General features: G+C 45.1%; 2 protein-coding genes across 2 annotated transcripts; both read right to left on the bottom strand.

Annotated features, from left to right (window-relative positions):
- Positions 1–15242: 15242 nt before the first annotated feature.
- Positions 15243–26391, bottom strand: LOC119276720 (zinc finger protein BRUTUS-like). The gene is made up of 14 exons (XM_037557857.1): positions 25952–26391; positions 24756–24965; positions 22626–22820; positions 22188–22543; positions 21351–21576; positions 21098–21266; positions 19748–20989; positions 19209–19380; positions 18908–19129; positions 18243–18380; positions 16817–17051; positions 16666–16725; positions 15819–15890; positions 15243–15744 (listed from the first exon to the last, which is right to left on the bottom strand). The coding sequence occupies exons 1-14, from the start codon at positions 26231–26233 to the stop codon at positions 15610–15612; spliced, it is 3714 nt and encodes a 1237-aa protein (XP_037413754.1). The 5' UTR covers positions 26234–26391; the 3' UTR covers positions 15243–15609.
- A 19111-nt stretch (positions 26392–45502) lies between these two features.
- On the bottom strand, positions 45503–68376 carry LOC119279604. Its single transcript, XM_037560793.1, has 6 exons — positions 68242–68376; positions 50028–50249; positions 48829–48889; positions 48606–48724; positions 46151–46200; positions 45503–45599 (listed from the first exon to the last, which is right to left on the bottom strand). Exons 1-6 carry the CDS (start codon positions 68374–68376, stop codon positions 45557–45559), a joined length of 630 nt encoding a protein of 209 aa, XP_037416690.1. The 3' UTR covers positions 45503–45556.
- Positions 68377–72089: the final 3713 nt, after the last annotated feature.

Genomic DNA, 72089 nt, shown 5'->3' with positions numbered 1-72089 from the left:
GATGGCTTGCCGATCATTTGGCAAGTCCACCAAAGTCCACACTTTGTTCTCATATATGGATCCCATCTCAGATTTCATGGCCTCAAGCCATCTGTCAGAATCTGGGCTCATCATAGCATCTTCATAGTTCGTATGTTCGCCTTAGTCTAATAACATGACTTCCAGGACAAGATTACCGTACCACTCTAGTGTGGATCGTGCTCTGGTCGACCTATGAAGTTCAGTAGCAACTTGGTCTGAAGTTTCAAGATCATCATCATTAGCTTCCTCTCTAGTTGGTGTAGGCATCACGAGAAATTTTTTCTCTTATATACTACTTTCCAATTTGAGAGAAGGTACAATTACCTCATCAAGTTCTACTTTCCTCCCACTCACTTATTTCGAGAGTAACTCCTTCTCTAGAAAGGTTCCATTCTTGGCAACAAAGATCTTGCCTTCGGATCAGTGGTAGAATGTGTACCCAATTGTTTCCTTAGGGTATCCTATGAAGACGCACTTCTCCAATTTGGGTTCGAGCTTATCAGGCTGAAGCCTTTTGACATAAGTGTCGTAACCCCAAACTTTAAGAAATGACAGCTTAGGTTTCTTGCCAAACCACAGTTCATATGGTGTCATCTCAACGGATTTAGATGGTGCCCTATTTAACGTGAATGCGGTTGTCTCTTATGCATAACCCCAAAACAATAGTGGAAAATCGGTAAGACATCATAGAATGCACCATATCTAATAAAGTACGTCTATGATGTTCGGACACACCATTACGCTGTGGTGTTCCAGGTGGCTTGAGTTGTGAAACTATTCCACATTGTTTTATATGAAGGCAAAACTCGTAACTCAAATATTCGCCTCCGCGATCAAATCGTAGAAACTTTATTTTCTTGTTACGATGATTCTCTACTTCACTCTGAAATTCTTTAAACTTTTCAACCATTTTCAGACTTGTGTTTCATCAAGTAGATATACCCATACCTACTCAAATCATCTGTGAAGGTGAGAAAATAACGATACCCGTCGTGTGCTTCAACACTCGTTGGACCGCATACATCGATATGTATTATTTCCAATAAGCCATTAGTGTGCTCCATTGTTCCGGAGAATGGAGTTTTAGTCATCTTGCCCGTGAGGCATGGTTCGCAAATATCAAATGATACATAATCAAGTGATTCCAAAAGTCCATCTGCATGGAGTTTCTTCATGCGCTTTACACCAATATGACCTAAACGGCAGTGCTACAAATATGTTGCACTAACATTATCAACTTTGCATCTTTTGGCATCAATATTATGAATATCTATATCACTACGATCGAGATTCAATAAACCATTCACTTTGGGTGTATGACCATAGAAGGTTTTATTCATGTAAACGGAACAACAATTATTCTTTGACTTAAGTGAATAACCTTATTGCAATAAACATGATCCAATCATATTCATGCTCAATGCAAACACCAAATAACATTTATTTAGGTTCAACACTAATCCCGAAGGTAGAGGGAGTGTGCGATGGTGATCGTATCAACCTTGGAATCACTTCCAATACACATCGTCACTTCGTCCTTAACTAGTCTCTATTCATTCTACAACTCTTGTTTCGAATTACTAATCTTAGCAACTGAACCGGTATCAAATACCCAGGGGCTACTACAAACACTAGTAAAGTACACATCAATAACATGTATATCAAATATACATTTGTTCACTTTCCCATCCTCCTTATCTGCCAAGTATTTGGGGCAGTTTCGCTTCCAGTGACCATTTCCTTTGTAGTAGAGGCACTCAGTTTCAGGCTTGGGTCTAGCTTTGGGCTTCTTCATGGGAGCGGCAACTTGCTTGCCATTCTTCTTGAAGTTCCCTTTCTTTCTCTTTCCCTTTTTCTTGAAACTAGTGGTCTTGTTCATCACCAACACTTGATGCTCTTTCTTTATTTCTATCTTCGCCGATTTCAGCATCGCGAAGAGCTCGGGAATCATTTTCATCATCCCTTGCATATTATAGTTCATCACAAAGTTCTAGTAGCTTGGTGATAGTGACTAGAGAATTTTGTCAATCACTATATTATCTGGAAGATTAACTCCCACTTGATTCAAGTGATTGTAGTACGCAGACATTCTGAGCACATGCTCATTGGTTGAGCTATTCTCCTCCATCTTGTAGGAAAATTACTTGTCAGAGGTCTCATACCTCCCGACACGGGCATGAGTCTGGAATACCAATTTCAGCTATTGGAACATCTCATATGCTTTGTGGCGTTCAAAACGTTTTTGAAGTCCCGGTTCTAAGCCGTAAAGCATGGAGCACTAAACTATTAAGTAGTCATCATATCGAGCTTGCCAAATGTTCATAACGTCTGCATCTGCTCCTGTAATAGGTCTGTCACCTAGCGATGCATCAAGGACATAATTCTTCTGTCAACAATGAGGATAATCCTATGATTACGGACCCAGACCGCATTATTGCTACTATCATCTTTCAACTTAGTTTTCTCTAGGAACATATCAAAAATAGGGAAGCTACAACGTGAGCTATTGATCTACAACAAAATTTGCAAGTACTATCAGGACTGAGTTCATGATAAATTTAAGTTCAATTAATCAAATTACTTAAGAACTCCCACTTAAATAGACATCCCTCAAGTCATCTAAGTAATACGTGATCCAAATGAACTATCCCATGTCCGGTCATCACATGAGATGGGGTAGTCATCAATGGTGAACATCTCTATGTTGATCATATCTACTATATGATTCACGTTCGGCATTTCGGTATCTAGTGTTCCGAGGCCATGTCTGTACATGCTAGTCTCGTGAAGTCTAACCCAAGTATTCTGCGTGTGTACAACTGTCTTACACCCGTTGTATGTGAATGTCGAGTCTATCACACCTGATCATCACGTGGTGTCTCGAAGCGATGAACTATAGCAACATTGCATACTCAGGGAGAACAATTTTACCTTGAAATTTAGTGTGAGGGGACCATCTTATAATGCTACCGTCGTTCTAAGCAAAATAAGATGCATAAAAGATAAACATCATATGCAATCAAAATATGTGACATGATATGGCCATCATCATCTCGTGCTTTTTGATCTCCATCTCCAAAGCATCGTCATGATCTCCATCATTACCAGCTCGACACCTTGATCTCCAATGTTGCGTCGTGGTCGTCTCGCAAACTATTGCTTCTACAACTATTGCTAACGCATAGCGATAAAGTAAAGCAATTACATGGTGTTTGCATTTCATACAGTAAAGAGACAACCATAAGGCTCCTACCAGTTGCCTGATATCTTACAAAACATGATCATCTCATACAATAATGTATATCACATCATGTCTTGACCATATCAAATCACAGCATACCCTGCCAAACAAGTTAGGCGTCCTCTACTTTGTTGTTGCAAGTTTTACGTGGCTGCTACGGTTTCTAGCAAGAACCGTTCTTACCTACGGCAAAAACGACAACGGTTATTTATCAAGTTTGTTGTTTTAACCTTCTTAAAGGACAGATCGTAGTCAAATTAGATTCAAGTAAAGTAAGAGAATCAGACACCCGCCAGACACCTTTATGCAAAACTAGTTGCATGTCAGTCGGTGGAACCGGTCTCATGTGCGTGGACATGTAAGGTTGGCCCGGGCCGCTTCATCCCACAATACCACCAAATCAAAATAAGACGTTGATAGTAAGCAGTATGACTACCACCGCCCACAACTCTTTGTGTTCTACTCGTGCATATCATCTACGCATAGACCTGACTCTGATACCACTGTTGGCAAACGTTGCATGAAAACAAAAAAAATTCCTACGCCCATGCAAGATCTATCAAGGAGATGCATAGCAACAAGAGGGGAGAGTGTATCTACGTACCCTCATAGACCATAAGCGGAAGTGTTTCACAACGCGGTTGATGTAGTCGAACTTTCTTCGTGATCCAACCGATCGAGTACCGAACATATGGCACCTCCACGTTCAGCACACGTTCAGCTCGATGACGTCCGCGCCTTCTTGATCCAGCAAGACGGCGAGTTAATGGATGAGTTCCGATAGCACGATGGGGTGGTGACGGTGATGGTGAAGTGATCTCGGCAGGGCTTCACCTAAGCACTACAAAAATATGGTCAGGGTGTAAACGATGGAGGGGGCGCCGCACACGGCTATGCAATTTTATGTTGTGTGCTAGGCGCCCCCTCCCACATATATATAGGTGGGAGGGAGGGAGGAGAAGCCAAAGGAGGCGCCCAAGTAGAAGGAATCCTACTTGGAGTCCCTCCCAAGCCCCCATGCCTTATATAGGTGCGGGGGAAAGGCAGGGGAGGGTGCCACCCCCCTTTCCTTTCTCCCATGAGAGGGAAAGGCAGGAGGGGCTAGCCCTCCCCCTTTCCTTCCCTTAGGGCATGCTGTCCAAAGAAGGGGCGCACCAGGGGCTGGCATGTTCCCCCTTTGGCCCATTAGGCCCATATCTTTGCCGGGGGTGCCCGAAACTCCTTTCCGGTGACCCGATAAGTACCTGATACCCTCTGAAACACTTCCGGTGTCCGAATATCATCGTCCTATATATCAATCTTTACCTATTGACCATTTCGAGACTCCTCGTCATGTCCGTGATCTCATCCAGTAATCCGAACAACATTCAGTCACCAAATCATATAACTCATATAACACTATATCGTCAACGAACGTTAAGAGTGCGGACCCTACGGGTTCGAGAACTATGTAGACATGACCGAGACACCTCTCTGGTTAATAACCAATAGCGGAACCTGGATGCTCATATGGGCTCCCACATATTCTACGAATATCTTTATCGGCCGAGCCGTTATGACAACATACGTTATTCCCTTTGTCATCTGTATGTTACTTGCCCGAGATTCGATCGTGGTATCTTCATACCTCGTTCAATATCCTTACCGGCAAGTCTCTTTACTTGTTGCATAATACATCACCTCGTGACTAACTCCTTAGTCATTTGCTTGCAAGCTTCTGATGTGTATTACCGAGAGGGCCCAAAGATACCTCTCTGAAACTCGGAGTGACAAATCATAATCCTGATCTATGCCAACTCAACAAACACCTTCGGAGATACCTGTAGAGCATCTTTATGATCACCCAGTTACGTTGTGACGTTTGATAACACACAAGGTATTCCTTTGGTATCTGGGAGTTGCATAATCTCATAGTCGAAGGAATATGTATTTGACATGAAGAAAGCAATAGCAATAAACTGAACAATCATTATGCTAAGCTAACGGGTGGGTCTTGTCTATCACATCATTCTCCTAATGATGTGATCCCGTTATCAAATGACAACACATGTCTATGGTTAGGAAACCTTAACCATCTTTGATCAACGAGCTAGTCTAGTAGAGGCATACTAGGGGGTATTTTTTTATGTATTCACACATGTATTTAAGTCTCCGATCAATACAATTCTAGCATGAATAATAAAGCTTTATCATGAATAAGGAAATATAAAATAACAACGTTATTATTGCCTCTAGGGCATATTTCCTTCATGGCCCCCCTAGGGAAACCCTAGGGCGCCTCCTCCTTGCCCCTTCCCCCTATATATAGAGGGGTAGAGGGGGGGCAGCCGCACCCATCTATGCCAGGGTGCTGCCCTCCCTCTCCCTCGTGGACCTCTTCCACTCCGTAGTGCTTAGCAAAGCTCTGCTGAGATCCCACCATCGCCGCCGCCACCACGCAATCGTGCTGCCAGAGGACTTGAGCTACTACTTCACCATCGCTCACTGGATCAAGGAGGTGAAGGCATCAGGTAAATAACTCATAGGTTTGTTGAACACTGAGGTGTCGTCCGTTCGGCACTTGAATCGGTAGTTCGCGGGACGGATCATGATTGGATCGCGAAGACATTCGACTACATCGACCACGTTTCTTAATACTTTCGCTTAGCAATCTACAAGGGTATATAGATGCAATCTCTCCTCTTGTAGATGTTCATCTCCTAGATTGATCTTGGTGAGCATAGGAATTTTTTTGTTTCCCATGCAACGTTCCCCAACACCACCACCTGCCGCCCGACCCTTGGCAAAGAAAAATAAACCTATGAAGAAGCCTCGGGCGGACCTCACACCTGCAGAGGCCGCCAAGCTTGGCATAGAGTCGGCCAAAAGGAGGGACCTATGAGCTATCAAAAAGGAGAAGAAGGCCGCCGCACAGTATGCTTTCAAGTGTACCATGCGGCGTGCGATGCAGCACCAGGCCAACATCACGAGAAGGAGTGCATCGTCTCCAAGGTGCACGCCCTCCTCATGATGGGTATGGCCTATCCCACATCGGCCAATCTCTTGGCCGCTGCCATGGCCGCGGCTAGCACATGCTCCTTAGCCCATCGACCGCCGCAGCACTGTTCCCCGAGCTCATCTGTCTCACACGAGATGCCGGGTTTTTGTGCTCCGACGCAGGATGACCATGGGCAAATGCGATTATCTATGTCACCTGACTGCGAAGTGGTCGATCCGACCATGCTTGCGGGCATCATGGACCTCCACATCACACCGGGGTACAGTGGCGCTAGCCATTGTGAAGACGACGCGCAAAGGAAGCAGCCCCGGTCATTTGAGTCGGCTAACATTGTCGGCACACACAAGATGTTTGGCAATATGCCACCACTGATGCGGACGTCGACGGTCGACGACCCTTACTCTACTCCGTTTTCATGCAGAACGTCATCTTCAAGGGTCGTGGTGAGGCGTTCCACGTTGACGGCCAATAGCAAGCTTTTGATGCTGATGCGACCCAAAGCCAGGACGGCCGTGGTACTATGATGACTCTCAGTTCGGTGGCCATGTTGATTAGGAGGAGGAGGACGACCATGGTAACTCGTGGCATGAAGATGATGACTTCTATTGTAAAGATGAAGAAGAAAAGGTCAACATTTCCATGGAGCCATTGTGTTTCATCGACGAGCTCACCCAAAAGGCCGAAGCACAAAAGAGGAGGAAGAGCATTCGCACGGGATCATATAACCAAGCTAAGGACACTTTGATTGGCGAGAGTTGGAAGGAAATCAGCCAAGATCCAATCAAAGGTACCGAGCAAAAAGGAGTGGTCTTTTGGACAAGAGTACACAAGAATTTTCATGAGCAAAGAAAGTTTGCCCCCTACCAATTCACAAGCACCCACGGCGTCAATTCAATCCGAAAAAGGTGGGGATTCATCCAACAAGAATGCAACAAATATTGTGTCGCGTTTGAGAGTGTCAAAGCCTGTCCCGTAAGCGGCCTGGGCCTTGGTGACTTAGTATGAACCCCTCTCTTTTCCATCATGTGTCCATTCATGTTGGCATGCCATTTAAGTTTCATGCATTCTATGTCCTTTCATGTTGTCTGCATGTTTGATTGTGTAGGCATTCCAATCTTTGGAAGCATTCAAGGCCCGACACAAAGACAAGCCATTCGCTCTCACGCATTGTTGGGTGCTCATCAAAGATTTCCCAAGGTTCAAGGACCAATACAATGCTCGTAGGAAGAAGAGAGGAGAGAAGGTGGTGGCCCGAGGCTGATGGGGGAGACATGCTCAAGAAGCCAAGGGGCAAGACAAGCTCGAAGTCCGACGAGAAGTGTGATGCATCTTCTATAGCCTTGCAAGGAACTTTGGAGGATATGATGAGCCAAAAGCAAATGTGGGAGGAGAGGAAGAGCAAAGGGAAAGAGAAACAAATTAAGATATACCTAGATCTTCAAACGAAAAAGCTTGACATGGAGGAGGCCGTGAAGAAGAGGAAGCTTGGCATCGAGGAGGCCGCTCAATGCAAGAAGCTAGAGATCAAGGCCACCAATGCAGACACAAAAGCCAAGGAGGTGGCACTAGTGATCATGATCGTCGACAAGAACAACATGTCACCAGAGAGGAAGGCTTGGTTCACGAACCGACAGAAGGAGATGTTCGCCCGCGACGGCATGATCTAGGTGAGACCTCGGCCGCGATGGCCGTGATGGGGGTCTTTTTGGAAGGTTGTCTCTTGTGCCGGCCGCTAGCTTTGTTGCCGGCGAGAAGACTTGTCTCTTTTGAAGGTCGGCTAGTGTGCCAGCCGCTGGTTTTATTGCCGGCGACAAAACTTGTCCATTCTGAAGGTTGGCTCCTATGCCGATCGTTGGCTTTGTTGCAGCGTGAAACATGTCTTTTTGAAGGCTAGCTCCTGGTGCCGGCCGCTGGCTTTGTTACCGGCGTCAGAATGCATGATGCCGGCTGTGTTGCCGGCCGGCGTGAACTAGTGCGAACCGCGGCCGCAACTTTAAATCCTTTGTTTCTCACTTTTGCATGCACGGGGACAATATGCGGCCCAAATGCGGCCACACGTTGGGCACACGGCCGCCGCAACCACGAATCTGAGTGGACATGGCCCCATTGCCACCCCCAAACAGACGAAATCCGGACAAAACGAACGTCCGTTTGGGGTCGCGTGTTGGAGTTGGCCTTAGTCCTCCCTAGTTTTTCCCCAACCAACTCTTTTTGCTTGCTTTTCCCCTCCATCGTGCCACCCACCCTCACCAATGCCCAAACAGGGGTTTGCCGTTGGTCAAGGGAGTTGACTGTTAGTTGTCGCTGTTATTGACGAGTGGGACACACCGTGCCACGTGGTGCTCTCATATCAATCATGTGCATGTCCGCATGCATGAGTAGTCACATCGTGGTCACGTTGGTGCTTTCACACAAGGGGAGTACGCACCGTACGGTTTCCCATAGAGGAGTCGTGTCACCGGCGTGCCCGTCAGGCACCTATTAATGTATTTTATAGTCGTGCGCGGCGCACTGGCATTCACCCATGCATGTCCCAATCCCCTCCATTCCCCTTCTCTCCCCTCACTGGCCCACAGCCTTCTCCATCGTCTGCCTCCACCAAACCCTAGCCGTCTCCCCTTCCGCGGCCGCAACAATGGCCAGCCATGATGGTGGGACGGGAAGCAACAGTCAAGGACGATGTTGCACCCTGTTCATTCCCGGCATGCTGCGCACCCTCCGGGTCGACGAAGCATCGCTCCTCGCTCGCTGTGGCATCATGGTGTCGCCGGACACGCGCATGTCGGCCAGTTGGCACCTGAGCGCCGGGGGGAACGGTGGAGCCTATCCCCACCGTCGGCACGCCGGCCCTATCGTGTGCAATACGTACGTTTCGGCAAAGCCTACCACCGGAGGAGCAGTCCAAACCGCGCTATGCGCCTAGCAGCTAGCAGTGGCCGCAGATCCTTGGGGAGGTCAATGTCGCCTACATCCAGCGCTACAGCGGCGGCCACTACCCGCCCTCATGCAACAACATCGATGAGAGGTACGTCTTCTTGGAAGGGCGTACCTTCCTCGATGTCATGGTCGTATGTCGTCTGTAGCTTGACCTAGAGGAGGAGGATCGGATTTCTCTATTGCGGTCCACGCTGTGATCCATGCCCATGTCTGCGGGAGGCTGCAACAGTGCCAACAGTAGCGGGGGGCTCTGTGTTCTGAAGTTGGAGCCGGGGATGGGGATGAGCTCCCGCCATGGCGGCAGCGGCCTGCGCATCCTGAAGCTGGAGCCAAGGATGATCTCCCGCAACGCCCCCTGCTAGTCCATAAGCCTAAGAGCATCTCCAACCGCGCACTCAACGCGGCCTCCCCAGGTGATTTTTTCGCGCCGACACCGAAAAAACGGCCCAGGAGCCCTTTTTCGCCGGCTTGGGCCAAAATCAGCGCCGGCGGACCCAGGCCGAACCCGGCACGCTGGGGGGCGCTGGGGCGAGCGGTTTTGGCACGGAAGAGCTGCGGGCCCGCCGAGTCAGCGAGACGCCGCTTCGTCGCCCTCATCGCCTCGGTTCCCGCGGGAGTCAATGCCAAGGCTGCCGCGCCGGTCAGCCTCCATTGATGCCTCACAGGCGGCACAGTGAAAATGCCGCTGACGCGCGACCCACACGCTCCCGCCACGCGTCCTCCCGCATGTCGCCTCCATGTCGCCCCGCTTCGGCTATGAAAGGCACCCACTCCCCGCGGTGAGCGCCACAGCCTCCCCCTCTCCCCCTCGTAAAGGCCTTCTCCCAGCCCACGAGCAAAGCAAACATGGCCGAGAGGTTCCCAGGCGATGGCGCAGCAGCGAAAGGCTTCGGCCGTCGACACCTCAAAGAGCCGGAGACGCGCCTCCTCTACGAGGCTGAGTACCCGGCGCCTCCTGACATGCACGAGCCGGGGGCGTGGAGGCTGAGCGCCGGCGGCGTCCCGGTGCCGCCGGTACCTGAAGGGGCAGCACGGTCGGCGGAGATCGCTCGCATCCGCTCCTCCATGATGGAGGAGCAGCGGAACCAGCCGAGGTACGCGCCCGACAGCGAACACTGTGGATGATGTACTTCCAGCGCCGTCGCGAGGAGCAGATCGCCTCCATCAACGGCGTCATTCCCTGCGGCTACCTCAATGCCGAAGGACGGCGCGAGTGGTGGGGCGTCCCCGGTTGCACCCTCGACGCCGTCCTCGACCACATCGAGACCGGCAACGTGTCGCGGCTAGAGTACCCGGCGCGGTCGTCCTTCTGTCGCCGCCGCGGCAGTTCCTAGATGTCGCGGTGAATGGAGCCGGGGTCGTCCTCGTCGTCAGGCTCCGGTTCGCCGGCCCTCCACCCTGTCAGGCCCGAGCTGGAGGGGACACCGCTCAGGCCTCGCGTTCGTAGCGGCGCCCTCATCATAAACAATCCCTCGCCGCCTGCGACGGCACCAGTGAGGTGCTCCCTATGCCTGGTTCAGCTAAAGCCCGAGCCGGGCATGCTCCCCGTGAAGCCGGAGCACCTCGACATGGTGGCCCCCGATGACGAGTCCGCCCTCAAATGGGCGAAGGAGGACTACGTCTGCGAGCAGGTGCGCCGCCGGCGCCGGGCGTACCTGGAGCACCATGCCCGTCGCCACATCAAGGAGGATGGCGTTATCATCATCAACAAAACCGAGGAGGGCGAGGCCGGGCCGTCAAGCGCCCCGCCACGTGTCGGTGACCCCGGCCAGGGCTGCAACAGGGATGTCGCAGGCGAGGCGCGCGACGACAGCGACGACGACGACGGCAGCGACTACACCCGCTTCTACAGGCTTCTCGACATGTAGACGACGACGGCGGCGACTAGGCTTTTTAGTTTCTTTTTTAATTTAGGCGTAGTTCTTGCATGTTTTTACGTTTTTGTACAAATTTCAATGAAGTATGGCCGAGTTCCTGCAAAAATCGCCGAAAATTTGAAACGAACTTTGCCGAACCCACGGCGACCGTGGGCCTATGACTGGGAGCGAACCGAATCCCAGGGGCCAATCTAGCGTCGGTTCGCCCCCAGGCCGCTCTTTTTCGGTGCCCTGGAAGGCCGAACGGCTGGAGAAGCTCTACGCCTAGGACGAGCTCATGCGTCCCCCTGCTCGTGCCCAAGCCCGAGCCTGGGACGGGCTCTGGCGGCCCCCTGATCATGTTGAAGACATAGCCGGAGCTGGAGTTGTCGCTGCTGGCGGAGTATGGGGGCAGTAGCTGATGAGCCCGACGACCCTGTGGACCTGCCGGGGCTCCTCTAGGCGTTGTGTGAATCAACGAAGGGCCGCAATGCTACCCCAATGACCCGGTCAACACGTCAGGACTGCAAAAGGCGGTTGTCGCCTCGATGGCTGACGTCACCATCGACCTCGTGAGCGACGGCAACGACTGCAAGAAGGAGGACGATGAGGACATCTTCGATGGCGGCAGCGGCTCTGACATGGACGATAATGGTCAGTAGCGGCGGCAGTAGATTAGGTTTATGAACTAGCGTTATTTTTTCAATAGATATGTAGGGTTTATGTTTGTAATAATTATAATCTTTAAATGAAATATGTGCATGTTTCAATGACCAATTTCTACACTGTTGGAATGTCCAATTTTTACCTTGTTTGCATGTTTGTGACAAGTGTTGACCCACATTTTATTATTATTTTTGAAACAATTGGGTGTTTTCAAACAAACAGTGCCAAAATTTCACCCAAACAATCCAAAAGTAGCTTTATGACTATTTTTTCCTAGAAAGTATTGCACATAAGAAGGCTCAATGCAAAGGGATTTGAATATTCAAGGCTTTTTCATTTTCTTTGACTTTTTTTTCAAAACAGGGTCAAACTTGCAATGCTGGCCATTCATACCAAATGGGTTGGAATTTAAACTTTGGTTGTCCCAAGTTCATGGACCACCAACATTAGAGCATAAAATAACTTTTGTCAATTTTCAGTACCAGACTACATCACACAAGTTCAAATTTGGGCAAATTCTGATAATTGACTAGAAGTCTACTAAATGGATGGAATATAGAAATAATGCTCTGAAATTAATGACACTTGGTTAGTGGGCATCCAATGTGGCCTACTTTTGATGAAAAGTGAAAGGGCCCAATTCTCAAAATTATTGGAGGCACTTCATTCAAAAAAATGTCATTTCTGTGACTTGGAAAATGGAAAATGATTTTAAATACAATAATTCATAATTTCTATGGCAACATTTTAAACAATGGTAATACCCATAGTTGTGCCAAATTTGGGCATGTTATCATGAAATATGCCATGGATGTGCCATGGCCATGGGCATATGCCTTGAAATCCATGCAAGTTCCTACCAGATTGGCCATTTTATGAAGTTTTTTCTTAACTTGTTGTATTGTAAGTTAATGATTTTTCCTAGAAAGTATTGCACATAAGAAGGTTGAATGCAAAGGGATTTGAATTTCAAGGCTTTTTTTCATTTTCTTTGATTTTATTTCAAAATAGGGTCAAACTTGCAATGTTGGCCATTCATTCCAAATGGGTTGGAATTTGAACTCTGGTTGTCCCAAGTTCATGCACCACCAACGTTAGAGCATAAAATGATTTTTTTTGTCAATTTTCAGGGCCAAACTACATCACACTTATAGTTCAAATTTGGGAAATTTCTCATAATTGACTAGAAATCCACTAAATGGATGGAATATAGCAATAATGCTTTGAAAATATTGAAACTTTGTTAGTGGGCATCCAATGTGTCCTACTTTTGATGGAAAACGAGAGGGCCCGATTCTCAAAATTATTTGAGGCACTTCATTCAAAAAAATGTCATTTCTAGGACTTGGGAAATGGAAAAAATAATTTTTTTAATAATTAATAATTCCTATAGCAACATTGTAAACAATGGTAATACCCATAGTTGTGCCAAATTTGGGCATGTTATCATGGAATAGGCCATGGATGTGGCCATTGCCACGAGCATATGCCTTGAAATCCATGCAAGTTCCTACTAGATCGACCATTTTGTGAAGTTTTTTTAAACTTGTTGTATTGCAAGTTTATGATTTTTCACACAAAGTATTGCACATAAGAAGGTTGAATGCAAAGGGATTTGAATTTCCAAGGCTTTTTCATTTTTTGATTTTTTTTCAAAATGGGGTCAAACTTGCAATGCTGACCATTCATACCAAATGGGTTGGAATTTGAACTTTGGTTGTCCCAAGTTCATGAACCAACAACATTAGAGCATAAAATGACTTTTGCTATTTTTCAGAACCAAACTACATCACACTTGTAGTTTAAATTTGGACAAATTCTGATAATTGCCTAGAAGTCCACTAAATGGTGGAATATAGCAATAATGCTTTGAAATTATTGAAACTTAGTCAGTGGGCATCCAATGTGGCCTACTTTTAATGAAAAGTTAAAGGGCCCAATTCTCAAAATTGTTTGAGACACTTCATTCACAAAAAATGTCATTTCTCGGACTTGGTAAATGGATTTTTTTTTAAAAGATTCATAATTCCTATGGCAACATTGTAGACAGTGTTAATACCCATAGTTTTACCAAATTTGGGCATGTTCTCATGGAATATGCCATGGCCATGGGCATATGCCTTGAAATCCATGCAAGTTCCTACTAGATTGGCCATTTTATGAAGGTTTTCTTTTCAAACTTGTTGTATTGTAAGTTTATGATTTTTCCTAGAAAGTATTGCACATAAGAAGGCTAAATGCAATGGGATTTGAATTTTCAAGGCTTTTTCCATTTTCTTTGATTTTTTCAAAATGGGGTCAAACTTGCAATGCTGGCCATTCATACCAAACGGGTTGGAATTTGAACTTTGGTTGTCCCAAGTTCATGCACCACCAACATTAGAGCATAAAATGACTTTTGTCAATTTTCAGGAAAAAACTACATCACACTTGTAGTCCAAATTTGGGCAAATTCAGATAATTGACTAAAAGTACACTAAATGGACGGAATGTAGCAATAATGCTCTTAGATTATTGAAACTAGGTCAGTGGACATCCAGGCCTACTTTTGATGAAAAATGAAAGGGCCCAATTCTAAAAATTATTTGAGGAAATTCATTCACAAAAAAATGTCATTTCCGAGACTTGAAAAATGAGAAATTATTTTTTAAAATAAATAAATTATAATTCCTATAACAACATTGTTAACCATGATAATAGCCATAATTATGCCTAATTTGGGCATGTTATCAAGCAATTTCAAATACTAGATGATAAAATATTCAGACCCCAACAATATACCGAACTACTGATACTCAACCGTTGGTTAAAAAACACATGTAGACGCACTAGGTCAACTGGCGCTAGCACTGCTTTATAAGCGGGTAGTCTCGAGTTTGAGTACAATAGGAAGCATCTTTTTTATCGCCCATTCTGCTATGGGCCCATGTACGACCGCGCACGTACGACCGCGCAGCCGCTAACAGTGAGTGTTCCACTCATGAGTAAATTAGCCCACGCACATCCCAATAAAAACTTAGCCCACATACAACGTTGTCGCTGACAAATGGGCTTGTATGGCGTGTACCACACGTCAGTAACTTAGCCCACGTACAAACGCGATAGATTGGCCCGTAGATGGTGTCATGCGTGTCAATAACTGAGCCCATCTATGACTACGTTGCCGCTAACAGGGTGCGTCCCACGCGCCAGTAACCATGACATGTAACGGTCAAAGCCTTTGACCCAACGACAAACTCCTGTTTGGGCTTTTGAAAGGGTGGGCCGCGCATAGAGGGCAAAAATGTAGACTACAAATGAGCATGGGCAAAACTGAGGGCTAAGCAAGGGGCATGAAAATAGAAATCCTTACGATCTTATATTATGGGACAGGCGGAGTATTCTTTATATTTGTATACAGTCAATCATCTTTAGAAAGATGGAATAAAAAGGAAATTTGCTTAGGCAGGATCCTCACCCATCCAAGCGACTGAAATTGAAATATTTCCAAGAGAAGGTTAAAATGATACACATTTCAAATAGCTATGCATATTTTTACATGAAATAGCTGTGTATATTAGTAACGTAAGAATCTTGCTCGAAAATGGTCTTTCGGAACCGTTGAACACAGAAGGCAGGACTGTCGGTATTTGTGTACAGGTACACTTGTATACTGTATACTTTGGCATGGATGCTTAAGCCTTTAGTGCAGGCAGGATGCACCTGACAGGATGAAGGTCAGGCTCATGTCCATTTTTACAGATTATAGCACTAGACCTAGTAAATTGCACGCTATGCTTGACAAAAATGACTGGCTATGGGATGAAAAAATATGGTAGCTATTCTACACAAGGTTCTGTAAGACTATATTTACAGAGACAAAAACTAAAAAAGAAAGAATATTCCCCTCGCTAGTTTGGGGTAGAACAATCTGCCGTATCAGTTTTGATAACTCTGGTATTGTAAGAACCACAGGAGACGCATTTGTGGTACAGCCAATGAAACTGAGATCTCCCTTTTCTTTCACAGTCATTACAAAGAATGTCCTGCATGAATAATGCAACAGAACATAAATACAACAGCATATGAAAATAATGAAACAAGAACAGAACGTGAATACCTGACACCTCTCGCGGTATTCCTCGGGAAGCTCTTCAGCAGCCAACAACGCATCAAGCATGCCAAAGTACACCTGTACAAGTGTACATAGACAAATGGAGAAATAAATATTAGTTCAGTAAGAATCATGTACGTGCTTACAAAATTTAGACAAGCAGCTCACAACCCACACTCCAAGGAATAACTAACCACAGAAGAACATCAGGATGTCCATACTATTCTGAGACTACCATTGTAACATTAAAGTATTGGAGAAAATAAGTTTCACGGGAGCTAACTGATCGGAAGCTAGATCTCAAACAAGTCAAAATGGAACTGGCAATTTTCAATTGGCATCTCATAAAATGGCAACAATTTAAAATGCTTCCTCTTCTTTTTTTCACACCGATACCACTGACGTTTGTCTACATTACATTCAGTCACTCAACATGACTCGAGCAAAATGTCTGACTGTATTCCCCAAATACCAAAACAGTCTTCATTTTGCATCTTAGGAACTATTTTAAATAACAAGACCACAAGTAAAGTCACCCTCAGGCGTCAGGAATCAGCATTGTATTGTCAGTGGAGAATAATTATACAATACAACTGAAGAGATAAAACATTTGATTGTGTAGTCTCGAATGGAGGTACAGGCTTCCGATATCAAAGTGATGAAAAATGTGTCTGTTTCATGCTTAACGAAACATCACTTATCAGCTACTGGAATGCCCTCTAGATGAAGAGCAAAATAGGAGAAATAATAGTTTTCACTAAGACATGAAAACACTCGTGGGACTCAAGATGAAGATTAACTTCATTACCATAAATGCAAAGATTTGCAATGCCGTAAAAGTAATGCAGCTTACCGCCATATCTCCCAAGGATTTGCAGCAGATAGGACAAGTGTAGTGACTGCAAGTGTATGCCTGGGGTTGACAATTGTCAGGAGCATTTTTGACAGCCAGTAGCCAGATATATATTATCAGAAAAACAAATTATTCTTTTACTTGCTAATACCTGAAAGCAAGCTGAATGCATGAAGTGACCACAAGGAAGAGCTCTAACTGCCGCGCTTGATGTGAATAGGAAGTCACAGCAGATTGGACAGTTTGTCTCTAGCCCCTTCTCCCGACATTTGTGTTCTGTTAGTTTCATTCCAAGGCAGCAATTGCACTTCATGCAATGGAAGAAATCAACACCAAGACCTTTACCAAGACGACACAGATTACAAAACGGACAATGGTAGACAGTCCTGTAAAATATCCCAGCATTAGAAGGGGCCCAATTGCTTGCCATGGAAACGGTATTACAATGTCCAATGTAAACTACTCCCTCAGTTTCTAAATATAAGTCTTTCTAGAGATTTCAATATGGACTACATACGGATGTACATAGACATATTTTAGAGTGTAGATCCACTCATATTGCTCCATATTTAGTCCATATTAGAATCTCTAAAAAGACTTATATTTAGGAACAGATGGAGTATGACACAACATGGCCACTTGGGAAACCAACAGGTTCTAGCTTGTGTTATTGCATTTGAACAACTGAGCACGGCGTTGGCGAAAATAACCCAAGGTGACACCCAAATATCTAAAAGTTGAGCAAACGCGACACTGTTTCTCTTAAGGGTCTGTTAATGCAATTTTCATGATGAAGCCAATTAGTAAGTATACCTTGTGGAAATCAAAAGCTAGGAGAGAAAAATATATCATTCTCTGACAACTTACAAAAAGTGTGGAAGATTAAAGTAATCATGGACATCGAATCCCTCAGAGTCATTTCTCCTAACACTAGCCAACTTTTAGCTTAAATTCAAAAGGTAGTACATTCGACAGACTATTTTATTTACAGATGATTATTCATTGGTGAATGGAACTGGTTTGCACTAATTGTTCCCTTAAAGGTAATCATGGACATTGAATCCCTCGCTGTTGTTTCTCCTAACACTAATCAACTTTTAGCTTAAATTCAAAAGGTAGTACATTCGACAGACTATTTTGTATGTTTACCGATGATGACTATCAATTGGTGAACGGAACTGGTTTGCACTAATTATTTCCTGTTGTAAATATCTTATAAAACTAATGGCAGTAATACTTCTTATGCTGCTCTATCAGACGTACAAAACTTAACTCAGATTTGCATGTGGGCTAGATTATTACTGATTACGGATACATACGAGTCTTTTTATACAAATATATGTACATTCGGTATATGTCAGATATAAATAATGTCAATGACAGTTTTTTATGTAATCTAATCCGAATTTGAATTTGAATTTGGACGTGGAGGTGGCTACATATCAAAAAAATACATATAAACTAACACGTAAACAATAATTTGGGATAGTTATTCGATGGCCCAAAAAATTCGAAATCCCAGTGCCAATTATATAGCAGAGGAAGTATGAGCTTTCAATGATGTTGGCTAATGTTACCTTTCGTCATCAAAAAATTTGCAGATGTTACAGTAATACTTTGCCATGGATAGTCCATTGCAAGACGGAGTTTGGCAATTCGGACCGACAGGTTGAACCTTCAGGCATACCATGCACATCATCTCCTGTGTTGCTTTCCTACAGGCAGAAGTAATGTTGGCACATTTACATTTGATATGATTGCAACCGTCTAGAAGAAAGAACGTACACTAGGGAAGTCACTATACTCATTGGTCCTCATTTTTATATATTATAGATAGGTGAAGCACTGCCACGGCATTCTGAACATAAATAGAATGGTCAGGGAACAGAAAATGTATCAGCTCAGACAGAACTGATGCGTATTTGTTCATCTGAGCTATGCAACCACATATGAACAAGCAAAGCCAACTAAGCAAGAAAAGGGATAAATAAGAAATCAATTGAAATATGAATGAAATAACTAATCACAAAATGTAGGAAACTTTATGCTTTTTATATGAAGACAAAAAAAAACTGCATGTTTCTATCTGTTTCCTATGTATCTTCTTTTTTTTACTAGAGCTGATTAGCAGTTTGAAATTGGGCTTACAGAAAACAAAAAGCAAAGCACTCTAGTGTGATCAAACAATAGAAATAACCTTCAGGGTAACAAGATAAGTGTTTTTGCATAATACAGAATTCACCTTTCCATTGTATGGTCGCTAACTTTATCATGGCAGAATCTGCATGTAAACAGCTTGTTACAGCAAGCGGCAACAAGCTTACAGTTCCGTTTGTAGTGCTCACAACCGAATATTTGCTTCTCCTGGTCACGATAAGAAGAACGACATCCAGGTATACCGGCACCTTCACTACACTCTTCTGATCTTGGATCCGGTAGCTTTTGCTGAGCAGCTATCCAGCGGCTAAGGTACACATGTGTCAATAAAATTCTATTAATATATTTCTTAACAATTTGTTCACTGAAATATCAAGACGACAAACCTGGTCATGAGATTTTGGATTAGATAGGCCTTTCGCCTTGGATCAAGTGTTGGATCCCGTGAAACCTTTCGAACCTCTGCCTCAAGTTCACTCTGGTTCATTCGAAATATGTCCTTCCAGCCAGGCTTGAACATCTGGTCATTCTGGTCAAGCTTGTCTTGTGAATGACTGTCTGTAAATGGCAAATTATAGTTATCAAAGAAAGAATCATTGGAAAGAAAGGAACCCATCGTAAAACTAGTTCCGAACTAAACAAGCATCAGATACGGGGAAAAAGGGTCAAACATGCATCAAAATGTGTGTCATTTTGTATTAGAATAACACCAGGAAGGCAACAAACTATTTTCTAAGTATTCTGATAATACTGCAGTTTTTCCAACTACTACCTCTGTCTGGGTTTATTGGTCACCTTCCTATTTTGTGCCAAATTTTGACCATAGATTAGACTAACAAACATGGTATTAACACGCGGGGTGCAATGCAGTTGAGAACATTGTTAATAGTAGAGGGCAAAGCCATAAGAGACCAACAGCACAAACCTTCCGGAATGGGGGATGTCTCTGACGAAGAATCAGATGGTGTTGGAACTCCCTTCCACCACTCATTTAGCCACTCACCGAACATTGTATTTTTAGTTGCTTGCTTCCATGTATCCAGCATCTTGTTCTGTTCTTCTTGATTAAGCGCTGATGTAACCCAAGGTAGCATTGATTGGAGAACCTCAGCACCTGTTGTACCAATTATACGACCTACAAGCTTATCCTGTTCCTCCACCGAAAAATGTTTATCAAACAATGGCCACAGCTCAAGTTCTTCTCTGTGAACATGATTAGACAAGGCGACCCGGATAGACTTGCACATTCCTTGAAGCTTCGTAGCAAGCTCATTGTACTTCCTAGTCGAATCAATCACATTACATGAATTCAAATAGCGTTTCTCTGCTTCATTCGATTCAGTATGTGGCTGGTTCAGGCTCTCATGTAGCTGTGAAAGCTCACAGAGAACATTAGATATATCTTCAAACAATTGCTCTTCCTGCTTGTGGTCAAGAGTATATGAATGGCTCACATTGTGCAATGGCTCTCTTGATTCTAAAGCAGGAAACACGATTTCATCCTCAGCGTTGCTGTGCGCCCTATAAAGACCCCACAATAAACGAAATCTTCCAATGAACTGGCGAAGGCAAGATTCATCACCATCGATGAGCTTTCCAGATTCAACATCTAAGTACTCCAAATCCTTGCGAATCGCCTTGTGAAATTTGAATATGGTATCAATTGGTCTTGAGATGCCATCAGAACAAGACAATGCTGTATCTGTGTCCCATGAAAAAAGGCTTGAATATAATGAGGGCGCAGAAGAATTGTATGACAGCGAGAGAAAGGACTTTGCAGAAGCCAGTGAACCGATGCCAAGATTGCTCGTGTCTACTCTCAACCCAGGAATACAACAAGGTTTTTTGCTACATGGACTTGCTACAGTGTCAGTAATTTGAGAGCAGTGACTTCCATTAGTACCAGGAACAGATTCTGCATCATTTCCTCGCTTGCCTGGCCTAGAACCATTTTCATTTTCCAGATGAAGAGCAACATCTGCACTGATACGTGAAGCACATGGGCAGAATGATTGACACTTTTTCAGCTCTTCTACATCATCCAACAGGCATCTTGCTGCCCCTGATGTTAAGCATATATATTCTCCAGAATTGGATTTATCCTCTGAGCGAGCCTTGCATGCCCAACCAGAGAAAAGAGTGACCAATGCGGTGTCAGATGATGGTGCTGTTTCACATGAATCTTTCAGCAAACATTGAATTCCCAATGAAAACTTCAAAGCTAAGTATAGTGTATAAAGACAATAACTTAAAATAATCAGAGTAAAGAGATGACCTGCCAAGCGCATATTCTGAAGAAAAGAAGATGCCTCCTCATCGCTCAGTTTTGACACCAACCATGGTAGAACACGTTCCAATAGCTTCAATGGCATGACACAAAGACTTCTGTATAGAAGTTCCCTTTGCTTCTCAGGAGAGAAAAGAACCCTAGCTTGGGGAAGCACCTAGATAAATTAAACCAAAGATGAAATTCTGACAGATAAAGCAATAATTCCAGTGGCACAGAAACATCACTACGAAGTACTAACCTTGGTTTCTTCGTTACAGAAGTGTTTCTCAATTGCCTCCATTATCTGATCAGCATGTGAACACAATTCGGAGTAAAACTCTGCTGCAGTTGATTTTGCTCCTGCCATTTGGATTTGCTGAATTAAGCATCTAAAATTGTTAAATCGACGTTCTTCTTCAGCATGCTCCAGCACGAAGGACAGCTCACTATTGACTGCAGGAAATACAACCTGATCCTCGGCGATACTGTAGATAATAATAAAAAATGCAACAGGTGAAATTAAAGAAGGTACATAGTCTACTTTCAGAACGTTCAGTTTTACCGGTGAAAAGTGTCAAAAACGAACCAGGAGAAAACAAGTTCTAGTACACAACAAGGTGCGACTAGCATGACACAAGTACATGCTCAGAAAAATATACCTTTATGTACAACACAAAACAATAATACATATGTGCAGAACTATTCTCAGTTAAACTGTTCCTAAATTTTAGGAGAATTAGCACGTTTGTGATACTGCTTGCTCAAGTGTTTGTAATCACCCGTACCATAGTAGGATAAAAAAATCAAACTCATGTGTGTAGCAAAAGTGCAAAAGCCACCAGTGCACCACGATGTCAAAAATAGTGCATAAGCCACATAACTACCCAAGCAACAGGCAGGGTATGTTAAGCAAGGCAGACAGTGTAACACAACAGATGATGAATGGGAGTGCCAATTATATTATTAATAACAAACAAATGGTATACTCAATGCCAACTTACATAGAAAAGCAGCATTAAAAAGGGGTGTATATACCATAGTTGCACAATAAAATCTTAAATTAAAGTGTGGATAATTGAAGATTAAAACTAAATACCTGTGGAAGATGCACACATCTGCAATAAACTGAAGTCTCGCATTGAAGGCTGATATATCAGCAAAATCTCCAGACTGCTGCATCCTCCTTGTCTCCTCTGCTATATCATTTAATTCTTTACGGATAGCATTATGCCAATATAAAATCTCATCTATAGGGTGCCTGTCAGCCTGACCATCATTAGATTCTGTATGCTTTATATGCCCAACTTTAGACTGTTCAAGTGGATAAATGAGTTTCTCCGCTTGATTAACAAAGGAAGCATCCTTGCAACAATGACTTCTTTCCAAATTATCACTGACAACACTCTGTGTCACTTCTCTTGTTGCTTTCCCTTCGATCCAAGTGAATACAACCTTCACAAATTTTAAAACTCAAATTTAACAGGACACTAAGCAAGTTATTGCCAGAAACTGTAAAGAGGCGCAATTGTGAGACCTGTTTAAGAAGTTTCTCTTCAGGAACTATTTTACATAAACAGTTACGGATATCCTGATGCTCGTCAGATGAAACAGAAGCTGAGAGCCACGGAAGGAACTCTGCCAGCATATTTACAGGAATGTTGCATAAGAACTGCCATACTAAATCCGACTGCTCTTCGTATGAAAATTTCTTGGTAAGCAACGGGAAGACCTAGAAAATCAGATGATCAGCCACCAATAGGTATGAAATACGATCAGTCACCAGCACCAAATATCTTGGGTAATCACATCATCTAGATATGATTTTAGAATGCAGACACCACAAAAGATACATGACCATGCAAAGAGCATAATCCGAAGAAAAAAATTGCCACATTTTCTGAACTCCCAAAGATCTAGTTCATGCAAGTTAATATTGCAACCCAGCTGTCCCACTTGTTTATCTGGATTATATTACTCAAACAAACAATTAGTCAAAGCTTCTGATTGATGTTGGGCAGCCTCTTTAGAGTGCAACAGCAAGGGATACAAGAACAGACACACAATTTTATAATTACTAAATGGAGGCTCCCTTCAAGCCACCACACATTGCCCAACATCATCAGAATTAGAGTAAATTGCACTTTACACCAGGTAGATTGCCACTTGTGTCACCTTGCAGCAGGCCCCCATAATAATATTACACTTTGCACTAGGTTCCATATGACATTTTTGGAAATATCAGGGGAAAAAAGCATATGTTTGTGCTGTGGGACACACATGGATTTTGGCTTTAAAGTTAGATGTATATGCACCTAAAAAACTGAGACAGAAGAGAGAGATGGGTAAATAATTGTATATATGTACCCTACAGTGCAGATCAAAATTCAAAATAAAGTGAACATCCCAATTTAGAGATAGATGTATATACAAGATACTCCTAGTTTCATCACGAAAAGAACAAGGGCTCCTAATTAAGAATAATTTCAAAAATATCAAACATTAAAGCATACATGTGATCATGCAAGACAAAATGAGTAATTGATGCCAATCATAACGGTAGGATCAAATTTAAAATGTAATTGAATCTACAACTGCCATTTATTTCAGAAAATAATATAATAAAATCAAAAATCATTATGTATTACTCCCTCCGTCCCATAATATAAGACGTTTTTGCAAGCTATGTTAGCTTGCAAAAACCGTCTTATATTGTGGGAGGAGGGAGTATGAAAGATTTCTAATCAGAGGCTTGCCATTAATTTACAACAGCCGGATTTCATATGACAAGATGAGGAATATTCACTTGACGAATTAAGAGTTGCAGTAGAAAAAAGGCAATCAGAGCATGTCAAAGGGATATGTGTAAAGTGTAATCAGATAGAAACATGCACATCAATCAAATGTCCTTAGAGAATCCCCTTTACGTTAAGATGTATAAAGTATTGTTTATATGCAGCCCGTGTAGGTGCACAGGTTGATGTAGCTTATTTAAATGGGATCCACATATAAGGTAAACACTTCTGATCAGAACATGCAGTCCGGGATTTCAAAAATGCAGAATAAGAGTAATACAGTCCAAGATGCCTGCATGACACCGAGAACTGTGTGACCCTTTAATCAGAATACAGAAACTGGCATACGAACCCTTGGTAATAACTTGAGAAAACAATGACGGTAGAGTAGCAACTAGAAGTCCACATATGTCCCACTACCATCACTTCTCTGTTTGCACCTAACCTTGCTGACATCAAGATAATAACGGGGAAGTATATCATAGAATCTCTCAAAATACTTAAAAGTAAAAGTTTGCCAGCTTGATTTGCCATCCTATAACCGTTAGCACCGTCATAAAGGAGATCGTGAGCATTCAAATGTTGTAAAAAGGGGCAAGAAAGTTGGACAGACTAGTAATAAGATAATTTTGCTAAGGACTTCTCGACACGATTACAACAAATGAGCACCTTCATAAAATGCCTAATAAGAGCACAAACAGACATTAAGAACAACTTTTGAATGGTGACACTGTCATAGAATGCACTTGCGCTAGAACAAAAAAATTGGTTCAAACATAAGAGACTGAGCAGCATACTGTTTTCCTTATCTGGTTGGATATGAACTGCTTAATATGATAAGAGGCTGTTTAAAAAGGAAATATGGCACTGACCTGTTCTTCTTCCTTGGACATATGCTGGGTGAGGCACGTTTGTATGGCTCCTGTGCAGGATGCAAGTTCCCTCCGAAGAGCATCGTCATTTTGAATATCGAGTTGTAATAAAGCAAGAAGCTGGGTAAAGAGGTCATTTTCGCCTTTATGCTCTAGAGAATACGTTCCAGCGACATTCTTGACTCGTATATCAAGTGCTGGAAAGATAACCTGCAATTGTCAAACCAAAAGGTATGAGCATGTTTTTAGTACAAAAAAAATGATATGAAGAACTCATAACTAATCTGCACAATATTTCTAAAAAGCAAAGCATAAACAATAAAGCATTAGAAAGATAGATTGCCAAAACAGATTTGAACAAGCAACTATGACAGCTCTTCCCATGAAGAAAATGGTCAAGGTAAAAGAAGTTTACAACAGCACTAATGTTTTTGTGCTTCAAAACAGAACTTCTATTTTTGCGGCATTCGAGGGAAAATAGGACACCAAGGTGCATTTACTTGTCAGTTAGACTCTCTGCCACTAAACAATACTGATGATCTATTACCACTCTGCAGGGTAACAAGATTTAAGCAAAAAAGTCTTGAAGGACCTGACCTCCATTAGCCCCTGACACTAACAGGTTGAAACTAAGAAAGCTCTATCCGACTCGATCCGTAAAAGTTCCGTTGTGCTCTAATGAAAGTGAGAAAACATCACCATGGAAGCAAGAAAGAGAAGAAGGCCTCACATGATGATGTCAATATCAAAATTACCATTGTGGTTTCAATTGAACGGAGGCTTTGTATCACGGCTTATACAATTTGAGCATCATCTCCTTATGTCAACATCAGAAGCCAGAAGGGCAAAAAGTGCGACCAATTATTCATGTGAGCATAGGCTGATTCAGCCAAACAACCTTATACTGTCCACTGCTGCATCAAAAGCTACCCGAAGAAGATTCAACATCATGGTATGGAGTCCACCGGATTCAGATCCTAACAGTGGTCGAACGATTCAATCCCAATCCCGCCCAGCTCCTTCAGACCGAAGGGAACAATTCCGCAACCCTAAACCCAAAACAGCACCAATATTCGTACGCGCCCACGCATCTCCATAGCCCATACCCAAATTCACACCAGCTACAGGGGGGTAAAACAGAGGAAAACGAAATGCCTCAAACAAGACGGAGCTCTGCAGAGGGGCAGCGGCCGTACCGCGTCCTCGGCGTCGCAGTGGTGCTTGTAGATGTTGACGAAGAAGCGGCAGCGCTCGGCCAGTGCCCCAACGTCGCCGGCGCGCTCCGTGGCGAGGCGCACGGCGGCGCCGTGCAGCCCCTCGAGCTCGGCGCGGATCGCCTTGTGGAAGTAGAGGAATATCAGCATCGGCGCCTCGGCCGCCGACCCCGCGGCCGCCTCGGCCGCCGCCGGCGGGGGCGGCGACAGCGGCATCACCGCGGCGAGCGTCCCCTCGCCGGCCATGGGCGTGGGCGTCGCCATCCGCTGCGTACGGCGAGCCCGACGACTCCGCCACGGCTCTGAGCGCGCGCGCCTAGGGTGTTCGTGCTCGCTTCGGTTGGCTTCGTCTCAGCCTGTGGAGAGGGAAGAGGAATGGATTTGGCGTCGCGTTGGCTTCTGCGGGGGTCTCTTTCGCTCGCCGTGCTGAATTTATTTTTATTTCCCCTCTTCTTCTTGTCCTCTGTGTGGTTATTTTTCTACCTAGGAGAAGACTAGGTTGAGGAGACGCTACTGTTCTTGTAGTTGTTGTTTTGAAAGCATTCTCGGTGTTTGATTAGGCCTTCTAGGATGACATGCTGAATTATTATTTTCGCCTTCTTGTCCTCTGTGTGATTAATTTTTTATACCTGGGTGTGTTGTTTTTTCATTTTGCGGGGTTTTTTTATACCTAGGTTGAGGACACGTTGTTGTTGTCCCAGTTGTTTGTTCTGAATATTTTGTGTATTTGGTTAGGTATTCTGAGATAGAAAAATTGTAACTACATTATACTAGATTGAAGCATGAAAGAATCAGGAAGTCTGAAATAGAATGAACCCACTTGAAAGGGACCATTTTCAAGGATTTGTGACATTTGTCCTTGGAGGAATGAACGCATGAAAAAGCACAATGTGGGTTATAGCATTGATCAATCATGACTAGAACGATGCGTATTATTTTGGTAAAAATATATAATTTTATATTACTAAATAATACGAATGCTCCATAAGCGAACAATCTGATTGACCAAGGTGTGAACAGTCACTGAGACTTTGGAAATTTTGTTTGATTAGTATATGGAGTAATCCTTTGACTACAGATGAATTTTGAATCCACAAGCATCAAGCATGCACATTTTTTAGATTGAAAATTGTACCGAAAGATAAAATACCAATGAAATATACGACTTCTTCCTGAGGACAGAGAAGATTAACTCCTTTGGCAACGTCTGGAAATTCCATAACCTTGCCACAAATTCATACCATGTATGACCAACAAAAACAATTTTCAGGAAAGCCCATGATTTTGCTTGGAGTTCAGATCTACTTTTTAAAATCAGCCCCGGAGAGAGAGGGACGAGGTAGACTGTAGTCGAACCATGGCCGATTTGGAGAAAACCAATGTCGCCGCGGCGCGGCGCGCGTTGAGGGCCATGGCGGCCTCTCGCACTGCCTGCTCTTTCAGGCCCAACGCGTTGTTGTCGCCGACCATTGCCTCGCAGGGAGAGAAAGGGAGATGGGTGGCACAGTGATGGGCCTATGGCAGCGTGGGTGCCTTCTTCTGTGTGCAGGGGTGCGATGTGAAAGAGCTGGATCTGGGGCAGTGCAGGCGCCTTACTCTTTGTATCAGAGCGGTGCATCTCGAAGACAATAAATACGCGTCAAACCGACAAGCCGCACGTGGACTCTGAACACGCAAGACCATCATTTGGGGGACTGGCCTACAGAGCCCACAACCTAGGCGGGTCCCACCGCGCGCACGTTGCCTGAGCACTCGCAACGCTACATTATACTAGATTGAAGCAGGAAAGAATTAGGAAGTCTGAAATAGAATGAACCCACTTGAAAGAGACTATTTTCATGGATTTATGCCATTTGTCCTTGGGGGATTGAATGCATGACAAAGCACATTGTGGGTTATAGCATTGATTAAGCATGAACATGAGGAGGTGTGTTATTTTGGTAAAAGAAAATATAGTTTTATACATTACTAAACAATAAGAATGATACATAAGCGAACAATCTGATTGACACAAGTACCATGTGACATAGCAAATTAATGGTACTCGAGCACTCAAGCACGCTTTTAGATTGAAATTTTCACTAGAAAATGAAATACCGATGAAATCTATAACTTCTTCCCGAGGACACAGAAGAGTAATTCCTTTGGTGATCTCTAGAAATTCCATGAGCTCGCCACAAATCCATACCATGTATGTGAAACAACAACAGTTCCTAGGAAAGCCCATGATTTTGCTTGGAGTTCAGATCTACTTTTCAGAATTAGCCCGAGAAGGAGGGGGGAGGGGGAGAGGTGGACCATATGCAAACCATGAAGGGGTTCGGAACAACCGGTGTCGCGGCGGCGCGACGTTCGTTCAGGGCCTTGGCGCACTCCCACACTGCCTGCTCTTTCAGGGCCAACGCGTTGTTGTTGCCGACCATTGCCTCGTCGCGAGAGACATGGGGGGGAAGGGAGATGGGTGGCGCAGTGGTGGACCTATGTCGGTTGGGTGCCTTCTCGCCTGTGCGGGAGTGCGGTGTGGAAGAGCTAAATCTGGGGCAGTGCGGGTGCCTTACTATTTGTACAAGGGCGACACATCTCGAAGACAACAAACACGCAACAAAACGACACGCCGCACCTGGACTTCGAACAACACAAGACCATCGTTTGGGGGTCTGGCCTACAAAGTCTACACCCCTGGCGGGTCCCACCATGCTGTTGTTTGCCTAAGCGCTCACATCGCTCCATTTTTTGTAAAGCATTGTGTATCTAGGGACAATACCCTCGTATGAATACCTCATTACTTGAGCAAACCCGATTTGTTCTCTTTTTCACATAATTAAACGTTTCATTTAGAACCAATACCAACTTAAATGCTTCTTATTCTATCCGTTTTCATTCTCTCTCCTCCTTCTCAAGCGTTCTTGCCCTTTCCGCCTACTCTGTTGCCTCCTCTCCCTCTTCTCTCTGTCGGCTTCGCTGGCTGGAGAGGAGAGGGAGAAGGGCTTCCCCCCTCTCCACCATGTTAATATAGCCTTTGATTTTGTGTCAGTGATGGTTGTTGGCTTAGATTTTGAGGAGACTTTCGGTGTGGAGGTGATGTGGTCTCCAATTCGTTTTCCTACCTCTGCTTCGGCACCGTCTTCCTCGGCGACTGATCCATGAAAGTGGGATGTGAAGCCTCTCCAGTCAATAACCTCCCGGATGCAGTCGGATTTGTCGCCTTACTTTTCTCTTTATTGGAGTCGGGGGAGATGACTATGTCGCTTGGTCCCTTCTTTTCTCGTTTTTTCTCTAGATATTCTTAGTCATTCCATTGATGAGTCTTCCGATGGATCATATTCCTTATCTTCATCTTTGGTTATCTCCATGCGATGTCCATGTCACTGTCCAGTGAAAGTTGATACACATTTTTAATCGCAATCTTTGTTGATGCATCCTTTGAACTACGGTGATACTATTATTGTTTTCCTCATGCTTCAGAATGAGGCAATTTTGGACATGTGGCTTCTTCTCTAGCCACTATTTGTCCTCTTCAACCTCCCTTGGAGGCCCGCCTTGCGGTTTCTGGACGAGGTGGTCAAGTGGAGCGACGGATTATGGTATGCTTTTCTTCCTCAGTGTGGCCGTCCCCACATATCCTCTTCTTCTTGATCTTGCTCTCGTGGTGATAGCGATTTTGGAGAAGGAGATGCCTTGTTGTTCCCATACTTTTATGGTCGTCGTGGCGGTGGGCATGAAGTGGTAAGAGATGGAGGTCCAAAACGGGAATGAGCAAGACCTCGGTGGATGTTTGTGGGAGGCCTTGGCGCCAATTGTGGCGTTTGAGTATCGGCTTGCTTCAACACACCATCGCATCTGCGGGCTGAAGGGTGGCTAGATCTATCCCTCCTAGTCTTGGAGCTTAATGGAAGGCAACATTTGTTTATCAGGGAGCCCTCAACATGGTGTCTCGGAGGTCTTGCCGTCCCAAGTGGTGTTTCCCCCGATACCGGTGAGGTTGTTCGAGTGGAGAAGAAGCTTCGGTCCTGATTGTGTTTTCCATCATGGTTTTGGGTCTTTTTTGTAAAAGTCAGGGACTAGCTTGTTATTTCCTTACAGTTATTGGTCATGTTGTGTACTTGCTATGTTTAATTAATGCAGTTCTGAGGTCCTTCTGGACCCTTCTTTTTGCCAAAAAAAACTTCAATGCTTCTTTGACGAGATAGCTAACATATGGAACACGAATCAAGGTAAGTGTTTGAAATGCATGTATCATGATACACATGTGGAAGAAGATTTTAAACTTATGGTACAAGGTTCACATTATCTAATTTATAAATAATAAGTTAATACCTCATTTGTGTTTACAAGGCCCACACACATTTTTTGGGGTCAGTTTGACTAAATAATTATTATTTTTTGTCATACTAATATATCATTATTCATGTTAAAACATGCTTCCAATGTTGTATTTTTTTATGGCACACAACTCATATATTATTTAGTTAGTTGGTTTTGTTTTTCAAAAAGGGGGGTTTACTAGGGATGGCACCCGCCGGGTTTGGGTACGGGTAGAGTTACCCCATACCCTTACCCATCCTCCTTGAGGTTACCAATTACCCATACCCATACCCGTTAATGGGTATAATTTTTTCCCATACCCATCACCCGGCAGGGTAAATGGGTACCCACGGGTAAAAATACCCGTGTGCATACATCAACTTGCGCAACAAGTAGTCATAATGGACAAGATATCATTGACCTCTTTCGTTTCATTTCTAGCCAAACTTTAGAAATTATCTTCTGCTTGCGTACTTTGTTGACCTCTTCCACATCCTTCTATACATCTTAATCGTCGGAAAGAACAACATGATCTCCATCTTCATCCATTGGGGCAGATGTATTATTTGCATATTCACAAGGAACATGTACTTGGCTGCTGAGCTTGTACTACTGCGGAAGGAGCATAAATAACAAATAGACATCAAATTCATATATATGGTCTACTGAATATAATACTTGATTATTAATGATCACTGAAATTACGATGCTCATATATACATAATACACTACGTACATATAGAATATCTTCTATTTATAGAAAAACTGTATTCATCACAACAGCTATATACTGTATACATCATGTATAAGCAGAAATCAATGCTTATATGCACGAATGCATCACCTCATCCATATAAAAAAAACTACAAGATCAATGCTCCATCCATCGAAGAGATCGGGATTGTCGTGCCATGCTCCTGGGCGTGGTGGTCGCCGCCCTCTGACTAAATCCGCATGAGTGTGAACTGCATCTGCTTCTCCCGGTCGCGGTCCTCACGCAAGCCGTGGTCCTCATCCGCAAGGTCCATGGCGTCCGAGCGACTGGATGCGCTAGCAACGGCGAGGCAGTGCTGGAGGCGCTGGCGGCGGCGACTAGCAATGGGCGAGGTGGTGAGGAGAGGAGATGAGACGAGGAGATTAAGAGGATATCTATCTAAATATGGGATGTGATCACGTATTCATTATTCACCATCAGCTAATCGCGTTAATCTAGGAGAGAAGGAACCGCGTGGGACACGTGGTTAGCAAAATCAAAATTCATATAGGAGAGAAGGAGAGATTTATGGGATTCGTTCTGCCATTACATGTTTCCTTTCCATGTTACCATTTACCTATTGCCAACGTGGGCTACTCATGTAGTCAACGGCTATGGGATTAGACTCATTTTATGGCAAGTTAAATTAGATAAATAAATAGTGAAGGCCCACTTAATATATTTTTTGTGGGTCAATGGGTACACGGATATGGGTTATGATATCCCATACCCATACCCACAATACTCGATGGGTTTAATATTTTCCTATTTATGTATTCATGGATAATTTTTTATCCCATACCCTTGCCTTAATAGGGTTTTTACCCGCCGGGTACGCGGGTAATGGGTACCCATTGCCATCCCTAGGGTTTACTCCTGGCCTCGGCCCCGGACGATGCACAACCATTAGGTCTAACTTATGATAAAATAATTCTCAAATGCATGCGTGCTTGTAAACCTAAAAGGAGGGACAACTAGGCTTCACGCTCAGTTTCTTCTAATATGAAATGACAGAGCGAAAATCCATTTCTGCACCCGAGCTCATTTGCACCCACACTGATGAAAAAAATAAAAAAAAAATACTAAAAAAAATTCAAAAAAATCCAATTTTTTTGTGCGGTAGACAATTTGATGCGTGAGGTCCGCTCCAATTTTCATATCATTCGGATATCTGAGCAGCTCTCGACAAAAAAGATAAATTGGTGTCTGTAAAAAAAATTACTGTTCGTGTACTGTTTTGGCCCGATTTGTCTTTTTTGCTGAAAGCTTCTCAGATATCCAAATGATTTGAAATTTGAGGCGGGCCTCACGCATCAAATTTTCTACCGTCCAATTTTTTTTTGAATTTTTTGAATTTTTCTAGTATTTTTTACGATTTTTTTTCTAACCGAGTGCCGATAAGCCTGGGCACCGAAACGCCGTACTCATGACAGAGCTCCTACCTTGCCTCGGCAAGTATTTGAAAAAAACAGGGAGAGATGAATGAATGAATTAGCCCGGCCGTTATACTAAGGTTGTGTGGTAGATTAGCAGGGGTCGGATGAATGCACAAATCAGAACTGAATACCAGAACACAAAAGGCAATCCAATTTCTCTATGTCCCTCTCAGTCCAACTCTAGTTAATCTTATCGCCAACCTCCTCCTCTTCAACTACAACCTTATCGTCAACTTCACCGGTCATTTTTGGCATGGACACTTGCCGGAAAAGAAAGCAAGGCCACCATATGTGTGCAGCTGCCAAGAAGGAAAAGCTATATCCAGGGGAAAGGAAGTGGAATGCGGTTGCTTCTTCCACCTGAAAAGAAAAGGCGCTTTGAGCTAGCAACAGTCTCGGGGGACGGGGGTGGTTGCTGCGGCGTGCGGGGAGAGTGATGCGCGCATTCTCGTCGGCACCGGAATGCGATGAGAGAGTACGTGATGGAGATCAGATCAGTGGTTGCTGCGGCGTGCGCCACCAAAATCTAGCCGGAGTTTGCGCGGTCGTGGAGTGGTTTATTGGGTCGGAGAACGGGCGCGCCGAAGCCTCGCCGCTTTCGATACAGAGCAATGCGGTTGCATGCACGCGCGTGGGGAGCCTGAGAAAGAGCACGCTGGTTTGAATTTCGCTGGGCATCTTGAATGGTTTCCGTGGGCGGTGTGGTGTGGTGCTGCTTGCCATCGTGTGCGATTCCGGGGGCTGATTAGACTAATTGATTGACACACGCGCGCTTAACAAGCCACGCCTGCCTCTTCCAAGAAACAAGCCAAATTTGATACGGCATGCATCTTGCTAATTGAGAAGGCACTAAGTTGGGTATGCGAGGTAACTAGCTTACGTGAGTGAGGAAACACGATGAGGTGCACTCTTCGTTCTAGAGATGATCAGCGTGCCAATCTAGCACTCTGGCGCGACAGAGGCTAGTAGGATCTGAGTGTGTCTCTGGATCGATCCTTGTGTCGGACATGTGCAGGGTGGTGGGAGGCAAAATGCTAGTCTCTGGTCAAAACGAAGTGATATCGCCGTCAACCAATCCATTACATGCATGGCTACGCAGATAACATTATCTTTTCTTTCCATCTTCCACTCCTGCGATCCTATCTTGTTGTGGTAGTACTTCTTTTCTTCGATCTAGTAGATCGGAAGATATATTGTTAGTTGTTACTTTCTCTCTCCTGGTTTATCAGCCCCCTTCGCATTTTAGGTTGATGCTTGATCATCTATATTAACTAATAAAATATAGTGCATATGTTAGTAAAACATACAACTAAGGATTTGTATTCAAAAGAGGATTCACACGGTAGTATATTTTTTGACATGTATTTTATATTTTACTAGTTAAATTTATGATAAAAAACTAACCATATATAGGAAGACGCTCGATAAGCCCGGACAGAGGGGTTACCTTTTTCTCACTGAAAGAGAAAGCTTTGTAATTAATTACTCAACATCGTGATTTCAATCATTGAGCAGCTAATGCTCAACACACTAACAGAAGGTAGGTATTTTACATGATGCACTAACAATTAAGCGTTTATGTTCTACCAATGAGCACTAATGCTCAAGTAAAAACCAAATTACTTTTCTAAGCATCTCGCAGTATACATGGTCTAACTAGTACTATCTCCGCCCTGAAATTAACAGCTGCTGAAATGATTGTATTTAGACGTGTTTTAGTGTCTAGATTCACTCATTTCGGCAACAGTTAATTCTGGATGGAGTACATGTTAGCGGAAGAACTATAGTCTAACTGATGATTTAATGTCAAAATTCTCTCTACTAGATATCAAGCGGCAATTTTTATCACTTCGGGTTTTAAAGGAAAAAAGGGGGGCTATTTATGCCTAGGTCAATGGACTTGCATTTGCTAAACCGAAGTTGCACCTTTAAGAAATCAAATCAAACATAAGAAACTCCAAGGCAACGTAGGACCAAAAAGATCCAAAAAAATGCCTACTCACATGCGACCCTTTGGGTTACGAAAAAATGTGTCAAGTGTAAGGTCATGACTAATATACCCGCATGTATTAATCAAAGTTGTCAAGTCATGTGGAAGTTGATAACCAATTGTTTTCCTGGTCGCGTATGTGGGTAATGGAGGCGTTAATCAGGAATATCCATATCATGGTGATTCATGCGGGTTATAGCTAGCTGACAAACACAAAGAGCATTACCACTCCACGGCAAGAGAAATAAACATTTTATGTTGTACTTGTGATGATGATACAAGGATGTATGTTTGCTTGTTGTGTGTCGTTGCTTACATCAGCTCCCTTATATTCCCCTTTTCTTCTTCTTCTTCTTCGTGTTATCTTTTGTGGTTGTGTGCACCCCAATATATTGACCAGGTACTCCCTCCGTCCGAAAATACTTGTCGGAGGAATGGATGTATGTAGATGTTTTTTAGTTTTAGATGCATCTATTTATACCCATTTCTGCGACAAGTATTTCCCGATGAAGGGAGTACAATATAGTGTTGTTACAAAAGCTGGTGCAATTCATATCATCTTGGTATCAATATATTAGATTCTGTAAAAAAAAGAGAAGAAATTTGTATCTAGGTACGGCAACAGCTCGTACACAAATGCACACACTCAATAAGTTTTGTCCTGGTAGCTTGTCAGGTTGAGCATGTATCAGAGGCAGCGTTCCAGTCATATTGGAGTAATAGGATCGAGTGTTCTTTTTTCTCCGGAAAACCCGGAGCCTCCACCAGAGGCGACTAGGGTTTCTGGGAGCATCGGCGGCGCACGTCCGATCTACATCGGCGGGGCGCGGGGGAGCTGAGCAAGATGGCTGCATCGGGCTCTGGCAAGACGAAGGATGACGGCCCTCCTCTGCGGGGGGCCCCAGATCGTGGGAAGGAGGCGAGGGCAACCCCGGGTTCGCCGGGCGCGGCTAGGGTTCATCTTGAGGAAGCCCTAGGGAAACTCGGCATCACGGATGAGGAAGCAACTCCGCTGATCCTAGATGATCGTGAGGATGAGACTCCGCCGAAGTGGCTACTGGCGGGGAAGGTGCTGCACCGAAACATACTCCATATACATACCATAGGTAATGCACTTCGCCCGGCTTGGGGGAACCTCCGAGGTCTGCAATTTCGATCTATGGGGGATAACATGTTCGTGGTGGAGCTGGAATCCAAGCACGACAGGGAGAGGATTTGGGCAGGATCGCCGTGGCATGTCAGCAACCATGCGGTGATCCTTGCTGATTTTGAGGAGTGCATGCGCCCGGATGAAGTGAAGTTCGACAGGCTTCATCTTTGGGCTCGTGTCATTAATCTGCCATACAATCTTAGGGATGATGCATGGGGAATTGAGATCGCCAAACAGATAGACAAAGATGCTATGTCGGTACAGTTTGATCATATGGGTGGTTATCTGCGTGCGCGAGTCTCTGTTGATGTAAGCAAGCCACTCAGGAGATGGATCTTGATTGATTCAGCAAGAAGGAAGCGGCAAGATCTCTATGATATCCAGTATGAAAATGTACCGCACTTTTGCTTTTCTTGTGGCCGCTTAGGGCAGTCTGATCTCTACTGCCCTACTCCAGGGAAGAGAGACATACATGGTGATCTTCCTTTCGGGCCTAGTCTGCGGGCATCGGATGAACGGAAGAAAACTATGTCCAATGAAAGTTCAAGTAAACAAGGTACTGCTGCCAATAAAAGCAAAAGGGAGTCAAAAAACTCAAGTAACATTGGTGCTAGCAAAAATGCTTCTGAGGTAAACTCCCCAATCAAGAATCGCCCCATCAAAAGGAAAGAGGTACCTCGGCAGGAGTATAGGAGGGTTAATGGCCCACTTCTACTGATGGACTCGGGTGCAGAACAGGTGGACCTTGATTCGACCTCGATGCACGACGATGACCTAGCAGATGGACGACATGATGAGGATAGACGGAAGAAGAAGAAACCCACCCCAGAAACTCGGCAGAGGCTGCTGGTCAGCCCTGCCTGTCCAAATGAATTGCATAAGTTGGAACTGCCGGGGGCTTGGGAACCCCGCGACAGTTCGAGAGCTTCGCAGCATAGTGAAGCAAGAAGGTCATGCCCTTGTGTTTGTCATGGAAACCAAAATAAGGGCGAAAAAAGTAGAGAATCTGCGAAATACTTTGGGATTTGCAGGATGTTTTGCCGTCGATAGTAACGGTCTCAGCGGTGGTGTGGGACTGTTCTGGTCAAATGAGGTCTCAGTTGAACTGAAAAATTACAGTGTGAGCCACATTGATATGGTTGTCACAAAGGCTGGAATGGATTCTCCGGGATGGAGATTTACTGGTTTCTATGGAGCTCCAAGAGTGGAAAACCGACATCATAGTTGGCGCTTCATGAGGACTTTATTCGGCATCCAACATCAAGCATGGATGTGCGTAGGTGACTTCAACGAAACATTATACGGGACGAAACACTTCAGTCGTACTTCACGGCCGGAGTGGCAAATGTGAGCCTTCCGCGAGGTCGTTGAGGATTGTGCCCTCCAGGATCTTGGATGGTCGGGAGTGGAGTACACATGGGATAACCAGCAGCAAGGTGCTGCCAATGTCAAGGCACGCTTGGATCGCGCTCTAGTCAACTCGGCCATGTTGAATCTGTTTGAGGAGTCCAGGGTTAGACATGTTAGCTCTATTGAGTCAGACCACTATTTTATTGTAATTGAATTGCGTGAGATTAACAATCACACCCATAATAAAGGAGTGAAGCAGTTTCGTTACGAGAATGTGTGGCAATCACATGCCGACTATGATGATCTTGTTAATGAATCATGGCAGCGGCTAAATCAAGGTCAAGGCCTTGCGGGTATCGCATGTACTCTCTCCAAGATGCAAGGCGAACTTGGTGCATGGGGTGCAAAAGAATTCGGCAACCTCTCCAAAACGGTCAAGACACTTCAAAAAAAGATCGAGCGGTTGCGTCGGCATGCAGTTGGCCGAGGGCCTTCGGCGGAGGAGATGGAAACAACTCGCAAGCTCAGGGAAGCTCTCAAGCAAGAAGAAGTTTGGCTGCGGCGGCGTTCGAGAGTTCGCTGGCTACGCGCGGGTGATCGCAATACAGCCTATTTCCAAGCTCAGGCGAAACAACGGAAGCGTATGAATCGAATAGTCGGACTGAAGCGCCTAGATGGGTCTGTATGTGCGAGTCCAGAGGAGGACAAAAGCGGAAGTCCAAGAGTTCTACCAACATCTCTGCACATCACAGGGCTTCCACAATATGGACGGATTGTTATAGTTTGTGCCAGAACGAGTCACACCGGAGATGAATGCTGACCTACAGCGACCGTTCGATGCCACAGATGTACGCACGACGTTGTTCCAAATGGCCCCGTCTAAAGCACCTGGCATTGACGGTTTCACAGCGGGCTTCTTCCAGCGACACTGGTCAATTATTGAGAAAGACTTAGTGCCAGCTGTGTTAGATTTTTTGAATGGAGGGGAGCTTCCGACGGGCCTCAATGACACTTCGATCACTTTGATCCCTAAGGTACGCCACCCCCAATCCATCACGCAATACCGTCCTATATCTCTCTGTCCAGTGCCCTACAAGATAGTTGCCAAGGCGATCACCAATCGCTTGAAACCATGGATGGATTCGATAGTGGGAGAGGAACAAAGTGCATTCGTACGAGGCAGGTTGATAACAGATAATGTACTGGTGGCATTTGAGAGTATTCATTCTATGAAGAGAAGGAAGAAAGGTAAAAACTTCTCATGTGCTATTAAATTAGACATGATGAAAGCGTATGATCGCGTCGAGTGGCATTACTTGGAGGCTATGCTCCTCAGATTGGGTTTTGGCCTCCTTTTTGTTCGTTTGCTAATGAAGTGTGTCATGTCAGTCAGATTCACTGTTAGGATGAACGGCGAGTTGCTCCCTTTTTTCACACCCTCTCGGGGTTTGAGACAGGGATGCCCGGCATCCCCTTTTCTGTTTCTGCTTTGCGCAGAAGGACTCACCTCTCTGCTCAACCATTTTGGGAATTTTGTCGACAGAGGGATTCAGGTCTCCTACAGATCACCATGGGTAAATCATCTTCTGTTTGCGGATGACAGCTTAATTTTTATTAGTGCAACAGAAGAAACTGCAGATCGGTTGAATCAAATTCTGCAAATATACGCAGATTGTTCGGGCCAAAGTGTCAACAAAGAAAAGAGTTCGGTCTTCTTCACTTCGAACACTCCCACCCTAATCAGGAATATTATCAAACAGAGACTTGGAATTATGGTGGAAGCTTTCAGTGAGAGATATCTTGGTCTACCCACAGCTGTGGGAAGTATCACCAGCGACACCTTCGATCATATTGGCGACAGAGCTCGCGGCAGTATGCAGGGGTGGTCGGAGCGCAATTTTGCATGTGCAGGGAGAGAGATCTTGCTTAAGTCTATTATCCAAGCTATCCCTACTTTTAGTATGTCATGCTTTCGACTCACGAAGAAGGTATGCAAGAAATACACTTCTAATATGGCCAAATATTGGTGGAGTATCTCTCTGGATAGAAAATCCTTGCATTGGATTTCAGCACTTGCATCTCCAAAAGTTTAGGGGGGAATGGGTTTTCGCGATATGGAGCTGTTCAACCTTGCACTTCTTGGGAAGCATGGATGGAGGTTCATGGTCAGTCCTAATTCCCTATGCGCCCGGATTATGAAGGGTCGATACTACCCGGATTCAGACTTTCTGCATGCCACAGTGCCGAAGTCAGCCTCCCTAATTTGGCGCGCGATTGTGGCTGGGCGTGAGGCCCTTCAAGCGGGTTTGATCATGCGAGTTGGTGATGGAAGCTCTATCTCTGTATGGGAAGATAAGTGGATTCCAGGCACCATTAGTATGTCTCCCATGTCAATTTTCACTCCTACTACATTACATAAAGTCAATGAGCTCATTGATGAAGATAATTGGACATGGAAGACGGATCTTGTTTGACAAAACTTTCTTGCTCCGGATGCAGAAGCTATATTAAACATACCATTGCGCACCGGAGGTGGACAAGATTTCTTTGCTTGGGCTTTTGAAAACTCAGGTGTCTACACAGTCAAATCAGCGTACCGTGCTCTCGTGAATCAGAAAGAGCGTCATGCTCTCGAGGAAGGGACGGTTACCGACGCCTCAAAATCAGAACAACAGATGTGGACATCCCTATGGAAGCTCAAAGTGGTGCCTAAGGTCAGAGTCTTCTGGTGGAGAGTTCTTCGCGGGATCCTCCCTGATGAAGCAACCTTAAAGCAGAAACGTATCAAGCCTCTTAGTCTATGCAATGTTTGCCTGGCCAAAGAGGAAGATCTTATGCATGCATTGGTGTCTTGCTCCCATGCACGTAGATTTTGGGACGAAGCGCAAACATGGTTTGGCTTTCGGCTCCCGCGCTTGCACCCTGCCACTTGGGCGCGCGACATCCTATGTGATGATCGTTTCTCAGATCATGTAAGAGAACAAATTGTGTCGGTGATGTGGGCTATCTGGCATTCGCGGAATCGATGGACTCACGAGAAGGAACATGTCGACCCAGTATACTCCACTCGCCGCATTCGAGAGGATTTGGCCTTGTTAGAGATTCCTATGAAGCAGGCCACCTTATTGCCAGGACATGGTTGGCGCCCTCCTGAAGCGGGTTTTGTCAAAATTAATGTTGATGGTGCAATCAATTCAGAAGCGGGACTAGCCGGAGCAGGTGGTGTTGCTCGTTCTGATATGGCGATGCTTGCGTCCTGGTCCAAACCGCATACCGGTGTTACGGATCCTCTCATTGCGGAGGCCTTGTCACTACGAGAGGGAGTTCTCTTTGCTCGTCTTCGAGGCTATGCACATGTGATATTGGAATCCGATTGTCTGGAGATAGTGAATCTCTGGAACACTCGTCACGGCTCTCGTTCGGTCGTGGCTCCGTTACTAGTAGAGATTGGAGAGCATGCTTTGTCTTTTGATTCTTTTGTAATTCAGCATGTAAACAGATCTGCTAATCTCCCGGCTCATCTTTGTGCAAAGCATGCCAGCACGTTGATGGTGACCGAGACTTGGTTAGACTCTGCACCCTCGTTCCTGATCAGTAGCCTGTTGGCTGACGATCCTAGGAGCGTTTTTGTTTGAATAAAGCTCTCACAATTGCCGCAAAAAAAAAAGGTTGAGCATGTATTATTACATTTGGCATCTGTTGTTGCAACGATTTTGTTTATGTGTCAGTTCTTTTCTACTAATTACATGCTCAACATTATTTTGAAATAAGGCTATATGGTAGTGTTGTATCATTTCGATTGCTTAGTGAGTTACAGTGACGCTATCTTAGCAATGACACATAATATATGTGATGATGGAATAGAGATAAACGGGAAATGAAAGAAATTGCCTTCTCTTACCGAAGAGCTAATATCTTAGTTAAAAGAATGAGACATTCTCTCCATTGTACGAGATGTATTCCCTCTATATTTTTAACTTAGTTTTAATCACCCGATAATTTCAGGACCGGGCAAACATTTATCGTTAGAGATAACTCATTGTATACTGTATACCATGTCTTTTGTGGGAATATAACATGTCTCTTTAGGGAAATTCAATTTGGCTCCAGGTAGCATGCACATGCTACCAGGGGCATTTTTTTCAAATGTCAAAACAATTAAGATTTTTTTTGATGATCTTTGTCACATACAAATGCTATCTGTAAATTTTGAGGCAAAAATGTTAAGCATTTCGGCCCGCGAAAAAAAATTGAAAACGAAATGTCACCCCAAAATGTCACCATAAATTTGTTTTTCTACCAACGAAACACTGCTGCTCTGTTCCACATGAAAATTGTCAAGCATGCTTGCGACACCAACACGACCAACTAAATTTTTTTCTAGATTTTTTTAAAATATATATATTTTGGGTATCGTTGTTCACCCAGTAGCATGTGCTCCCAGGAGCCAAAACGCCACTCCTGTATCTTTATCCCTAGATAACGTGAAATATATATGAGAAGACCGCTTTTATCAACTACGACGGAGGTAGTAGTATGAAAAAAAAATCCAGGATGGAGGTAGCAGTATGCATGGCAGCATTCTTAAAAGAAAACACTAATTAAACCCATTTTGATCGTTGGAGTGGGTTAGGTTTCAAAATGTCAAACTTGTACTCCCTTCGTTCGGAATTACTTGTCTCGGAAATGGATGTATCTAGAAAAAGGGAGTAATATATATAGTGGAGTATTTCATACGTAATTCATTATCTATAGTATTACTCGCTCTTGCGTTTAGTCAACTCGGTAGCCGGCGCGCCCCCCAAAAAAACTTGGTAGCCGGCCGTCTGGATGTACGGCAAATCGCCGATCCACCTCAGCATGCTCAACGCAAAGTTTGCGTGTAGAACCTGTGCCTGCCCGTGGCCATATTGTTTTCGCCCAAGGAAACGGGAGCTGCGAGGAGGCCTGGAGTGGGCGGGCGCGTGGCAGTACGGTCCCGGCACGAGCCGGCGCGTAGCCCGGCTGCGGCAGACCACGCGACCCCGGGCCCGCCAGCCAGTCACCCCCTACCAGACAAGCAGTGGACCCGCTGTGATCTCTGACTGCGACCGATCCAATAAACTGTTGCCAAGTTTTCCAACCACGCTAGCCCCAGCGAGACTGCGACCCGTCGGGATGACCGAACATCATACGGTTTTGTGCACTTCCTTTTGTTTTCGAGTTTCTTTTTCCAGGGCCTTTTGTTTTCGAGGTAATAATAATAATAAAAAACATCCACTCCAGCACTCTGGGCTAGCGATGCATTTGGTTTTTTTCCATGCAATTGTCTTCGACCTTCTCACCTCCCTCCGTTCTAAATTACGTATAAGATGTTCTACTCCTTCTGTTCCTAAATATTAGTCTTTTTAGTCATTTTAAATGGATAACAACATATAGATATATTTTAGAGTGTAGATTCATTTATTTTGCTCCGTATGTAGTCACTTATAGGAATCTCTATAAAGACTTATATTTGGAAACGGAGGGAGTATTTTTTTCTGTATAAATTTCTTTTGCGGGGATTTTTCTGTATCAATTGTATACATGCGCATTTTGGTATTATATATGTATTCACTCATTTTAATCCATACGTAGTCTATATTAAAATATCAAAAATATTTAATAGTTAATAGTTAATATTGAAAATGTCTTATAATTCAGAACGGACATAATAATTCATAGACCAATTGAAACCAATCAAACCGTGAGTGCTACTTTCAAAATGTAATTATATGCAGTCATTTTTTATTTTACTTGACCCAGATGCCAGAGGCAAAGGTGGCCGAAGTGTGGCTACAGGGGAGGTGGGAACCACGGTTTCGTCGAGCTCTGGGGCCTCTTGAGGTGGTGGAATGGGAACGGCTATGCAATACCCTACATGAGGTGCAGATCTCACCTGGCCAAGACATGGTGACTTGGCGTTTAGAGCCTTCAGGGAGCTTCTCTACAGGATCCTTATATAAGGAAATTTTCAAGAGCACGACACCATGTAACTTATCCGGGATATGGAAAGCAAGGCCCCCAGCAAAGATGATTTTTTTTCCTATGGCAAGCGGCGCATAACGGTATCACTAGTGGGGATCAAGTTCAAAAACGAAGGGGGTCGGGTGATGGGAAATGTATTTGGTGCGGAGAGGGCGAGGACCGTGACTACATCCTATTAAGATGTGTGATGGCTAGATTCGTATGGAGTGCCGTCCGGGAAGCCACGGGATGTTCTTGGAATCCGAGTGGCTTCGCGGATTTCTTCCACTTAGGGAGCTCCACCATGGGAAGGGATAAGAGGATGGCCTGGGTGGGATTCTGGGCCATTGCTTGGGCTCTGTGGACGACTAGGAATAAAGCCTTGATAGAGGGTCAATTCATTCGTCATCTGGCTGGTCTTTTATATAAAATGGTGTCTTTCTTGCAGCTATGGAAACTATTGGCAAGAAGCTCGGACAGAGGGCGGTCGAGGAGCTCGCAAGCAAGGTGCGAGCAAAATGCACTGACCTACGACGGGCCCCGTAGGGTTCACAGCGGCAGGCTGCCGCCATGCTATCTCGGCAGCCCCTAGGCCTTATGTGTGTCACTCCCTAGCTTAGTCTCGCGCTGCGCCGCATTACTGGCCTATGGCCTTGTATCCTCAGTACTTTGAACTAGCTTGTTTGAACCTGTAAGGGCCTCATTCTAAGGCCGGGCAGATGCCTTCGCTCTAAAAAAGAAGAAGCATCCTTCTGTGATACCTTTATTTTGCGAAAAATCCTTCCTTCATACCTGCCAGGCGCCATTGATGCGCGCGCAAACATTCAATGCAGGTTATCCCACGATAAGTACAATTGTTGCAAGTTATATATGCGTTATTTAGTTGCAACGGATGCTTGTAACCGAGTTGAATAACAAAATTATGCAATCATGCGATGCTCACACTTCGATCTACCTTAGTCATGCGTATCTGCTAACGAAGAATGGCCTGTGTGTCGTTTGATTAAAGAGGCTGGAAGTAATCCTCCTTTTTGAAAAAAAAATCTACTAACGAAAGGGAGTGGAACAAAGGAAACAATTGGATATTGTTAACATGTTCTCAGGCCCAGCACACAAGTGGCATATGGAGTGCGAAATCGCGACTAGAATGTTCATTTATTATTAATCGTGGCACGTCAAGCTGTGGACATGCGATTATTTCCGATTGAATTGGAGCCACGGGTTCAGGTGGACTCCACATGAACGAAGTAAAGCACAGCCACATGTTAGATCTGGTCACCATTTTGTACCAGTTGACATAATTGCACCCTTGGCATTAAAAAAAGACATAATTGCACCCTTGCATGAGAACCATACCATACGTTCCATGGTTGCACGTAATTAAGGGGTGTAATTTTGGTTTTCTTCTACGTATGGTGGAGTAGTTGCTTACTCCATATTCTCGGATTTTGAATCGAGAAATGCATAGAGAGTTCAATGCGCAACACATGCGTGCCACTGATCCGTGCGAACGACTGAATTAAACTTCATGTGCGTGGTGCATGATCTCACCATCTGTATGAGCCAGTCAGTAGTTCGAACTAAAGGAGTCCTGACACGAAGCGCTCTCAAGAGGCATGTGAGAGAGCAGAGGTGGACGAAGTTGATCAAGACATTCGTCGGATTTCTTTCAGTAGGCAGCAAGCATTTCACTTGAGCTGACAGTTATGGCAGCCTCTCCCGTCTCCATGAGACGAACACGACGAACACCGCCACGACTGACTGGTTCACAACCATTCCAATACCTACCTCCATGACATTTCGCATGATAAGATTGCGAACGACCCTAACTGCCCCCAATCAACTGGGCTGTGTGCTCTCTCTCCTCTGAGCTACTCTGTTCTAGTCATGCAGACAGAGGATTCTCATTTAAAATAACATCATCTGAAGGCAGGATGACAGGAGATCACGTCACAAGATTATCAACACATGTTTGTCTGCCAGGGTATATTTCAGCGTTCAGATTAGGTATGTCGGCCTCTTCAAACTTAGCGTCAGCAATATGTGAGTGAATCTCAACTCTTCCCTTCCTTGGCTTTCTTAATTCCATCCTAATTCTCTGGATGTACAGAGGTTCAAGATAACCTTCAGTTTCTGATCTGGACGCTTCAGGGAGAACATGGTAAGAAACAGAAGAATAGCTAAGCCATCATGCAAGTGGCCCACAAGGGGACAGACTTATAATTTGTAGTAAAAGCAGCAACAGCAGCAATGCAGCATGTCATAATCGTACACAACATTTGAGACAGGATTTTCAATACCTTCCCTGTCTCGCTAAGCAGGCTGTTCTATAACCTGCGCAGCATGGGCCTCAAGTGCCCAATAAGAAATCTGGACAGGTACTTAAAATAAAAGGAACATAGGAATATCAAGCTACATAACCTGCATAAGGCATCAGAGAGAAAACTGCAAACCAGGAAATTTGCTGCCTAGGTCTTGTGGGGTTTTGCCCACCTATTCTGCCTGCTGACAGAAAGATGAATACATCCAACTAGGTCATCAAGAAGGCATAAAGATTTTTTTGCCGTTTACATGGAGGGTTTGCTTTGCTCTGAGAATTTAAACGATCTTCAGAAATTCACATGTTCGCTTTCCTCTCCCACCGTTCTTTAACATCAAGCCTGAAAATATGACATATGGGTGATAAGAGCGAGAGCCAATCGTTTCATTTCACAGAAAAAGTGGTGGCAAGCTGGCACGTTAGCATTTGCGAGAGGTGGCCATAAGAAATGTCACACATTGCTGGCTTACCACAGCTCCATTAGAACCATGGTAAAAGAAAGAGAAAAACTCGTCCTACGAATCAGATTTCCTTAGTTTTCTCACAAGAGTTGATCTCATGTCCATCAGATTAAGTTGACCATAAAAAAAATCTCAAAATAACCTATAGATAGCCTATTAGTAATTTGCAGTTTGAATCATTATTGCCCACTTTGTTCACAGTAAGTCAAATGGTGTCTTCTTTGTCAGATTCAGTCGTACAATGTATATGAACTTCTTGAATGATGAAAGGTGAAATTTAAGGGAATTCAGTGTTAATGAAATTTTAGATGAAAAGATGAACATGAACTGCCCGAATAGCAACTAAGTAGAGAGTAGCATGAGACTGCATGAGATAGTGGAAAACATAAGCTGCCACATAGTATGATACAGTACAGTGATGAAATAGTACCCCCAATGCAACTTCCTTTTGTTCCTCAAGGGCAGGGACCGTGCAAGATTCTGCAAATGTGTGGGAATAAATCATCAAGCTATTTTTATGACAATGATATTTGTGAATTCCGTTAATTAATTAATGGCCTTGAAGAAACGATGATATGGCATCAAATCAATGATCTTGAATATATGAAGTCTAATAAATGTCTTAAAGATGTAAATGTATCTCGTATTACAACCGAACAGCAACAAAGTTAACTCAATCTGCTATCAATGTAGACGAAGGGACACATCAACTTTTGATCCTATCGAGTCAATGTACATTTAACAGACAAAGACACAAAAGGTATTATAATTGCAATTATATTGCATTTTTAACCTATTTGGTAAACACTATGTAAGAAATAGACAGATGCCAACACCAAATAGGCACTTCTAGAAAAAACCAATAAGAATCTAGATCATTAAATTTTAGTTCATTTCGTGGCAAGAACACTTTCTTCATCAGCCCATGACACCTACTCTGAACTAAAACCAGAACACTCTCGAAACAGGCTTTCGCCCCGCTTTATATATAAAGCAACAACCCGAAGTTACACGGTGGAACGATACAATGTGATGAGATAGTCCTCTGACACAGCAGATCCCGAAATGACAAGCCAGCATAGCCACGACTACGTTGCCGAACACCTAAGTACAGGACGACCAGATTACAACATGACGACACGACCTAAGAAACCTAGCCTCCACGACAACGCCCTCAAGAGGGGAACGCGAGCACCGCCGCTGTCGGGCCCAAAGGCCAAGGGTTTTCACCCGGAGATTCACCACGAAGAGAAGAACCACAACGACTTCTTCAAGAAGATAACGACACCCGCAGATGTCGTCGCTGTCGGCGCCAGAGCGCAGCGCTTTCACTCGGCAACTCACCCGTGTCACCATGAGGCCCCCAGACCAGTCGCCACGAGAACCAGCCTCCAGATCCAGATCTGGGCAACGCCACTGCAAAGAACAGAAAGCGTGCCCGAGCTACCCACCACTACACCCCTCGCCATCCAGACGACCAAGAGGCGTAGCCACCACTGCCGCCCTGGAGCCTGCCGGAAAGCCACCATGTGGGCCGCCATCCAGGGCCGCCGCCCCGGCATCCCTGCCCTGAGACCCACCACCCATCCATCTCACGACACACCAACCCCGGCAGGAGGAGTAGAAGGCACTCCTTCCACTCCTAGTCCGGCATCAGTCCCCGGATCTGGGTCGGCACCTCCACAGTAGGAGGCATCAACACCTGTGTCCCCATCCAGTCCCAGTGGACCGAGGGGACACGACCCAAAGATTGCCGACGGCCGCCGTCAACCCCCACAGGCCTAGCCTAGGAGCTTGTACGACGCCAAATCCGTGGTCATCGACATCGAGATACAGGACGAGGAGCATGGTCAGGGCCACCACCACCGAGCACTGCACCCATGACGACAACGTACACGGGCGCATCCCGGGCCAAGACCAACCTCACCTACCCGGGGAGCGAACCCCGATCTGCCCTGGGCTCAGATCCGGTCTGCCCAGGAGCAAACCCTAGGACCGAGCCGCCGCCACAGCACGCATTGCTGGTGTCCAGCCCCGCATGCCGTTGGCCCAGTCCCGGGAGAAGAGAGGCCGCCACACCACCGCCCCGCGCTGCCAGCCGGGCCGCAGCCACCACGCCGTGCAGCCATCACCAGCCCGCACCACCCTTCCCGCCCGCCGCCGCACCAGAGAGCCGCTTGCAGGCCAAGGAGCACCACCGCTGTCTGCCGCCACTGCCGGGAGGCAGTACCGCGGCCACCGACCCACGCCGCCGCAGCCCGCCCCTCCTGCCGGCCAGATCTGGCCGTCGCAGCACAGGAGTGCCCCGCTACCTTGCTGCCCGGAACGCCGCCGAACCTGCGCGTCGCCGCCACGCCTGCACGCCGCCGCGCCCAGCACCAGCGCTGCACTCCAGCTCGGAGAGGAGGCCCGCGTCGCCCCACCTCGCGGGAGACCGCCAGCGCCTCGCCGCCGCCGGAGAAGGAAGAAGGGAGAGGAGGGAGGGGTTGGAGGCGGCGCTGTCGGAGGCCCTCCCCATCGCCTCGCGGGGGCGGCGCGGGAGGGGAGTGGGGAGCCAAAAACAAGAACACTTATTTTGGAACGAAGGGAGTATTAACAAAAATAAGAAAACAACATATATTTTGCCGCAACAACTGCAGAAATTGAGGTATAGCAGTTTGTTCCATTACCTGAGAAAATTTCAAGACCTAAAGACCAATTGAAATATGTTACCGGGACTTGAGAAATAAAAATTCTGCAGTAAATAGCTTTATTTCTATAGATAACCCTTTTCCTGTAACTAATTTGCTGTGCTACGATTAAAGGCCCAAGCAAAAGCAACAATCTTCACGAATTTAGATGAAAATAAGATAGCCAAGCATTTTCATAAGTATAACCAGACATACCGCTTGGGCTCCTGTAGCTGATGTTGTATGCTGTACATCTATTGCGGCACTACCAATTGATTTATCCTTATTATTAAATTTAGAATCATTGGCTACATTTGTGTTCGCCCCAGTTCTTCCTACAAATTTCAAATACAACGAACAAATAGCTTAAAGATCTCCTGCAGAAGAGAAAAGAAAAAGAAACCAAACACAAGGTAATCGCAGATAAATAAAGAGATACCTTTAGATTTTCCTTTGGATTTTGTTTTTTCCTTTATTTGTAGCCGTTTCTTGTGCAATTCCTGTAACATGAAAGATCAAACAATTTAGTTGGTATTTCTCGAAACAAAAACAAAACTATAGAGTTGGTAACTTCAGAAAAAAGGATAGAAACACTCTGAACAAAGGTTTGGAAATTTGCCGTTTAATTCAGGGTTGAGATTCTTAAGGATGGGAAATTATGCTTTTCAACTGGAACTTCTCAAATGAAATTGTCGAGACCAGCATCTCATTAACAATCTATGTAATATGTATGGCACAAGACAAAAAAATGACCCAAACAAAAACATCACATCCAGTTTAGCACAATATCTTTTCTATAATCCAACCCAAACTCAGGCAACAATAGGTTTCAAATAGGCATTTCACAGAAGTGCTAATATTATATTTCTCTCTCTTTGTTTGCCGTGTTTTCTCATTTATTACACTCATCAATGTGCAATAGTGCAAGTACAGTATGCAGGATTCCTAACTAAAGCATAATATTGTGGCCTCTATGTTTTGACCTGAAATTTTGCAAGTTTTTTTTCCTTTAACTGCAACAAGTGCTAAACACAAAAACTGCACTCTTAAAAATATCTGGGATATTTATTGTCTTCAAATTTTGATGCCAAGTGGTCAATGGCTCAGCTAAAAACCTCTGGATTTTGGATGCCTGTTCTGTTCCTCTATTGGAACACTTCCGTGTCTGGTCGTGTGGTCAAAAAGGCGAGCACTTCAACTATCAGCTCAGAAGCTGAAGATATGTCTATGCAGCAATGTTTCTACACTTCATAAGACCAGTTTTATATGCTGGAAACAAATCAAACTATTCCTAACATTTTTTTATAAAAAGATCTGGATAAATTGGTTCATGGCAACGATGAGGGCAGCATAAGAAGAAAACACACCATGTCACCCCTAGACAAAGGTGCCACCGCCATTCTGTATGACTATGACATTGACATTAAAGCCTACAGCTTGAACATTTTCCTCCAGTAATTGAGGAGTAGGGAGGGAGTGAGGGACCAATTTTGCCCTGCCCTAGTGTGCCCTTCCAAAGTACAGTACTAATATGCTTCCTATAATGGTTAGAAAGAAGCATCCACCTGTGGGGGGTCATGAACCTCAGATTCGCACTAAACATTCGAGAAATCTACTGTAAGTATAAGAGAAGAAAACCTTAAACTTGTCGAGCTGATCTTGGGACAGCTTGGAGGGCTTGAATTCCGGATCGAGGAGCCTACTGGATGCGAGCGCATCCTCCTTTCCCTTCGCCTCGTCGCCTTCGTCAGCATCTCCTCCGCCTCCGCACCCCATCTCTTGCTTTGCCTTTTTCTTTGTTTCTTTGTTTCTTTCTTTCTCTCTTTCTTTTTCTGTCTTCCTTGCTTGTGCTGTCGCTTCCTGGGCTCGTACCTTTTTTTAGGTGACCTGGGCTCGTACCTAAGAGGGAAGGAAAGAATAGATAGGCTGGGCCTGATCTTGGCCCAAAGGTTCGTATGGTGTGTGGTCGGGCCTGATATCACCGCTTGTATGGCCAGGTCCGATCTTGGCCCAATGTTTGTGGATTTTGAATACGAGCGCACTCAAAATAATAATAAATCCCCTCTATGTAGGGTTTTTCTTCCTCTCGCGACGCACGGCGGTGTTGTTGATAAATCCACTCCCCCACCCTCGAACTCCAGCATGAAAAGTTCAGGCTGATCCACGGGCTGGCCTTGTCTCGGAGGAATAGGGGACCGGATGGAAGTTTCCTTCTTAGTCTAGGGTTCAAGATGGCTGGAAGCACGTCAAGATCCGGTGCTATGGATGATGATGCGGCCATGATGAAAAAGTTGGTGCTCTCGGAGGAGGACCCCGATGATGTGGTAGTTGAAGAGGAAGATGCGATCTCGGAGGATTCCACTAGATGGATGGCAATTACCAGGGTTCATATGGAGAAGCCCTATAGTCAGTACTGCTTCTACAGAAACATGAGGGCCGCGTGGGATCTGATAAAGGAGATGAAGATCCGTCCACTTAATGATAATTTATACACGCTAAAATTCTCTTGGTTAAGCATTTGGGAACAAGTTATGGAAGGACCTTGGACCTTTAGGGGAAACACGGTGATTCTGTCACCATATGATGGATTCTTGAAACCCTCGCCTTTCTCTTTGGATATAATAGAGATATTTGTTTAGATACAAGATCTTCTAGATGGCTACTATCCTCTACACAAGTCTCTAGCACGGAAGGTAGGGGAGTTTGTGTACACTGAGCCAACGTCACAGGATTTCGAGGGAAATTTCTTTAGGGTAAGGGTGAACATGAATGTCGATAAACCCCTCAAGAATGCAGACTTGCTGATCAAGGGAAATAAGAGGGACATCTTTATGGTTAAGTATGAGCGTTTGGTATGATTGGTGCTTCATTTGCTGGTACCTGGGACGCGTCTTCAAGGAGTGCGGACACGAGATTCCTCTTTCGTCTGCGTTAGTCTTCAAATACCTACAAGCTACCTGGTTTGGCAGTGCTAGAAGAGGCACATGGAGGAAGAAGCAGAGGTCGTGGACGTGGTGCTAGAGGAGGTGGACGTGGTCATGGCCGTGGAACGGGCCAATACCCCCTAGGAAGATGGCACATGCGACTACTGATGACCCGCAAGTAAAGGGAATAAATCGTAGTCCTTTCGATAATTAAGAATGTCGAACCCAATGAGGAGCAGAAGGAATTGATAAGCGGTTTCAACAAGGTATTCAACCCGTGTTGTAAAATAGTAGTAACAAATAGTTTGATAGCAAGATAATTTGTAGCAAGTAACAAGTAACCAAAGTAACAAGGTGCGGCAAGGTGGCCCAATCCTTATATTGCAAAGGACAAGCCATGAGTATTTCTTATAATAAGCAAAGCGTTCTCGAGGACACATGGGAATTTCACGTCACGTTCATCATGTTTAATAGATTTGCTTCACTACTTTGAGAAATTGTTATGTGGGTGGACTGATGCTAGGGTGCTGCTCTTACTTGAACAAACAACCCACTTATGATTACCCCCTCTCGCAAGCATCCGCAACTATGAAAGAAGATAAATCTAATCATAACATGAAACATATGGATCCAAATTAGCCCCTTACGGAATAACGCATAAACTAGGGAGCTTCTGTCACTCTCGCAACCCATCATCTACTTAGTACTCCATAATGCCTTCCCCTAGGCCCAAGCATGGTAATATGTCATGTAGTCGATGTTCACACGACACCACTAGAGCAAGAGCGACATACATCTCATCAAAATATTGAACGCATACCAACTTCACATGATTACTTATAACAAGACTTCTCCCATGTCCTCAAGAACAAACGGAACCACTCACAAATCATATTCACGTTCATGATCAGAGGAGAATAATACATGATTATCAATTTGAACATATGATCTTCCACCAAATAAACCTACTAGCATCAACTACAAGATGCAATCAACACTACTAGCAACCCACAGATACCAATCCGAGGTTTTGAGACAAAGATTGAATATAAGAGATGAACAAGGGTTTGAGATGAGATGGTGCTATTGAGATGTTGATGGAGATGAGTCCTCCCATGATGAGATGACCGTTGGTGATGAAAATGGCTTCGATTTCCCCCTCTCGGAGGGAAGTATCCCCGGCGGAATCGCTTCGCCGAAGAGCAAAAATGCTCCTACTCCTGTCCAGGTTCTGCCTCGAGACGGCGGCGCTTTGTCCCAAAAATATTCTCTCATTTTTTCTATGTCAAATGGCCTCATATAGCATAAGATGGGCACTAGAGGGCATCTGTGGGCCCCATAAGGCACTAGGGCGCGCCCCCTGCCTTATGGGCCCATGGTTGATCTTCTCTGGCACTTCTTTCTTCCAGTATTTTGTGTATATTCCAAAATAATTCTCCATAAAAAATTTGGTCATTTGAAGCTCTGGAGAATAGCTATCTCTGTTGTAGATCTTTTAGGTCTAGAATTCCAGCTATCAACAATTTCCCTCTTCATGTATATCTTGCATATTAAGAGATAAAAGACATTAGGGTTGCATCATAAAGTGAAATATTTATAAAAAAAATCTAAATAACAGTAGGAAAATATGATGCAAAATGGATGGATCATCTTCCCCAAGCTTAGACCTGCTTGCCCTCAAGCGAATGTCGAGCTCAATAATCATGACCACATGTTTATAGAGAGAGACGTCGATAAAACAAAATACGAACAAAGCATCATGCTCATTATTATAACAACAATTCTTCCTCGTAACACTTCTCATGATCAATTAATAATTCATTGACACGCTAAATTATAAATAATAGACTTTCTTGAAAACTAACAAACTATGTTCTCAGTCACTGAGACAATTACTATTCATCAGGAAGAGTCTGTGTAAGAGCTTTTGGTTTAGCAAATTCCACATACTCAACTATCATAGAGTCTACCATGATTGCTGACACTCAATGCATATTTTTAGAACAAACTTTTCAACCAGACATATAAGAAGATAGGGGTTTAACGTTTCACCTCCCAACTTATTTACCTCAAGGATAGTATCAACAATAATAACTCATGATTACCTATATCCAATAGGATATATGTGCCTTGATCGTTACCTACCACATGATGCTTGCTAAATGGAGAATAATTGAGGGTGGAATAAGAATGAATACTATTGACTCTTGCATAAAAATAAAAGCTAGAAAGTAACAGATATGCCCTTCGTAGAGGGAAGCAAAGGTTGGCATGCGCTTTTTTAATTTGGATGCGCAGGCTCTTAATGCAGAGGAATGTTACTTTATATTTCTCCTTATGATAGCAACCTTCATTATGCAGTCCGTCATTTTAATTGCGTTACCATCACAAGTTCGTACAAATCTTATTTTCCTTTGCAATAAAAGATCATAAATATTTATGAGCAATTTTTATTGTTTTGCATCGATGACAACTTACTTGAAGGATATTATTCAATCCATAGGTAGATATGGTGGACTCTCATGACAAGAATCTGGGTTTAAGGCTTTTTGGATGCACAAGTAGTATCTCTACTTTGTATGAAATTTTGGCTAGCAAAAGATTATGAGCAAGCACCACATGTTAGAGGATCCATGACAATATAAATTCTATGTCAATATAAGCAAACATAAACCATTACATTGTCTTCCTTGTCCAACATCAACTATTTGATCAAGCTTAAAATAATTAATGGGCGCTCACAATCATAAAATATGTCCAAGGTAGTATATCTATATGTGAAATATCTCTTCCCTTATTATTCTTTCATGAATTGCATCAATGACCAATGCTATGTTTGCTAACTTCCAATGAATTTTACCAATTATTCTTCTTATATGTGAAGTCATTACTCCCCATGGGATTAGCATATGAAATTTTATTATTGCTAGGATTGAAACAAGAAGGCGAAACAACAAAACTCAAACTACACTTTATTATATAACTCTCACACATGATTACATAGATAAATAGAACTGTCACCAAACAAGCACTCGAAAACTATTTGATACGAATACTTTATTCTTCTAAATCATGAAATAACTAAGGATCAAACTAGGATAGATAATGATGATAAAAGTGATGGTGATACGATACCGGGGAACCTCCCCCAAGCTTGGAACAAGCCAAGGGTGGTGCCCATACCCGTGTACTCAAGCTTCTTTCTTCGGTGATGGTGGTGATGAAGTGGTGGGCTTGTCCTCCGTCTTCCAAGCTGCTATGAAATCCATCTTTTTGATGATCTCGCAAAGATCTCAGTTCTGCTCCTCCAAGGCAATAACTTCTTGAGTGAGCGCCGTGTTTTGAGCACAAATCGCATCAACGACTTTTAATGCATTAATATCAGACAAAGAAAGATCAGGATCAAGGTAGTCAAAGTCGGGAGTCGAAGTCGAATCGATTTTCCTTAAACAGAATTGAGTCATAGTATCAAGTCGTGGAATCTACTAGATTTACTTAAATAAGATATTTTGTATCCATGCTGGAAATTGTATGGCTTCTATGAGTTTTAACACTAAATATAGAGCAAAATGCGTACACAAAAATGCTAGTTGCATTCCACTTCTTTTCATGGCCAACCTATTATATAGCTTGCATGATGGAACATATATGAGAGGGTCTTTCTCACCTTCTCCGGTCAATCTTGATGCATCCTCCTTGTCATGCCAATTCCATTCGTCGACAAGCCTGATCCTTCATTTTGATCTAGGGTTTTCGAGAGCTAAATCAAAGGTGTCAGCGGCTGAGCATTTGGGCTTGGCAGGGTAATAAAGGGCCACGAGGCATGTGAAGAGGGGTTTGGATGATAGCATATTATTCTACCACAACTAAACAAACAACTTAGATAAATTAGTAGAATCAGACATACTCCATAGCATAGTCGGGATTCTACAGTTTTATATAGCATTCTAGGATTTGGATCGTGGCTCAACATGGATTCTACTAGGTCTGGATTCATAGTGGGACTTGGATCGACATGCTTCCATAGGGTTGTGAAGTCGTACGATTCTAGGAGTCGAGTCGGGATTCTAACTACCTTGTATATATATGGAGGTGATGCATGCATGTTTGAATACCATGCACAACATTGATGTGGCGCCTGTGTCGAAAATCGTACAGTCCCCGCACAGAGCGAGATTAGTTCATGACATGTCATGTGTTGTCCCTCCCCACGCCGCATGCTTCGACCAAGTGGGAGGGATTCATGCATACACATGCATGCTATTAAACTATATCATGTTATCCCAGAGCATGACCTATATATTGTAATACAAACCAAAAAAATCCCCTCCTAAATCAAATTGACATCTCTCGCTGTCGATCAAAGTAGTGATGGACCAAGCGGGCCCACAAATGGAAAGCATCGATATCGCTGATAATCGCGTGAGTGGGTGCTACAGGACAACCACCATCGCTTTGCATGTGGGCCAAACATATGTATGGAGGTGTGTGTGGTTGTGATGTTTGAATACCCAAAATGCACAACTTTGATGCGGGACATGCCTCGAAAACTGTAAAGTCCCCACATAGAGCGAGGTTCATGAAGTGTAGTATATGTTGGTCCCCTCCCCCCTCTTTGACGCATACTATATGCTCCTATCACTACAAAAAAAAGACACATCTGTGACATTTTGGGCCGAAGGAATTTTTTCCCTGTCATACTTATGACACTTCTATGACAATAATTGTGACAAAACCCGGTATCATCATAGATGTGGTGGGCTCCTACTTCTATGACAAAAAATCATGACAAAAAATGGGCTTTTCGTCCTGGGCGGGCCGGAAATGCAACTGCATGACATTCTTTGGGTCGTCCATGATAGAAAAAACTGTGGTAAAAGCGAGGGCGAGGAAAATATCGGGGTGTTCCCGGTTATGGTGGGTGGTCGGGGCCGAGCGATGCACGGAGGTTTGCACGTTTCTCTCGTACATGCACGCGCGTGGGTGTGAGGCATTCGGCTCTAACTGAACCCGAGCGAGGCGTTCGCCTACTAAACCCGAGCGATTGCACTGCAGGCTACGCGTTACTGAACCCGAGCGATCGATCGATGGCTGTTAACTGAACCCGATCAAGCGATTCCTTCACTACTGCTGCTAACTGAAGCCGATTGATGCTGCCTCTGGATGAACAGTGAGCGTTGCTGGGGAGGGGTGGGGGGTGGATGAACAGTTCCCGGTGGGGTGGATGAACAGGACCCCATGGTGTTGCCTCTGGATGATCAGGACCCCGATCGATCGAGCCTGTTGGGGCTGGATGAACAAGACCCCATGGAGGGCTGGATGAATAGGATGACCCCGTGGAGGGCTGGATGAATAGGATGACCCCGTGGAGGGCTGGATGAACAGTAGTGGAGGGTGGATGAACAGTAGCCCGTGGAGGGGTGGTTGAACAGGAGCCCGTGGAGAGGGCTGGTTGAACAGTAGCCGGTGGAGTAGCGCGTGGTGGAGGCTGGATGAACAGGATCCCATGGATGAACAATCGCAGGTGGAGGCTGGAGGAGGTCGACGGTGGATGAACAGTAGCCCGTGGAGGCTGGAGGAGGTCGACGGTGGAGATGAACAGTATCCCGTGGAGTCCCGTTTTGCAGTACGCCACACCCCTCCCGATGAACAGGACCCCCGTTTCGACCGTAGCGCTCCAACAGAAGTCTGTTTCCTTCGTTTTGCGGTACGCCAGACCCCTCCCGATGAACATGATCCTGTTTCGAATGTGGCCAGTCGAACACAAGGCCGTTTCCTCCGTTCAGCGGTACGCCAAGCCTCGTTTCCATCGGCTGTTCCGTCCAAGCCGGTTGGTTCCCACGCGTTCCGTTGCCTCCCCATGAACACGATGCATTCCGTTGTCTCCCCATGAACACGACAAGGACACCGTTTCTCTGTTCCGACCCAGCCATGTACACGAGCCATGGCCGTACGTATGCGCGAGTAGGCGTTCGAGACCCTGCTGGTATGTACGTATGTGGCCGTATTTTCTTTCTTGCACACTGGCCATTGTACGCACGTGTACATGCTACGTGCGCGCCTCTACTATGACACATGCACGCCTGTACATCGGCCAGTATGTACGTACACATTCGCGACCAGAATGACAACGCTATGTACGCTTCGACCAGGTGGGTCCCGACTGTCAGGCACTTCCTTGCGTGCGAAGATGTAGCTGGTGGGTCCTAGCAATCAGGGGGCGAATTGTTTTTTTTGCCCGGACGCACTTCCTTGCGTGCGAAGATGTAGCTGGCGGGTCCCAGCAGCCAGGGGGAAACATTTTTTTCGTGAAATACAGTGCATGTCCAGTGGGTCCCTGCTGCCAGGTGGAGGAATAATTATTTTGCGCGTAATAAGGAGGCAATTCCTTGCGGCTGCCCTGGACCCAGCTGTCAGCCTATCAACGTACAGTACTCTTCCGATGGAAGTCGTTCCTTGACCATGTTGACCACGCCGCGCCGAGAGCACCAGGGCGATGGACGACGGCGAGGCCTAGGAAGGGGACGACGCGGAGCCGGGGAAGACGCGACAGTGGATGCCCACGCGGAGAGGAGTACGAGGGTTCACTGGTTTGGCTGCAGTGTGAGGCTGACATTGCCGCAGAATAACAGGGAGTGTGGGTGAGTGGAGGGATGGCCTGGCCAGCGGTGGGAGTAGTAGGGGGTGGTGAGGCCTCCACGGCAGCACAACCAGCCACGGGAGGCAGGAGCAGGCAGCACGACCGGCGCTGCTTTGGGCGGCTGGAGCAAGAAGACTAGAGGTTGAAGAAGCACGAAGACCATTGGATGGACATCGTACAGTCACTATAGCTAGAATGGTTTATATTGACTAAGTTGACAAAGCCCTTGGTACACGTCGCCCACAGGTCAGCTTCTGAAAACGGTGCACCCCAGATGTCAGGGGAAGGAATCATTTTTTGGGCAGGTGAAGGTAGAATATCCGAGATTGAAGAAGAAGCACGACATCCGCTGGATGGACATCCAACGACCACTACTGCTAGAATCGTGTGTTGACTATAAGTTGACAAAGCCTTGCATACGCGTCAACTCATTTTTTTAGGGGACGCGTCAACTTAGTAAGGCCACAAGTGTGTGGCAGAGAACTTATAGCCCATTTGAAATTTATAAGAATGTGCAGCCCATTTTTGAATTCTAATGAAATTTACTACAGCTCATTTACAATTTTTTAAAATTACAGCCCATTTCAACCAACCATTCAAAACAGAATTCAATAAAATTTCCCATATTTTGATGGGATCCGAAATTTTTTTATCCCGAATTTCTAGTCAGATTAAATACAATTTCAATATAAATTTATATTACGTAAAAATCCAATGAAACATTGCGCGTGCAACAATTAATGAAATTAAAAATTTCAATATCCAAAAATAATATTTTATAAAGTAATTACGTGTTTGGTGCTTTTTTTATAGTTACTACCCAGTTTTTATAATTACATCCCATTTATTATTTCTTAAAGCCCATTTTCTTGTTGGCCTAATGCATCTCTCTTAGGAAAGATTTGCAGCCCAGGAGGGCGGAGAATAACAATTTGACCTTGCCTGCTGATACGTCTCCAACGTATCTATAACTTTTGATTGCTCCATGCTACTTTATCTATTGTTTTGGACTATAATGGGCTTTATTTTCCACTTTTATATTATTTTTGGGACTAACCTATTAACCGGAGGCCCAGCCCAGAATTACTGTTTTTTTGCCTATTTCAGTGTTTCGAAGAAACGGAATATCAAACGGAGTCCAAACGGAATGAAACCTTCGGGATCGTGATTTTCCAACCGAACGTGACCCAAGAGACTTGGACCCTACTCCAAGAAGCACCAGAGGCGGTCACGAGGGTGGAGGGCGCGCCCCCCTACCTCGTGGGCCCCCTGACGCTCCACCGACGTACTCCTTCCTCCTATATATACCTACGTACCCCCAACAGATCGGGGACGGAGCCAAAAACCTAATTCCACCGCCGCAACTTTCTGTATCCATGAGATCCCATCTTGGGGCCTGTTTCGGAGCTCCGCCGAAGGGGGCATCTACCACGGAGGGCTTCTACATCATCACCATAGCCCCTCCGATGAAGTGTGAGTAGTTTACTTCAGACCTTCGGGTCCATAGCTAGTAGCTAGATGGCTTCTTCTCTCTTTTTGGATCTCAATACAATGTTCTCCCCCTCTCTTGTGGAGAACCATTCGATGTAATCTTCTTTTTGCGGTGTGTTTGTTGAGACCGATGAATTGTGGGTTTATGATTCAGATTATCTATGGAAAATATTTGATTCTTCTCTGAATTCTTTTATGTATGATTGAGTTATCTTTGCAAGTCTCTTCGAATTATCGTTTTGGTTTGGCCAACTAGATTGGTAGTTCTTGCAATGGGAGAAGTGCATGGCTTTGGGTTCAATCTTGCGGTGTCCTTACTCAGTGACAGAAAGAGTCACAAGGCACGTATTGTATTGTTGCCATCGAGGATAACAAGATGTTTTTTTTCATATTGCATGAATTTATCCCTCCACATCATGTCATCTTGCTTAAGGCGTTACTCTGTTTTTAACTTAATACTCTAGATGCATGCTGGATAGCGGTCGATGAGTGGAGTAATAGTAGTAGATGCAGAATCGTTTCGATCTACTTGTCTCGGACGTGATGCCTATATACATGATCATTGCCTAGATATGTTCATAACTATGCTCAATTCTGTCAATTGCTCAACAGTAATTTGTTCACCCGCCGTAGAATACTTATGCTCTCGAGAGAAGCCACTAGTGAAACCTATGGGCCCCGGGTCTATTCTCATCATATCAATCTATATCACTTTATTTACCTGCTTTGTTTTTACTTTGCCTTTACTTTTTACTTTGCATCTATCTATCAAAAATACCAAAAATATTATCTCTATCAGATCTCACTCTCGTAAGTGATCGTGAAGGGATTGACAACCCCTAAGCGTTGGTTGCGAGTTGCTATCGTTTTGTGTTGTGCGTGGTCTCCTACTGGATTGATACCTTGGTTCTCAAAAACTGAGGAAAATACTTACGCTACTTTACTGCATCATCCACTCCTCTTCGGGGAAATCCAACGCAGTGCTCAAGAGGTAGCACCTGCGTATTCCTAAAAAAAAGTATAGCTGGGCTAGCCATTTTCAGCTTGAAAAAAATTAATATCTGGGCTGGATATCTGGCCTGGGCTAGACGGGCCACAGCCCGCCCAGTTAATACATGCAGTGATGTTTTCGTTGTTGTTCAGAGGAGAAAAATTAATATCTGGGCTAAACATCGCTCAAGAAAAACACTGCAGTGCTCACATCTAAAAAACACAAATACTGCTTGAGCTGCTTGGTCCCAGCTGTCGGCCGCTCCTTATGCAATTCTCTCGTTTATTGACTACATAGGTTGACAATGGTGTGGGACCGTGATGTCAGGAAACCAGGAGGAAGCAAAAAAATTTATAGTTTTATATAATAAGGAGGCACTTGCGTACGCGCGGCTATGGCCCTGGTGGGTCCCCACTGTCATCCTCTCCAAGTAAAGTCATCTCCTCATCCTCATGTCTGTTGACCATGTTGACAACGCGAGACGGTGGCGCCACGGCGAGCGCAACAACTTGAAGGATGATGGCGAGGGCCTTGCAGGCCCTACGGATGGTCTGATACAGCGCCCGCTGTTCATTCAGGAAGCCAGGATCATAGGGCCACATGTCCGCGATGGCATTGTCGTTCGCTTGTTCACCGATGCTCGTTGAGGAGACGGAGGTTGCAACACAGGTCCTCCTGCGCTGTTAGCTCTTCCGCCATTAGGGCGTCGAAGTGCGGCCACACCTGCTCTATGGTGAACACGACATGAACCGGCTTGGACAGTGGCGCCGGCTCCTAGTCGGAAGCTACGTCCATCGTCCGATTGTCATCGCTCAGCTCGGTGATCTCGTTGGCGAGCCAGCATGTCCAGCTGCTGGACCAACCCGCTGCCAAGCACGAGTCTTACTACCCTGGCCCACCCAGACCACCTCCCTCGCGCGCATGCGCTTTGCGCCCGAAACGGTCAGCGCCGCCTGCCCCGCTTCCCGGTGCAGGCGATTGCTCCGCCTTCAAATGACACAAGTGCCGTCCGTCCGTCCGTTTGCCGCCCACATTAATGATACGCGGTTGCCGAGGCGTCTACTCCGGCGCCACACGTCCGTCCCTCCATCGCCCACCATTGCTATATAAACTGCTGCGCCGGCCATAGCCGCAGTTATCTGCATTTGTTCCCTTTCTCCTGTCCACACGACTACTGCCCACCATGGCTTCCTCGCGCTCCAGCGCTCTTCGGGACGGGCGGACGACGGACCATAAGGAGATGGTAGCCATTGCTGCCGACTAGCTGGTAGGCTAGCAGCCGAAGGACGATGATGTCCCAATGGAGACATGGTAGTCGATGATCCGGCGCCAACCCCCTCATTCACGCCATCCTCGCTGGTGCATTGCACCATGACCATCGGCGAGGCTCGTGCCCAATATATGGACATAGTGAGGCAGAAGCGTGAGGAGGAGTTCCAGGAGGCGCAGGCCGACGCCGCCTACAACCACCATCTCCTCCAGGAGCACCTGCAGGCGGAGGAGCAGATCGCCGTGGAGCGGGCGGAGCAGGAGGCGCTGCTCGACTCGTACCGCTCTGCCCGCGAGGGCCGCCTCGAGTGCTGGTGGTACCGCATGCGGGTGGCGAAGGCTGCGGCCACCTACAAAGAGGGCGATGAAGCGGACGAGGCACTGTTTGGCAAGACCGAGGACAATGCCGGCTCCGACGAGTCCCCGCTCTGCTGGCGTCGACGAGGCCCTGCTCCACCGAAGCCCCGCGGCGCCAACAACGAGGCAGAGGACACCGCCGGCTCCGACGAGGCCCCACCCGGCCAACAACGAGGCAGAGGACATCGCTGGCTCAGCCGAGGCCCCACCCTGCCGGCAATGAGGGGGAGGATTTCCCCCGCTCCACCGATGCACCGCCCGCCGACAACAAGACAGGACATCGCCGGCTCCACCGAGGCCCCGCCCCGCTGCCAACGAGGTCGCGCCACACGGAAAACGAGGAAGAGTAGAACACGGTAGGTTGCAGCCGCTCGGGTCCAAGTAAGGCCATCGCTGCTACCCTCCGGTTGAAGCCAAGCTAGGCGGGTTGACTATTGACGGCCGATTAGCTTCTTGGCAGCGACGTGGAGTCGGAGAGCTATGTTGGAGAAGGACGCTGCTTCTACTTAACTGCTGGTGCAGTTGGCTGACTGACACATGGGCCCAACAGGCATCTTGGTCACATGTCAGTTACGCAACTGCACCTGCAGTTAAGTCACTAAAACTTCTGTTCGGCTCAGCCGGACACAGGTGGGTAGCTTCAGTTAATTAATTATACCTACAACGCACCCCTTTTTAGTTGAAGAATGTATGAAATGTAATGAAATCCGACATGTTTATATGAAATCCGGTCGTGTATGAATGAATTTAGTTCGATTAGTTCGAATTCTTGTATCACTGGCATTGGATGAACATGCAAAACAGTACGTACTAGCATTATTCCCAGGGTGATCACCTCGTTTGCAGCAGTTTCACATGTACTCCCTCCAGTCCTTTTTAGTTTGCATACAAGTTTTGTCTACAGTCAAAGTATCTCTACTTTGACCAATCTTATGGAAAAAGTATGCACTTTCACAATGTGCAAAGTAAAAAGGAACAGAAGGAGTACAAAGAGTTTGAGCAGCTTTTTAGCGTTCCTGTACATTGCAATCAAACACACAGGCCTGGCAATTCATAGAGAACATTCAAAACAATCAATGATTATGCATCTCAGCGATTCACATGTCAGAGCCAATATTTACTTCACAACTAAAGAATAAAGAAAGAAATTGATCGACGCTGCTGACAACAAAGGGATATTAAACGCATGTCTTCTTGCTAAAATTAATGAGCAAAATTTGACAAGGTTGTCCCATTCCAAAATATCAAATGCCTACGATTGTGGAATAGGCAGGGTTTGCCATCAGTTCAGACATTGACATGGCACCTCGTGCTAAATAAACCAACTATTTTTTTGTGTGGTTCCACCAAAATCAACCAAATTCGCGCGTAGCTTGTATGATTTCGCCCTTATATGTTGCAACGCCTTGAACTTATCGGCACCTCCTTTCTTGTGGTGGAAATGAATGATTCGATGTATTCATGAACATTTTGTGCAGTTCCCATTGAAATCAAGCTAAGCACCCCTGTTTGCACAAATACAAAAAAGTGATTAGTATAAAGCAAACTGTACTATGAATTGATAGTTTAAACATGCACCTACATGGTCCATGTAGAGCACACTTTTAGAAAAATGCAACTCACCGGAAAGAATCCTAGAACAACATTGTACTCACGCGCCACAACAAGAAAATGGAGATTTGTCAGTCCTTCTGAGCTGAAGTTAGTCTGGTCTTGTGGGGAGTAATGTAACCATCCTTCAACTGCTCCTTCTGATGAGAAGATAGCCATGGCTTGTTCATCCTGGCATAATCGGAACTAGTCACTTCACGTACTCCATATTCTTCTTCAAAGGAGGATGATTCTGTTGCGCAAAGACAAGAGGACAACTAAATGCTAGCATTCCTGTTTGCTTGAAAAAAAGGAAAGGAAATATTTAAAACAACACAGATGAAGCACTTCTCAATGACAATACCACTTTTTCATGAGAGTATCTAAACAGTAACACAACACCAATAGAGATGACAAAGCTCAATCATATGGATGAAATCTGTGGGCGAGTACCAACCTTTGTCAGGAGGCTTAGCATATAGATGAAGCACTTCTCCGGAACCATCTGTTGCTATCTACTGTGGTGGCCATGCTTACTATATACTCCTTGATTAGTTTAATGTTTCCAACATCTTCTTGTGCAGTTCCACTAAAATATATGGTATCTTCAAAGAAGATCCCTGTTTGCACAAGTAGAGATAATTACGTACTACATTAAGAGTGGCATCAAGTCAGTGGCAAAACATTGCTCGTTCCATCCATAGCAATAAATTAAGATGCAAAACTATATCATTACTTGTGTCATCATAGTTCCAGTGCTTCATTACAGCACTGGGATTTGATTTTTGTTTTTCTTCCACTTGTTCTTCCCCTTCATCACTTGGTTCAATAACAGACAAGCTTCGCGTTCAATGTAAGATTTGGCATGTCAATTAGGGAGCACAAGTATAGCACTAAAGAATGACATTAATTTTCTGATGAAAGTGGAAAAATACAGGCCAATAGTTGTGAAATATCCTTATCTTATCTCAATGGGATATTACGGTGCACATACAAATTTGGAGTCTTGTCTCCATTTGTGCAGTTCACTAAAATCAAGCAACATCACCGTACAAGTAGCACAACATATGAAAGCACACTGCAGAATCATGTGAAATAAGGCTAGTATTGACCTCTCATGACGCGGAATTCAAACAACTCACAAGAAGAAGATCTGGACCAAATTTGCCAACACGGATAGGAAGTAAGATCTCCTCTTGTGCAGTTCCACTAATATCAAGCAATCAAGCAACATTGTCGGTGTGGCATTTTGGTTGAACTGCACAAAACACTCTTAGAACAAAAGTGTTTTGTGCAGAGCAACAAAAGTTCACAATGGCAACAAGGTGAAGTAGATAACCCTGTTTACACAAAGGTGCAAAGGAAACAACTAGTGGTCAATAACGGTGGATGACACATAAGCCAACAAAAAGAAGCATCTACCTTATCTAAATGGGAAAGAAAGCAAGACAGTAGCATTTCTCAAACGGTGGCATTGATTAATATTAATAGAGAGATTATATTAACAATACAATTTGTTAAACATGTAATTTGCTTTTAACTGTGGCATTGCATCAATTTTCCAGCGGCATTATTAGAGGGTGTTTGTTTACATGGACATTTTGGTGTAGGGACTAAAAAAACTCCGTGTCAGTCCCATCTAAACCAAACAGGAGGGACTTTTAGGGACTAAAAGTGGGCATTTGGGACTAAAGAAAGAAGACCCAGAGGGAGAGTCTTTTTGGGACTTTTTCCAACAGTTACCCCTGCCACGCATCACACCTTGTCTCTATTAGTTCATTACTAGGGGTAACATGGTCTTTTAGCATGTCATTTAATAACCTCTAGTCCATGTTTAGTCCCTGGAACCAAGCATGTAGGGACTAGGGAGTTTTTAACAAAACAAGGCCTTAGATTAACAACAGCTAAAGAGTTGCACGGGACAGTCGATGGACCAGCACCGTGTGCATCTACCGATGTACTGGGGTGATGCACAGTCTGTTGCAACAAAGAACAAACAACCAAGGAGCATATTTGTGTTGGTCCCAGTTTTGTTATCTTTAGACACCTTTCCCTATGTGAGCGTAACAAATCTAGTCCTGCTCAAACTCTACAGCCTTGTCCCCCAAAACAAAAGGTCAGTTTGTTACAGATGTGCGTACTGCGTTTGTCATTGTTTTCCCTTTTCGACCAACGTAGGTGCTGGATAGCGAGTCTGTACTAGTACTTTCCCCCTTCCTTTCCTCTTTGAACCACGTCCTAGATTTATGCTATGCAACTTTCCCCACTACTTCCCCCCATTCCTTTCCTCTTTGAACCACGTCCTAGATTCATGCTATACAACTTTTCCCACTACTTTCTCTCATTCCTTTCCTCTTTGAACCACGTCCTAGATAATGCATGTGGAATAAGTAAATTATACCTTAAGGTTCTTGGGGTGTGGTTTGGTGGGCGACCGGAGGCCGTTCGGCCCACACTATGTACGACGGTGAAGAAGAAGGGGTCGGATGCCCTCCCGTGCCGCCGCTGGGTGAAAGTGAACAGCTAAAAGGATCGATACAGTTTACTAGAGGGGGGGGGGTGAATAGGCAACTAACAATTTTTAGTTTTTCTTTAACAAAATAAACTTTGCATCAAAGTAGGTTGTCTAGATATGCAACTAGGTGAGCAACCTATAAGATGCAACAACAACAAGTACACAAGCAAGCAAGGGATACAACACAAATAAGCTTGCACAAGTAAAGGCACGAGATAACCAAGAGTGGACCCGGTGAAGACGAGGATGTGTTACTGAAGTTCCTTCCTTTAGAGGGGAAGTACGTCTCCATTAGAGCGGTGTGGAGGCAGAATGCTCCACAAGAAGCCACTAGGGCCACCGTATTCTCCTCATGCCCTCACACAATGCGAGATGTCGTGATTCCACTATTGGTGCCCTTGAAGGTGGCGACCAAACCTTTACAAACAAGGTTGGGGCAATCTCCACAACTTAGTTGGAGGCTCCCAACGACACCACGAAGCTTCACCACAATGGATTATGGCTCCGCGGTGACCTCAATCGTCTAGGGTGCTCAAACACCCAAGAGTAACAAGATCCGCTAGGGATTAGCGGGGGAATCAAATTTCTCTTGGTGGAAGTGTAGATCGGGGCCTTCTCAACCAATCCCGAGCAAATCAACATGTTTGATTGGCTAGGGAGAGAGATCGGGCGAAAATGGAGCTTGGAGCAACAATGGAGCTTTTGGGGGAAGAGGTAGGTCAACTTTGGAGAAGAAAACCCCTTTATATAGTGGGGGCAACAATCCAACCGTTACCCCCCAGAACAGCCCCGCAGAGGGCGGCACTACCGCAGGGGGCAGCGGTACTACCGCTAGCCCCAGTGGTACTACCGCTCCCCCTCGCGGTACTACCGTGCAGCTAGGGAGGGCAAGCAGATGAGCAGAGGATGGACCCGGTGCGGTACTGCCGCGGTGGTAGGGCGGTACTACCGGTCTCGAGCGGTACTACCGCTTCTGCTGCCGCTGCTTAGTGCCGCACAATCCGACACGAGAGGCAACCCCCTCGAGTTGACGCGGTAGGAGCCCGGTACCGTAGCGGTACTACGGCTGAGGACCCACAGGCGGTACTACCGCTGCAGAGCGGTACTATCACCTATGGATCTTGAGCGATACTACCGCTGGGACCAAGCCACACACACAGAAGGGGAAGAAAGCCTCCATCAAAGTGGGAAGGCTCAGTGGGTGCAAAACGGATGTGTACGTGTTGATTCCACTCTAGCCTTACCAAAAGCGGATCCCCTCTTGATAGTACGGTGACTCCTATGAAACATGTCCACCAAAACAGAAACGAAAGAGCTACACCGTCTTGATTAAAACTCTGAGGGGAAGGAATCGTCTCGTGCCAAAGGATGAATCTCTGAAATGCTCAAAGCACACAAATTAGTCCGCAAATGTGTTGTCATCAATCGCCAAAACTACATCGAGAGAGATATGCCTTAACAATCTCCCCCTTTTTGGTGGATTAATGACAACAAGGGATTTGCACAAGGATAGTACAAGAATGAAGAGATACTTAGAACTAAAAAATATAGACGGGCTCCCCGTGAATGTGTGTACCTAATTAGTAGTGCCTTTGGAATGCAAAGCACACACATTAGGATCAACACTCCCCCTATCTTTTATAGTCCAACAACCTAAGCATATGGGTACGTGTGAGCAGGGTATATACTAGGATAAGCATGCAACTCACAAATTACCAAAGTACTTGATGGACATAGATAATAATGGATAATGTAGCATACGTCTCACACCATATGACTGGAACTAGGTCTCATGGGCACAAAACCAAATCAAGCAAACGACAAGAGAAAGCAACAACACAACAAACCACAAAGACACGGACACACACACACTCGCAACTCGGCAATGACACAAATCCTATACTCTCTCCCCCTTTGGCATCGAGACACCAAAAAGGCAAAGAGAGTTGCTACGGCTCCAGGTGATAGCAAACTGAGGATCTCGAACATCACATCCCAACGGGATCGTCTGCATCGCCTTCTTCGGTTGGAAACTGCTCAACGTCTGAATTGGTCCACTAGCAGTGTTGCTGAACCCACTCCCCCTCATCAGTGATCCTTCCATCAGAACCGCTGTTAACAGTTGCACCCAACTGACGCATGAGCTCCTTGTGACGGCTGCAGGCCTTCTTCTCAGAGACATGAGACATGTACTGGCCATGAGACTCCATGCAGAAGAGTTTCTTCATCTTATGCTTAATCTTCTTTGCCCAAGAGGGTGCACTCCAGAGGGCTCATAGTCCTCATCATCATCGGCCTCAGCCTCGCCCTCGGTATCCATGTCAGCAGCAGTAGATGGACCCCCAGATTTAGGAGTCGGGGTGCCCCAATTGTCCTTCTTCCTTAGACGCTTGATCTCATGAGAAACCCATTCTCCAGTTTCCAACATAACCTTGGGATATACATGTGCCCAGGCCCTCTCAATGAGCAACATGATAAACGGACCATAGATTGGGCACTTGCGCTCAGAAACGGCAGAAAGAAGTTCATACCACATAACATGAGAGATGTCCAGGGACTCGCCAGTGTTTGTTTCCTTCTCATGCTGGCAGAAGAGTAGCATATCCACAAGATAGGAGTGGACCATATCCAGATTCCCGACACGAGGGAATAGAGTCTCTCGGAAAATGCGGTGAAGGATGTCCAGAAAGGCAGGAAACTCATAGGTTTCCTTCTTAGTCATGGGGTGAATCTTCACAGAACAGTAGGGCCAGAGAGCTTGCTTGTGAGTGGAGGTGGTATTCCGGTGAGGGCGGAAGCCAACTGGAGTCTCAAGCCCGTGATCTTCCACCCCAAGTAACTCCATGAAGGCCTTCCACTTGATAGAAAGCAACTTGCCATTTTTCATCCAAGTCAGAGTCCTTTCTGCATTAATCCCAAGATGAACAGTGGCATAGAACTGAGCCACCAAATCTGCATCAAAGTCCTTGTTGAACTGCATGATTCTGAGGATGTTTAGCTGAGAGCACATCTGAAGGGCTTTGCCAAAGTACTCAGGGTCCTTCTCCATAGCATCCGTGTCGATGGAGCGCACATCAACATAGAGATTCTTCTTGGCCTTGATCACATCAAAGAAGATGGCAAACTGAAAACGATTCCAGAATGGACGGTTGACCAAGTGGGTTCTTGGTCTTCCGCATAGGGGTTGTGGCGACGCCTTTCCCATAATTCCTTGGCAGTCATCTCAGTCACAGTCTTGCCCCTCGGCTTCGGCTTGTTGGCAGGCTTCTTCTTGAGTTTAGGCGCTGTCTCAGAGGTGCGGTAGCGCTTTGACGTTGAACGTCCGGGGTTGACACGGCAGGCTTGCTGCTCAGGATGTTCATCACCTGAAACCAAACACACGAGCAAAAGAAACAACACGAAAGAAAGAGCATAAGCCTCCAAATAAAGCAACATGGATCAAAACATGGTAGGAGAATGATGGAATAGGGCATCCAGCGGTAGTACCGTGACCCATCCACGGCAGTACTGCTTGAGCGGTAGTACCGCGCCAGATGAGCGGTAGTACCGCTCTAGACGGGGAACGGAGGTTCCCTACTGCCGTGGACAGATCCGGCACTACCGGTGATGCCAAATTCAAAAATAAACCTACCTAACTTCAATCCAAAAGGCCTAGAAGCTATCTCCATCCTACTCGAGCCTCGACTTAGCCAAAAAATGAAAAAAACAATGCCTATTGCCCCTAACAACTAGATGCAAGATCTAGGCAAATAGAGAGCGGGAACGGGGGAAATACCAGCATCCATGGCAAGAGGACACGGTAGGGATCGACTCCACTGGAGGAACTGGAGAGGGGCGGCACGAAGACGGCGGCCGACCAAAGCCCTCCTGCAGCGAGACGTTGCTGGAGTGACGAAGAAGACGAGCGAGTGGAGCGAATGGGTATGGGGGAGAAAAGCAACTCCCCCTGCCCGAACATAACCCCCCACGCCCACCCCGGAGCGGTAGTACCACTTGGAGTGGGCGGTAGTACCGCTTGATGCTTATCAGCGGTAGTACCTCGCACCCAGCGGTTACCGCTCAGCCGCAAGAAAACTGGCACAAAAAAACTTAGCGCAAGAAAAAGAAAACGACTGGAAACGAGAGCAAACACAAACACAAAAACCAACACAGAGAGGACGAGAACCACACTCCTCTCCAAGGGAGGGCGGTGGCTAAGGCCACCTATGTTTGAGTCCGGAGGTATGGCGCCACGAAGAATTATCCTTGGGCCCATGACCAAAACTCGTCTTTGAAGCACACATACCATCAAAAATGGCTAATGTGAAAGAGTTGATCAATTTATGCATAATGGGGGGGGGAGGGAGAGTTCATTGAGAGAACAACACTCCCCCTATGTCCATGCCTACACCTAAACTAGACAACAAGTTGAGTGTGGTGGGGTGTGCAAGGGTTCAAGTCACATTGCTCGAATCAATGATATTTAGCTCATGCCTTAACTCGCGAAATCTTGCTTCATCCAAGGGCTTCGTGAAAATATCTGCAAGGTTATCATGAGTGTTGACATACTTGAGCTCGATCTCCCCTCGCCTAATATGATCCCGGATGAAGTGATACCAAATCTCAATATGCTTCATCTTGAAGTGTTGCACCGGGTTGAGAGAAATCTTGATGGCACTTTCATTGTCACACCAAAGAGGCACTTTGTCACAAATGACATTGTAATCCTTTAAAGTTTGCCTCATCCATAAGAGTTGTGCACAACAACTACCGGCCGCCACATACTCTGCTTTGGTGGACGAGAGAGACACACAACTTTGCTTCTTGGAAGACCAACTCACCAAAGAGCAACCAAGAAATTGGCACCCTTCGGAAGTGGACTTCCTATCCACTTTGTCTCCCACCCAATCGGAATCCGAATATCCTTCAAGCTTGAAGTTTGCTCCTCTTGGGTACCATAAGCCAAAGTTTGGGGTATGAGCCAAATATCGAAAGATTCACTTGACCGCCACAAAGTGGCTTTCCTTTGATGCGGCTTGAAACCGCGCACAAATTCCCACACTCAACATGATATCCGGTCTAGATGCATAAAGGTAAAGCAAGGAGCCAATCATGGAGCGATATACCTTTTGATCCACCGCTTTACCATTGGGATCAATGTCAAGTTGGCACTTGGTGGGCATTGGAGTGGAAGCCGGCTTGACATCACTTAGCTTGAATCTTTTTAGCATGTCTTGACTGTATTTGGCTTGGTTGATGAAGGTACCTTCTCTTCTTTGCTTGATATCGAAACCGAGGAAGAACTTCAACTCTCCCATCGAAGACATCTTGAACTTAGAGGTCATGAGAGCGGCAGATTCCTCATTGAAAGCTTTGTTAGGGGAACCAAAGATAATATCATCAACATATAGTTGGCACACAAACAACTCCCCTTTAGCCTTCTTAGTAAAAAGAGTGGGATCGATTTGCCCGACTTCAAATCCACGATCTTGCAACAATTCGGTAAGGTGGTCATAACACGCACATGGGGCTTGCTTGAGGCCATAGAGTGCCTTATCGAGTTGATACACACGATCGGGGAAGTAGGGATCCTCAAACCCGAGGGGTTGCTTGACATAAACCAACTCATTAATAGGACCATTAAGAAAAGCACTCTTCACATCCGTTTGTTGTAACTTAAACTTGTGATGGGAAGCATAAGCAATCAACAAACGAATGGATTCAAGGCGAGCAACGGGGGAAAAGGTTTCACCATAGTCGATACCCTCAACTTGGGAGTAGCCTTGTGCTACCAATCTTGCCTTGTTGCGAATGATGGTCCCATGAGCATCTTGCTTGTTCTTGAATATCCACTTGGTTCCAATGACATTGTGGTTCCCCGTTGGCCTTGGCACCAATCTCCACACCTTGTTGTACTTGAAGTTGTTGAGTTCTTCATGCATGG

The sequence above is a fragment of the Triticum dicoccoides genome, chromosome 3B (genome assembly GCF_002162155.2).
Source record: "Triticum dicoccoides isolate Atlit2015 ecotype Zavitan chromosome 3B, WEW_v2.0, whole genome shotgun sequence".
In the NCBI taxonomy this organism is placed as follows: Eukaryota; Viridiplantae; Streptophyta; class Magnoliopsida; order Poales; family Poaceae; genus Triticum; species Triticum dicoccoides.
This window is presented reverse-complemented; position numbering and strand designations above follow the sequence as displayed.

Coding starts and splice junctions, on each gene's coding strand:
- LOC119276720 (XM_037557857.1), bottom strand. CDS start 26,233: ATGGCGACGCCCACGCCCATGGCCGGCGAGGGGACGCTCGCCGCGGTG. Junction 24,966..25,951: donor ACTGCGACGCCGAGGACGCG/GTACGGCCGCTG, acceptor TGACAATTGCAG/GTTATCTTTCCAGCACTTGA. Junction 19,130..19,208: donor ATCCAAAATCTCATGACCAG/GTTTGTCGTCTT, acceptor TGTGTACCTTAG/CCGCTGGATAGCTGCTCAGC.
- LOC119279604 (XM_037560793.1), bottom strand. CDS start 68,376: ATGGAGTCTCATGGCCAGTACATGTCTCATGTCTCTGAGAAGAAGGCC. Junction 50,250..68,241: donor TCACTGATGAGGGGGAGTGG/GTTCAGCAACAC, acceptor GTACGAGCCCAG/GAAGCGACAGCACAAGCAAG. Junction 46,201..48,605: donor CAGCTACAGGAGCCCAAGCG/GTATGTCTGGTT, acceptor ACACATTTGCAG/AATCTTGCACGGTCCCTGCC.